Raw genomic sequence first — 58,135 nt, forward strand, 5'->3', positions numbered from 1 at the left:
GGAAAAGCAACCAGACATCCATAAATTGTGAATACAGCTCGTCGTCTTCATTAGGTGCCTTGTTCAAAGGTGTCAGTCAGGAGAAAGGCTACGAATCAATTTCCAAGCCACTCAATCTACCACAGAGTATAGACAGTCATGTTCTCGTGGCATTATGCGGGACTGAATGTTCTTCCAAAATTGACAAAATCTGGCCAGGTAGGCTGCCAAAAGGCCCAGAGCAATATTGAAGGAGCCGCAGTCATTTCTGGCGAGTGCTGACCATTTAATACGTGTGACAACAATCTCCAGTCTGCTTCACATGTCTGGGCTATGTATGGTGTACGAGCGCAATCTTATCTTTAAAAAAAAACAAAAAGCACACTTGAGCTCTCTGTACGAAAATATACAATTGAATTGTACTGGTTGTTGGTCACATGAAGAGTGAAAGTAGTTTTGAAATTATTCATCCTGGTCTGTGTGCAGATGAATTGAATACCTTAGTAAGTCAGATAAAAGAACCTTTTTTTTGTAATGTCAAGGAATGTGAGAGAGGCCGAGGTAAGGGTTACTCAAAGTCTGAAGCCATTATTTGGGCGCGCCCGCGAGGCTGAGGTACGTTACAGTACACGCTCTGTTGCGTCATAGGGAGTACGAGCTAGAAAGAGAATCATCAGATCGGCTTTTGATATTGGCCCCTCCGTGGACTCGATGGTTGAGAGAACAGCGCAACGGCGCTCCACTTTTCACAGCAGATGAAATATTCTTCGGTTGGCTCCATACAGTAATGCGGTGGTGTTTCTTTGAACACGAAGAGAGCACGGACACGGCTTTGCCCGGTTTGTTTGTTGTCGGTTACGCCGTCCTCTGCTGTACCTCGCCTGTTACATAAAGCATAAAGCATTCTCTTTGTTCGCTCTCTAGGCAGCGGGTGGGGGTCCCTGACGCTGAGAGCGATGTTAACGCATTCATTGATCGGTGCTGGAACAGCTGGCAGCTCAAGAGAGGAACACTGCATGGTTTGTTTGTTTTTTGGCCTCCCTTTGTCTTAGCTTAGTCACATTCTTGCGAGATGACTTGAAGGAATGCAAGAACCAAAGTGTTTGTCTGATTCGGCAAAAAATCACATGTACAAAATATGCCACGACGAGAATGTCAAATAATGGTCTCAGTTGACAACTTGAGGCCATTATTATTTGACTCAGGCTGTCGACTGAGACCAATTTAGGCGCCCAGGCACCCTAATTTCTCTGTTGTACACCGAAAAAAAAAAAGGTTGCGCACAGGCTTTCACGAGTGGGTGAGGCAGGTAATAGTGACTCTCAATTCCTCTGTACCAAATATTCGATATCTGCTTAACTCATTCACTCCCAAAGACGTTTTTAAACGTCTTTTCAGACTTGGTCCAGAATTGGCTGGTACTGAATGAGTTAAGTGCAATTTTGGTGAACAGAGCCTAAACGTAGGGATATTTTATTCATTGTTCTATTTTTCAATTCTTGAGTATTGTCTAGGACTCATTTACGACTAACATCAATAACACAGCGTTTTCTATCGCTAATTAGAGGTGCTAAATGAACCCAACAAAAAAATGACTTACTTATAGTGTATTGTACAGGGCCTGCTGCCTTCGTTTAGCGACGGCTCTGGCGTTAGCAGCTAACAGCTAGATGTAAGCAAGCAAGACGGTGAGAGCCATCAGATCCAAACCAGTTCAATAGACGTAAATGAAAGATGTGAATAACATTGTGTCTTGTCCAGAGGGGCGTCACCAGCTACCAATTTGAACGTTGAAAATGTTTATACTGTGGTCAAGGTGACAGTGGAAAAGTTAAGATGACCATTGCAATAATTCTACCTGGTGTCACGCCATAGTTGTTCTCATAAAGAATTAGGATATGATAAGTGCATTAAATTTACTGCCTCTGCGGGGGGTTTTTTTCTGTTGTTTATCACAGTTTAATATTCTCCTGCAGCACTCCGTGTCTTGTTTGCCGGGATGTCATTTCATTTTATCTCCTCGTCTTTCCCCAACTTTGTTCATTCCTTCAAGGTGACGCTTGCACTTTTTCTTGTTCACTGACCGAGATTCACAAACTCGGGAATCAGTTGCGTCTCCTGAAAAGACTCCTAGTTGTAGAATGACACCTTGATCCAGTGGGGCCCTCGTGTTTGTTTAGCGCAACCCCAGTAGACACGGGCCATATGCCGCTTCCTGATGGTCATTTGTTTATCGCGTCATCTCTGGAGACGTCGGGTTCACCCGTGTGTCGGAAGAACCGCAGCTGGGTCGGTCCAGAGGGGGCTCACAGACGACTTGGCCCAGCTGTGGATCTCTGTCCTGGGACGCGAGGGTCCCCATGGAGTTGGTCGCTTTGATCCAGGCCCACATTGGACACGGAAAATCCCGGTCATGTCACGGCCGTGAACCATACCTCACAGTAACTATTATACATGATCCTTTTGGGCATCAATGCAAGTTCGAACCACTGCCTCACAGTTCTGAGGTTCTGAGTTTGAATCCCGGCCCCGAGCCTTCCTGTGTGGAGAAAGAGGATTCGGATTTTTCTCTCTGTACTCTAGTTTCCTCGCAAATTCCCAAAACATGCATGAAACTGTCCATCGATGTGAATGTGAGTGTGATTGCTTGTGTGTATGCCCTGCAACTGAATAGCAAGAAGGGGGCGCACCCCTGCCCGGATAGGCCGCAGCTCACCCATCATCAGAATGAATTTAAGCTCCATTAAAAGTTAATGTTTGAAAGATCACCAGTGGAGACTATTCCAGTGAAACGCAAAATAGACTCAGGATTGGTCGCCAGCCACTCGCAAGTGTGGCCCTTTCACACTGGCCAGCTCAACAAGGCTGACTCCTTCCGCCTCGCAGCGCACGTCTTTCCGCTCCCACGACACGAGACTCGGCTAAAAATAGTACATTGGCCTTGAGCTCACATAGCATAGAATGACCCCGGAGGGAACGAGTTTGCGTTTGCTCGAATGGCTTAATTGCCAGTGACGCTCATTGACGTCATTGATAGATCACGCAAATTCTGACATTATCGTCGATCACCGCTTTTGAAATACGACGCTGCCAATCTACAAGACTCTCAAACTGTGCAAATACTAGATGCACGAACCACGACACCGCGGAGTAATTTGTGCGAAACGGACGCCCGAATGTGCCTGCGTACGCTTGCACTTGACAACCCCCTTCTCTTCGCGCTAGCAGCGTCTTTCCGCCGATGACGAGGCTCGACACCACACGGCTATAATTACAGCGGTGTCGACTGCAATACAAAGAAAAGGAAATCACGTCTCCGGCTTCCTCCTAAATTTCCTGTGCATGCATGACAAAAGCTGCCGAGGAACGGAGAGGGGAAAAAAAATAGCGAGGATGCAGAAATTAAATGCCGCTATGGGTTGGAGTTAACGCGTGAGCCTGTCAGAGCGCTTTAGCCAGAGCGGTGACATTATCAGAGGTGACCTCCTCCGCCACTTGTGTGCTAAATGTACAACTGTACGCAAGTTGCACATTCAACACGCCCTGCTATGCACCGCATACCGCAAATCGTGTAAGACAGAAGACGCTGGGCTGACCTCGCCCTCGGCGGCATTTGTGAACGCTGTACTTGACGCAATTAGACTTCAGCACTTTAAAAAATAAATAAAATAAAAGGAAAATCCCCACGGCGGCGCGGCTGGCAGGAATGTACAGGATTGCATTTTGAACGCAGGCTAAACAATATTTTGTGAGAAGACAAACGGAAGGTGACGAGATGTTCTGTTTTTCGTGGACCCCTTTTAGGACAACCAGAAAAGGTGTCTGATGTTTTATTCAGATCATCGTTCATCAGAAATCTTATCCTGAAATTAACCATCATCACCATAATCATCGACAGTGATTCTAAAGTCTAACCAGCGACCATTTTTCTTGACAGCTCAAATTTTTGTGATAGCAGTAATCCCGCCCCTTTTTTTTGTGGTCATCTTAAAAGTGTCAAAACCTCAACTCAAATGTATTTATAGAGCACTTTCAAATAGCCATTCAAAAACCGAAATCACATCTCGTTGTACTCTGTCTCCCGTCGTTCGCCGGTCACGCTACTGAACACGGTCGCTTCCTGTCTCTTCACCTGAACGAGCTCCCTAAAGTCGTTACGGGCCCGATCAACGCCGAGATCCAATAACGGACGCACGAGTTTAACCCCTTGAGAGTGTCAAATGGCAACAAAGGAGCGAGGATAACAAGGTGAGATCTAAGTGGGCCTCCCCAAGGGTGAGAGAGTGCTGGAAATGCTGTCGATGGCCTTGTCCGTTAAAGCAATTTTAACTATACGGCGAACCCCTGTTTACTGGGACGGATACAATCCACAACGACTTCAAATAGCTAAAAATCTGCGCTATCGGGAAAAAAAAGGTCCTACATGAGTCAGTTTGTGTTTTAACCCTTTCATGCACCCTGTAACTTGATAACTATAAGATGTCAACTGTTAATGTACAGAATAGTGCATTGTTGACTGTGGCTCTCCTTTCAGTAAGAATACTATTAAACCATCGCATAAAAAAAAAACACCAAAAAAAAACAAATTGCAAAAAAAAAGAAAGAATGCACCTCTATTGTGAGGAAATGTGAGTATCAATGAATACCTCTGTAACACAGACACAGGCTTCGTAAACCAATTCTTGTCTGATGTCTACCTCACAATTAGCCGCGCTCTGTTTGCGCCCGATACATTTTATTTATTTTTTCTCAACGACAAAAAAAAAATTTGAGCGGAGAAAATAGCTCATTACTGAACGGGGACGACGCTATCGCAGCAAGCTAATTGGTGTCGTTTAGTCTGCAGCATATGCGGCTAACTTTTCAGCCCAAACGGGTCACCGGTAAATAACTGAATGATGATGCCATCTGTTTTCTGCTGCTGGCTGCTGCCGGCGTCTCTATTCAGTCTTTTATAATAATAATGATAATAACAATGGGGCGGCACAGTGGTGGACTGGTTAGCACGTAGGCCTCACGGTGCTGAGATACCGGGTTCGATTCCAAGGCCCCGCATCTGAACCACTTGATGCCTGAATTTAAAAAAAGAAAATCAAATGGGTGTGTTTTTGCTTTCAATCACGTTTGCAATGCTAATAAGAGTGGCAGTTTCGAAAGAAAGTGCCCAGATACGCCCGCTTATTTTTAGTGCTACATCAAACTAACGGACAGAAATTACGTCTGTAAAGCTGTTCAAACCTTCCTTGAACAAACAGCAAGCAGGTCGCGCCATGAAGTCGAAAGACGCTGTTAGCCTGTGATCCTTCCGGTAGCGTCGGCGGCGGTACTCCCGCGGGAGCGGGGCGCCACATTCGGCAAGCCGAAGCCACCCGGTATTTGGATGCGGTGTCAACGCGCAAAGGCTCAACATCAAGCGCCACTCAGACCTTCATGTCGAATCTTAAAGACTCCCGTGTTTCATGTGTGCGCCATCCTCGCTGCGGCGTCGCTCGCGAGTGCAGCTCTTTGAATCCCGACGCCCTCCCGAGATTAAATAGCGGGGCGACTTGTCAAGTCAGCGTCATTTTATTTTTTTTTTAAATAGGAAAAAAGTGACGCTTTTATGGCTTTTGAGTGCATGTGTGTGATGCGCAGCTCTTGTCTTCATTTGTGAAGATGCGTTCAGACACAACTTGTCAGCTGTCATCTGGAAAAAAAAGATGGAACATTTTTACATCTTTGTCAGACGCTCGAGCAGACGAAGCTGCTACGCGGGGTCCGATAATAATATCTCGGTGAAGCAGCATGTGGCTAATAATTTTTACACACACTGAGCCTTCCATCCATCCAGATGTTGGACTCTAAGCGATTTAGGGTCGTGGTTGAGTTGGACATGCTAACCGCTAGCCACGCTCTGCTCCAACTGCTAACACTAAGATCCAGCCGCGCGATGCAATTTCGGCCCTCTGTCCAAGCTTGCCCCCTAGTGAGGAATGCCTGCTCAGGTGAACTCACATTTCAGAGTGTGAAAAAAAAAAAACCTTGACTTTGAAATAAGTCCTTTCTTTTTCTAGATTATAAAATTAGGATCAGCCTCGAGATGTTATTCCGCTCTCTCCTTTTGACTTTCATTTCGAGACCAGATTTATTTTTATTCTTCCCGTCTGCGGCTTTGGGCTTGCCTGCGTGGGTCAAAGATGAAAATCTGATTCCAGGAAATAAAGGCGGCAATCCTCAATCGCTGAAATATGCCGAGGGTTTGTTGTGACTCTTCAACAAAAGATGACAAAACGCCCCTCAATAATTTTGAGAAGCAGAACAATAAGCAGCTTTGGTACATATTTTTCCAATCCGGAAACAAACATCATCATCCAGCTCGATCTCTCCCAAACGACCGCTCTAATAATTCCATTAAAAATATGATTTATTCATACCAAAGTAAAACAGATTTAAATGCTGGCTCTCAAATCTTACATTTGTCATTTGAAGTGACACAAGTAGTGAGCTCCCATCAGATTATCATATTGATTTATTTTGTCTGACTGGAGTGCACCGTTGTCAGGATGAATAGGAATGAGTCAACCTCGTCCAATTAGGCTTTGCAGTCCTTGAAGAATCTGCACGAAGGGGTGGGAGGCGCGAGGGCTATTTTTCAATTTTCTATTTTTTCAATATTTCCCAATGTGATTCATCAACCGCCCAACTCTGGAGGCGGAGTAACTTATCTGGGAAATTTCGACCCCAGAATCTCTGATCCATGCAGGCAGGCGTGCTAACTGGCGTCGTCTGATACAGAATTATGGAGATCAAAATTATTCTTCTGGTCCACCAAGGCCTTATCGCTAAAACATGAAAAAAAAATACATATCAACATAAAATGCTGTCCTTTTTCAAATTGCGCAAGAGCCTTGCGCCAGAAGCTAACGTCTTCCAACGTCACTCCGTGCTTTTCCCGTCACACATCTTGTAACTTCAAGTTGCCGTGATCAGTAAAGGAAATGATTCCAAATGATTCATTTTGCGTCAAGATGACATCTTGAGCACTTTTGGACAAGGTCCGAACGTTCAGGTTTCACCGTGGCAGGGAGCCTCGTCGCTAAAATGACAAGTTGTGTGCTAAACACTCGCAAGCAGGAGGGGTTAATTACTGGGATTCCTCGCTGCCGCTGTCACCCTGCACCAGTGACTAATAGCTTTATTAGGGCAGCTTTCAGTCTAATTAAACGGCGCTAATCTCGTTTGGCAAATATTGCGAGGTGCAAGTTCAAGGTGCTCCTGTGGGCCCCCCCCCCGACCCCCACCCTCGAGGTTCGCCTCGGCGCCATGACAAGCCGATTTTACAAGCGTGGCGTGTCGTTAACATCTGCCACTTGTCATGCTAAATACAATAAGTCTGTCAAATGGACTGACATATTTATTCGAGTGGGCTGTGGATCAGCTACTTGGGTCTTCCACCACTATCACATCGCGATGACAGAAACCAATATAACAGCACGCGGCCGTACCACGTACATCAGCTGAAAGAGTTTCACAATCGGTACGTTTCTAATATCAGAACAAAGCACTTTGCTAACCCCTGACCACCATTGTTCCAACACAGCCAGAGCTCCAATTCAGCGCTTGTCAAAAGAACGGCAATCGGCACAGCATGCGAGCCCCGCCGGAGCCGCAATCAAGTCATTCCGTCGCAGTCTCCAGCGAAAAATTCAAGCTAATCACTGACATCGCCCGGTTGGTGGGCATCAAACCACCATTTTATTTGTGACAGCATCACACGCTAAAGTGAATGTCGCTGTCCTTCTAAAACCTGACAAATATATTAAAGCCATGCAGTCGTCCATAGATAGGCCGAGTTCACTGGTGACCATAAAATGAGTGAAATTTAAAATGTCTGACTGGACGGATGATTGGCCGCCCGGTGGGTGACTGGTTAGCGCGTCGGCCTCGCGGTGCAGACGTGCGGGCTTCGATTCCGGCTGCGGCCTTCCTGTGTGGAATTTGCATGTTCTCCTCGTGCCTTTGTGGGTTTTCTCCGGGTAATCCGGTTTCCTCCCACATTCCAAAAACATGCGTGGCAGCTCTAAAATTGTCCAGAGGTGTGAGCGTGAGCACAGATAGTTGTTCGTCTGTGTGTGCCCTGCGATTGGCTGGCAACCAGTTCCGGGTGTACCCCGATGATGGCTGGGATAGGCTCCAGCACACCCCGCAGCCCTTGTGAGGATCAGTAGATCAGAAAAATCATTTGCCTAGTCCCAGAGGGTGAAAGGGATTTATTTTTTTGTGCCAGTTGCTAAATGCCAGCTCTGGATGAAGTAATTCAGTCATCTATGAGTTTTATACAGTTTCTATCATGTAATGTCATATACCTCATAATTCACGACACACAAGGCCACCGGCTTTTTCAGTTTTTCTTTTCCAATTGACCTTGGAGCAGCATTGCAAAATTGCCACCTGGCAAGAAGTTTTTCTGTCCCTGAGTGCAGTTCAGCGCCAGTTTAGGAAGCTTTATGGTCATAATACTGCTCCAATGAGAGCGATGATAAAGCTTTACTCATACTGACCTCAGCTTGTTGAACATCATCATCTTCTGCTTGAAGCCTTTGAACAACTTCAAGGCAGTACGGGTCAAGCTTCATCATTTTCCAAAGGATGTGCTGAATCGAGGTTTTGTTGACGCTGGCTCCGCTGCATCCCTTGACATCAATTTTCCCTACTTTGTGGCCACGTCTGCTCTAAGAGTTCAGTGTTTCCATCATGGGTGACAGCAGCAGGCACGCTGAACCCTGAATGGTTTGTCCAAATGAGAATTTATTTTGAGAAACGTGCCATGGATAGCATAATTTGACCAACATGCTGAAGTATTCTCAAACTGGCGCTGAGCTGGGTGGGTCTGTAATACATCCCGGTGATTTCCAAAAATAATAATTTTTCCTAAAACCCTTCAATGACGAGTTTTCTACTGAGCTAATCGCCCTCTTGATGTCATCAAACAAAATTATCTCCGTAGACGCCATTTTCTTAATTTATCCAACCGCAGTCTCGCAGCCATGTTTCCAGTCCAAATTTTTCCAAAAAATAAAAAGGGACGCGGGGAAGCGGCCGCGCTTGGCCTACAATTAAAATAATTCTTGCAGTAATTAAGCAGAATCAAATTAAAGCGCACAGTGCTTCCTCCAAGGAGAGTGCGGCGTGTGTAATTGGAAATTTCGTAATGGTTTGCGTGATTAAATATGCATTAAGCGGCGTGGCATGCCTATCAGTCAGCGACGACGGCGGCGGACGGCTGGTGTCGAGCTAATGTCGCTTTTAAAGTGTTCCCGATGTCGCCCATCGCGCAGCGCGGCTTGGTGATCGCTCGTTGATAGCAATCGCTGCTATCGTCGCCGTTAAAAGGGACATATCGCCGAAAGTGACTTTTTAACCCCGGCGGCGCAGCGTTGCCTCCGGCTGCCTCTGTCTATTTCTGAAAAATATCTGTGAGGATCCCGACTTTCTGTCTAGGCTAATTTAGAAAATGATTGTCAACAATGACCTGTTAGCAAGGCGGGGGTTAAGTTCCAGAGCCACTTTCAAACGGTTACATTGTCTGAAACAATATCATACAGTCAGATGTCAATTTATTCATTTATTTATTTTTTGTTTGTTTGTTCACGTGAGCGCCGCGTTTGCATGAACCTCGGCTCGCTCTTGCCTGCCCGTGTACAGTACGATTTATAATTCAAGCACAGTCGGGAGATGGGGGAAATGAAAAATTGATTTGAGTGGAGCGCCACGGAGATGATTTATTTTCAATGTCTGATTTCCCACAACGCTTCTGCCAGTCTTTTTGTCTCTCGCTAGAGTTTGAGGTGAGGATTGGGCTATGAACAGCAACGTGTTTCATGGTCACGCTTGCGCGCGTTACGCTAACATACACAAAACATGTTAACACGGTTCGGTGCATCAGGTTTAGGGAAAAAAAAAGGGGGGCGGGGGCGCGAAATATTGGCTGGCTGGAAATCGTAACTCTGTATTGTGTTGCTGTTTTTGAAACCCTAACCGTGTCTTGAACCTTTTTTCAAGCAAGTCTTGCTGTTTCAAGCCTCGGTTAACGTTTCAGCCCTTGTTCGATCGCATCATTCAGACTTGAAACCCTAACAATAGATTCAAACCATACCACCGGAGGCATACTATTCTTTTGGTTTGGTAATGCTTGGATTTTTTTTTTCAATATAAAATATCTGCTATGCCTTGATAAAGGTTGGGAAACCTTGAATTATAATAATCCCTCAAGCAAAAGCTGGTCAAGTGTCCTTGACGCTCGGAAAAAGGAAAAACTACGAACGGGGAGAAGTCCAGCCTCCCGGCATGCAACAGATAACCGCCGAAGTTGCGAGCTCTGCCACTATACTGTACGTATCCGCCCCCCCCCCCCCACACACACACACACACCCCTCAGTTCATGTGACCTTGACCCCCGGGTGCCTCAATCCCTCAAGGACGCCAAATCCTTGCGCCCCGCGGCATCCCGACAACTGCCAACGTCGGCTCGGACCAATAAAACATGATGAATGCAGATTGTTTGCGCCTTGACAGGCTCATCCGTTTCCGAACAAGCCGGCCTTTGCGGGCCGGAGACAAACGCAAAAAGACAAAATATTCACACGCAACCATAGCTCGCCACCCGTTATCAGATGTCCGCCAGCAGAGTTGATGTTTTTCTTCCCATGGGCCGGCAGGTGGCAAGCAAATTGCAAGTTGAGTCGAAAACAACATAGTACAGTAAAAACGGACTGAAGCGGTCGAGGCGTCCTGGTGACGCCCATCTTCCTAATCTGCTGGCAGATGGATTTATGCTGTCTGATATTCGCCATGGCAACAGTGCTGGGGGACTCGTTTTAGGCTTGTGCTGATTTGCTTAGAAAGGACAGCGAAAAGAAGAGGAAAAATTGCTGTTCAAGCACTGCCCTGAATTAATTGTGAAATATATAAACACTGGTTCGATTTATTGTTGTCATTAAATTACCGTTTGGAATTTGGGTTAGGGTTCCAAGTCAGGTTTGGCATTTTAAATTAGGGTTTCCGACCTAGGATAGGGTTAGGGTCTCGAGACACTGTTCCGGTTTCAAGTTTAGATTTCGGATTGTAAGTTTGTGTTTCAATTTTCGAAATTAGGGTTTCAAGTGTGGGTTTGCATTTCAAGATGGGGCACACGCTCATTTACCTCAGACATGCAATCATCAACACGGATACAAAGAAATCATAATGTGGCCACTGATGGATTCAGACAGTTCTGATATCATCGGTTAGGATCGAGTGTTTCAAGTGAGTGTTCGTGGCGTTTCGAACCTGGGTTAGGGTTTCAAGTTTGAATTTCAAAGTAGGGTTTGAAACCTTTCGCACACCCTGTAACCTGATAACAGGATCAACTGTCCACTGTAGTAAACGCTGTCCCTGAAAGGGTTCAGCCAACCTCGGTTGAGATTTTAAACTTGGGTTGTGGTTTCAAACAGGATTTGGCATTTCTTGAAAGGTTCCAAAGTAGGGCCACCGTTTGGTTTCCAATCAGGGTATGAGATTCGACTAATTTAAATTCCGATCTCAGGCCTATTTTGACTTTGGAAATAGGAAGTTAGCAGCGCTTCATAGACCCACTGCGCTGACATACGGGGGACTCTCACCCCGGCAATTAATGATGAATTAGCATTGCATCAATATTAAACAAAAAGAAAGATGCTAATGGACTGCAATTGGTTGAAATATTCAGCGAGAGGAGCTCCGAGTTGTGTGATGCGGGACAGCGGCGTCTCTCTACCGGGAGGGAAGGCCGCAATCCCGGCTGACTTGGACGTCACGGAGGGGGTGGCTCGTGAAAGTTTAATGGAGGCTCGTTACGCATAAACCGAGCACTCCTTAAACGACGACCCTCGCTCACTCGGCCCGGCGTCCTGAATAAATCATTCCCTGCCAGGGGACCGCAAAGTCTCCTTTCGGCACCTGGATCTCAGGGCGTTCCCTAAAGACGACCCTCATTACAGAGCTCACGGGGAAGCTAGCGGAGCTTTTGGAGAGTTTTCTTAGCTTAATAGTAGCAAACACTGATTAGCCAACAGTTAGCTTCAAGACTTAGCAACATAGCAACACACGTACACTGATAATATAACAATACTCTATAAAGGCATATATTCTTTATCCCGCATCTTACTATCGGACTAGCAGTTGAGGCAGCTCTTTTTCGTTTGTCTGTAAGACTGTGTTGTACTGCCTCCTGGTGGCGTATAATATTAGTGCTATTTATAATTTTTTTAAAACAAACGCATTTGTTTTTTTTTTGAAGGGCGGCTGCAACAGATTCATTTGCATGTCCGTTAATTTTGATGAAGAAAGATGTGACCAAAAAAAAAGAAAGTAAACTGAGCTTCCTTTCATCAGTCAAGTTTTCTCCGCTTGTCCAGGTTGACACGCACAACGAGCACTGTCCGTGCCCTGTGGGAGCCGAGCAGTCGTCCCGTCACAGATGCGCCGCACCCTCGAAATGAGTCTGCGAAGGAGGCGTCGCTGAGATCCAAAGACGTGAAGCGAGGTGAGGGGTTGTTGGCTTTTTAAGATTTCTCTCTCTCTCTCTCTCAAAAAAAACCGAGCATTCACAGCCAAAGAAATGATTGCTTTTTATCATCAGCTCACACTCATAAAATCCTCTCTTCGTTTTTTTTCCCCACTTGGCGCCAAAGCGTAACAAACGTTATCTGGTTTGAGAAAGCGACATATAACAACAAGCAGGAGGTTGTTGGCCTCAGAAGCCACTTGCAATCACGCCGGCTCCAGCTGGGGAACTCAATACGACGAATGTTCACCTGTCAGCTTGTACAAACTGCAACAGAGTCCATTCAGTAACTTTAATGGGCTTTTGAGTCACAGTCAAAACAAATAGAAAGCAGGCGGAGCCCTGGAATTCACCCAATATGGCTGCTTCAAACCAAAATGGCCGACGTTCTTTTTACACCCACGTTTTTGACTTGGATTTCAAGTAGATTGGATGACCTTTACCCAAGGTTGGGGTAATTATTTTGACCCAGCAGATTGAATAATCAAATATTTTTTTTAAAATAATTTTTAAAAAAGTACACGAACCCTGTTGCTGGATTGACTATATATTTATTTTTTATCCAGCAGTTTTAAGCATGTTGAGATGTCACCCATCAACCTGGGAAATTAGTATCGGATCATCTTTTTTTTTCCTTTTACGACACAGTGCTTAACTCCCTGACTTTGGTCCTCTTGCCTGCGCGAAGGTGTGCAGGTGCATGTGGCAGCCGAGGGGAGATAAACTTCATTAGAGAACAAAGCCTAATCTCCATTTTAACCTTATGCTTTCCCCGCCGAGCGAAGAACTCGCGGCGCCCCGAGGCGAGCTGCGGAATACCGATGAACGCTGCCAACCTCGCTAAGGGCCGATGCTAATGCCTCCTCCCCCGGTAGTTCTTGCAAAACATGATTTGCCCAAGAGATCTTTAGGTACGTTTTCTGAAGGATCGGAACGTCCGTTTCGCGAGATGTTTGTCACGCGTTCCTCAGTATTCCTGTCTGAGGATAAGATTTGGTGTCATGTCTTGATCTGTTTTTGGATTTTGGTTTGCAGCTGCAGTGGAGGGCGTTCTCTCCAGTGAGGCAGTTGTTTTGCATTGTAAGCAACTTCTGGGACTACTTAAGGACTGCTTTGCCGTCAAGTCGTCATTCACTGAGCGACCCCTTGTGGCCACACCCGTGTAGTTTTGAAATCATGAAAGCGAACCTGCGCCGATCATCTTGTTTTTCGTGATAGTTTTTGTCAAAGAGGAGACTTAAGCTGCGGTGTAGCAGGTGAACAATCCCCAAGTGTTGGTGGTGTCTTTTTTTTCCCCTCCAGTAAGCCTTAGTAGCTTTGGAAGGTTTGAGCCCCCAGATCTGCCACGTCAATGTGGGCCCACGCCTGCTCTGACACGTCTAATCTCCGGGCGACATGCCATCAAAGCAGCCTTATTAGGACTTCAAGCGGGGTGCGAGGCCAACCAACCAAAGAAAAAGTGGGAAAGTCGCTCAACTGAAAGGGACACATACTCACACAAAAACAAAAGCTCCAAAATCATCAGTCGGCATCATGTTGGAGTCCTCGTAGAGCAGTTCTATTCCACTTTCTTCCCATCTCTGTTACTATAACATCACCTGAGTTGCCTGTTACTTTGTTGCCTGATTTTTATATTAGTTTTGTTTCCGCTTTCATAGTCACTTTGATCACCTTTCTTTGAAAAAAAAAAATTCTATATATATATATATATAACTTCTGCTGTTACTTATAACATGCTTTTGTTTGAACAAAGGCCAGACTGATGCAAAACAATTTTCGGCAATTTTTTTTTCTGTGAATAAAAAATCCCCCCGAAAAAAAAAGTCAAATAGATTAGGCCATTTTTAAATTCTCTATAGTGAATCTTCTTCAGATTCACGAGATTTACCAAACTTCCTGCGTCATCAAAACCCATAAAACAGGGCGTTTAATATAAATATGAGAACAGGTTTCATATGTGAGCTGATGAAGTCAAATGCAAATCACTTCTTCTCATCCAGCACCGTGATTCAACGTCTTGTCAGAACTTCCCGCGTTTGCTCTCAAGATTAGATTCCATTTGTGAGCCCCTGCTTTTAAAACGAGCTTACCCACACACACACACACACACAGAGGGGTTTTTTTTGTGTAATTGAAAATTGCTTTGGAATTCCATCTTCATCCCCTGGCTTCCATCAGCAGGACGTGTAAAATATATCAGCGAAGCGGCTTGCTGATAAGAAAACATGTTTATTCTGCTTAGTATTTATGAAACGCCTCCACATGGCTTTTTTCTCTACCTTCTCCACCTCGAAGCAATAATCTCCGCTGTTAGTGTGCAGAATGATAAAAAAAAAAAACACGAGGACGGATGAAGGAATGTCACGTTCCCGTTGTGGACTTTGGTGGGAATGCGGAGTTGTAGTTGTCCAAAAAGATTTTTTGTTGTTTTGTTTTGAGGACGTGGCGAGCAAAAAGAGAAGGTCAGCAAGGAGATGGCACTTTCTGTTCACTAACACTGTTGCGAACATTGTTTACCACTCTTATTGCTACTTTCATGATCACATTTGTTGTCACTTTTGATAAAATAGTTCACATTTTATTCAAGTCTTTGTTTTTATCAATTTTGTTAATACTTAAATCGTCATTGTTACCATTTTTGGAGCCTTTTATGCCTTTTGAACTTAACTTTTGAAGCCATTTTTTTATCGTTTTTTTCCCGCTTTGAAAAAACACACTTCACTTGTCATTTTTATATGCATGCAATTGATCTTCTTGTCACTCCACATGAATCAGATTGGTCTCACAATTTAGGAAAAAGAAACTTCTATTTGTCTCTTAAAACTTTAGTCAAAGTCTTGAGCACCCTGTCAGTCATGGACGTGTATTGCCCCCGTGTGGGCATAAGCTGTAACTGCATTAAGGGAAAATACAACTTCAACCATATAACGACGAGACGAGAGAGTGACAATTCTTGAATTAAATTTAGTTTGGGGTAAAATGTGAGAATAGTATAATTCTTGTACATTTTTTTACTACTTATTTCGTACGAATGACACGTTTACGCTTTCCTGGGAATGTGGATGATTTTTGTCAACTTTTGATAGTACCGTCCATTAGCAGCAGTGGATTTTGTCCCAATCACAAGGTGTTGAATTGGTTCCTAGACTAATTTGTATTGAAGGTAACAGGGGGGGTGTCAGTGATGTCTGCTGTCGGAAAGAGTAATTTTACTCCCATTTGACATGTTGACATCTCGGACAATATCGTCTTGCATGGATTCCGACACCGCGAGTTCCTCCTGCGCGTAGAATGTTCTACTCCTTCCCAACTGCAACTATTTGGATTACATAACATGGAATGTGCTGCAAGTGTCATGTACTGTACTGCTACCGCCTGGTCATCTAGCACAGTCCCCCCCCCCCCCCCTCCCTCAATCCTGTGTGAATGCAATGTGTGTCGATTTCACACCAAATCATCACCTCAATCTAAAGTATCAGCCACGACATTTCAACACCAACCTGCTATGTCACCAAACGGGCCAGACTGGCTACAAAATATTCTTTCGCTATGTTGAGGAACAGGCACAAGTGACAATAATGCAATAATTATTCTCAACGTGTTTTTCCAACTTATAAAAGTAAGTTTGTAATTCCCAACTACCGGTAAAAAAAAAAAAAAAAAGAGCCAATCCCCTCACACTATACGGAGACAAATCCTTGTGTGTGTGCGCTAACATCCTTGGCCAATTCCGATGATTCTGATTCTGATCAACAACTTTTGAAGGGGAATCTGAATGTATAGCTGTTATTGATTGCTGATTAGCTTTAGATATTAAAAAAAAAAAAAAAGAATGCGCAGGTGTGTGGCCGGTGTCCCAAAAGTAAAACTGTGCGCTTTCAAAAAATAGACATCCTGCCCATAGGCCTGTGTTGTGTGTCACGGCAGCTGATAGCAAAGGCAATCCACAACTGTGAGGACTTGCAGGGTGGGTGGGGTGGGGGGTCTTGCAGCCTAATGGCCAGCCTAGCTATCAGGAAGGCTCTCGTCTTGACTGACAGGCACTGCTTGTGACTTTGCTTCCCCTATAAGGGCACATCAACTTTAGGGCTCTGACGTTTCACTCGCCACCAGCTCCACCCGACCCCCTCCCGGTAGTGGAAGTATCTTTCTGGAACCTTCTGAATGGGAGCTTCCAGAAGCCCCCCACCCTCGCTGAGGTATAAAAAGCCCCCCAGTGTGCCGTGGGAGTCTGCATCGAGTCCAAAGACACTCACCGGAGGGAGCAGCAGCGCAAGTCCCAATTCAGATTCCGAGCTCTTCACAAAAAGCATCGACAGACTCGACCGCCACAGATTTCATATTCAAGGTAAGTCCAAAGCAAGCGATGTCAAACACGTTGTGGTAATTTCTGAATATTTTTTGAAGGAAGTTATCAACAAAAATGTGCGGCCGGATTGCGGCAATACTCAGACAACAATATTCCATGTTGACGAGTTATGGTCTATTCGGACGGAGCAGTGGAGTGGTGTGCCACGAGTATCTTAACGAGACCGAAGCATGGGCTGAGCACATGGCGCGGAGGGTGACCCTGAGCGTGAGCGCAATGGCAAACACCAGAGTCGCAGGAACTAAGAGCAGGAGATGATTTGACCCACGTGTGTGCTACCACGACTACTCTCTGCTGAAAAAGACTCGCATTCTATCTTAAATTGGCTTCGTTTAACATTGGGGTGTTAGGTAACCCATTGGGAGGGGGATGGTCAAAGGTGTTTGATTGACAGGACGAACATGTGCTGGCGCACCAGAAACAGCTGCTAAGCCCCGCCCCACAACTCCCTGAAACCACGTGGTGCTCTTTTATCACCAGAACTTGGACTCTGATTTTTAAATATTTGGAGTTTGGTTTGGAAGGGCGGCACAGTAGCCTCGTTGTTAGCACGTTTGTCTCGCAGTTCTGAGGTTCAGGGTTGAATCCTGGCTCAGTGTGGAGCTTGAATGTTCTCCATGTGTTTGTCTGGTTTTCTCCGGGTTTTCACGCACATTCTTAAAACTTGCTAAATGCTCAAATTCTCCACAGTGCCCGCCTAGCTACATGCTCTGCAATTAGCCGACCGGCCCTCAACGTATCCCACCCGGTTCCCCCAAGGTCATCTGAGATAGGCTCCAACTCACCCATTCCTCCAATTCCGAAAAAAGTTTGATAGATGAATCGATGTTGAATTGGGTTTATTTTTCTGCCAGATGCCCGAGAACGCCGCAAATGCCATGGAGGAGGAGACGGAGACCTTTGCCTTCCAGGCTGAGATTGCTCAGCTGATGTCACTGATCATCAACACCTTTTATTCCAACAAGGAGATCTTCCTCAGGGAGCTCATCTCCAACTCCTCTGATGTAAGTTTTATCACTTTATTGCACCCAACGTGAACTCAACTGTGATCTTAAATCCGAGGTACACGCTGAACCTTGATGTTTGACTTTTACGCCCGAGGCGGGAAATAAATAGCGCTGCTGAGTACAAATGAGATTCCCTCCGACAGGCTTTGGATAAAATCCGCTACGAGAGCTTGACCGACCCCAGCCGACTGGACTCCTGCAAAGACCTGAAGATCGAAGTCCGGCCCGACCTGCACGCTCGCACCCTCACCCTGGTCGATACGGGTATCGGCATGACCAAAGCCGACCTGATCAACAACCTGGGCACCATTGCCAAGTCGGGCACCAAGGCGTTCATGGAAGCCCTGCAGGCCGGAGCCGACATCTCCATGATCGGTCAGTTCGGCGTGGGCTTCTACTCGGCCTACCTGGTGGCCGACAAGGTGACGGTTGTCACCAAGCACAACGACGATGAGCAGTACATTTGGGAGTCCGCGGCCGGGGGCTCGTTCACTGTCCGTCCTGACACTGGTAAATTTCACTCGTTATTTCCAGCTCAATGCGCTGGCCCAGTAGTTAGCATTTATTAGTGCTGTTCTTTCGAAAACGGATGGACTTTATCACTCCAGTTCTTGAGATGATCCACCGAGCGTCGATGATCTCTTTATCGCTGACTTTCAGGGGAGTCAATTGGCAGAGGCACACGAGTGATCCTGCACCTCAAAGAAGATCAGACGGAATACTGCGAGGAGAAGCGCATCAAGGAAGTTGTGAAGAAGCACTCTCAGTTCATCGGATACCCCATCACACTTTACGTAAGGGAGTGTGTCGCGAGATGTTTTATTTTCCTGCAATGGAACTGAAAAGATCCCAATTTTTAAATTCCCATCCGTTATTCTCAAGGTGGAGAAGACGAGAGAGAAGGAGGTTGATCTGGAGGCAGGAGAGAAGGAGGAGGATGCGGACAAAGACGCTGCTGCGGAGAGCAAGGACAAACCGGAAATCGAGGACGTCGGCTCCGATGAGGACGAGGACACCAAGGAGAGCAAGAATAAGAGGAAGAAGAAGGTGAAGGAAAAGTACATGGACCAGGAGGAGCTGAACAAGACCAAGCCCATCTGGACCCGTAATCCTGATGACATCACCAACGAAGAGTACGGCGAGTTCTACAAGAGTCTCACCAACGACTGGGAGGACCACCTGGCCGTCAAGGTAAATGAACGCCGCAGCTCTTTGTCGATAAACTTGCCGCAACAGGATCCGTCCGAGCATTGTGGCTTCTTTTCGTCGGGTCTGCAGCATTTCTCCGTGGAGGGACAGTTGGAGTTCCGGGCACTGCTCTTTGTACCCAGACGAGCTGCATTTGACCTCTTTGAGAACAAGAAGAAGAGGAACAACATCAAGCTGTATGTGCGCAGGGTCTTCATCATGGACAACTGTGAGGAACTGATTCCAGAGTATCTCAGTAAGTATCTTTCTCTAAACGATCCCCTCCAGGTATTTTTTTTCTAACTCTTTCACAACTGACCAGTTTGGCTTCCTTTGTTTTCTACTCAGACTTCATCAAGGGCGTGGTGGACTCTGAGGACCTGCCCCTGAACATCTCCAGAGAGATGCTGCAGCAGAGCAAGATCCTCAAGGTCATCCGCAAGAACCTGGTCAAGAAGTGCCTGGAACTCTTCTCCGAGCTTGCGGAAGACAAGGACAACTACAAGAAGTGCTATGAGCAGTTCTCAAAGAACATCAAGGTAGATTGATTTCAAAAGTCAACATCCTTCAAAGATTCCTACCGCCGACGTTATTAACCCACATTTGTGATTTAGCTCGGCATCCACGAGGATTCCCAGAACAGGAAGAAACTGTCAGAGATGCTGAGATACTACACTTCCGCTTCTGGAGATGAGATGGTTTCTCTGAAGGACTACGTTTCACGCATGAAGGACAACCAGAAGCACATCTACTATATTACTGGTTTGTCATCATCCTGTTTTTATCCCGACTTTCGCTACATTTGCATGACTATTTAGCATGTCAAGCATATTAACCACCTGACTTCTGAAACAGGCGAGACCAAAGACCAGGTGGCCAACTCGGCCTTTGTGGAGCGCCTCCGCAAGGCCGGCTTGGAGGTCATCTACATGATCGAGCCCATCGACGAGTACTGCGTCCAGCAGCTGAAGGAGTACGATGGCAAGAACCTGGTCTCGGTCACCAAGGAAGGCCTTGAGCTACCCGAGGATGAGGATGACAAAAAGAAGCAGGAGGAACTCAAGACTAAGTTTGAGAACCTTTGTAAGATCATGAAGGACATCCTGGACAAGAAGATTGAAAAGGTTTGCGTGCAGGAGACACCGACTGTCTCTCCTTGCGTCTTTGCCGCGGCGATAACCAAATGCGGCATTCTTTCAAGGTGACCGTCTCCAACCGCCTGGTCTCGTCGCCCTGCTGCATCGTCACCAGCACGTACGGCTGGACGGCCAACATGGAGAGGATCATGAAGTCGCAAGCCCTGAGGGACAACTCCACCATGGGCTACATGACCGCTAAGAAGCACCTCGAGATCAACCCCCTGCATCCCATTGTGGAGACCTTGAGGGTGAAAGCAGAGGCGGACAAGAATGACAAGGCGGTGAAGGACCTGGTAATCCTTCTGTTCGAGACTGCACTGCTGTCCTCGGGATTCACGCTGGAGGACCCCCAGACGCATGCCAACCGCATCTACAGGATGATCAAACTTGGTCTCGGTGAGTGATTCTCCATTCGTCTGTCTGATCTTTTCTGATTTTAGTCTAGATTATCCTCAAGTAATTTTGAAGAGACCTAAGTAAGGCGTTCACACGAATGTATAATTGGCAGGCATCGACGAAGATGACGCTGCAGTTGAGGACATCATTCAGCCCGCTGAAGAGGACATGCCGGTCCTTGAGGGCGATGACGACACGTCAAGAATGGAGGAAGTCGACTGAAAACATCTGCTTTCATAATTTTACACGGTGTAATTTATTTGAGTCATTTGTTTCTAACAGTCACTTTTTGTCAAAAGAATGTAAAAAAAAAAAAAAGGAGCCCATGGCGTTGTCACAATCGACCCTCAGCTGCTTCTGTGAAACTGCTCGAAACATATTTTTATTTTGACTGATTCCAAGCAATTCTATTTTTGCTAGTTATAGATAATACAATTCAATTGATCAATGGATGTTTATAGCTCATCCATCCATCCATTCATTTTCTGTACCACCTATTCTCATAAGAGTCATAGGTGACCTGGATCCTACCTATCCCATCCTATACACCGCAAGTGTCAAACTCCAGTCCTCAAGGACCACTCTCCTGCCTATTTGAGATGTTTCTTTCTTGGGTGCTATACACGCACGACTAATTCCCAGCCATTCACAAGGAACATCTAGACAAACAATGAAACACTCATATTCGGACTGGGAAGCAGACATAATTATGGAGCGCCGTTCTTATCACAACAAAGAAAATATAGTTGCTTGGAACAATGTATTCATTTTTCTTTTGGAGTCTTCTCTTTAAACCTCAAATGAAAATATTAAGTCACTGGAAATATGTAGCCTCTGTCTTTTGTTACTTTTTTTAATGAAAGCATTCGTATTTGTATTAAAATCAACTAAGAAATACAAGTGAAATTCTTCCCTTGCCCTTTGTGTTGTATGTATCACTTTTACTTTTTATTTCCTCAAGGTAATGGCGTCACAAAGTGAGATTGCCGTAATTTTTTCCAATGTTCTGGAACGTTCCGTGAACGCAACAAGTTTTTATTTATTTATTTATTGTGTTCCGCCCCTTATGACGTTTGGCTTCAATAGCTCCCGCCCCGTTTTCCTGACTGACAGTCCATTTGGGCCAACCAGCGCTCGATATTTTACCGGCTGCATCGAGGAAGATTCCAGAGAGTTCCAGAAGCTCTGAGCTCAAGTCGACGCTTCTCGAACGCCTTTTATAGAAGGGCTATATAGACGTGATCTGTAGTCTTCGCTTGTCACAGTCGTTTGAGCACTTTTAACGTCGGAGTTTACTCTCCCAAAACACCGAGGACCAAGGTAAGACAATGAGCCCCTTTAAATCCTGCTTATTAAATCGTTATCGTCGCTGTCGTTATCCGGATTTATCTCGTGTTAAGGTATTGTAAGAGTGTGTCGCGTGACAACTATTTGTATTCTCGAAACAAGTTTGGTTAAAATATTTGAAAAAATGATTTGAATGTGTTTAATTGTATGAATAATGTGGTGGTGCGAATTCCATTGACGCTAGTATCCACACGATCGTGTGGATACAGTATTAGCAGTAAATAGGGTGTGCAACGATTGATTTTAATCCTTCCGTTGTTTCTTATTTAGATGTGATAACGATGTCCTCATTTTTTTCTTTTATAGTTTCTCGCGAAAGACGAACACATGGGCCCACGGTGGTGCACTTGCCAGACTAAGTTTACGTGTAATGGGTGTAAAGCAAGATGCCAAACAAAGTTTTAACATGTTTATACACATGAGAAGGGGTCAAAGAGACGTTTTGACATACTGTGAGGAATTAACCCATTGCTCTATTGAAATTCCAATAGAAACTGCAGAGTACCTTCTGGAAACTTGCAGTTTCCCGGTGGATTCGCTTGAGGGCGTCGCAGAGCCATTGTGCCATGCAACTCAACCGCGTGCCAAATATGACAGGAGTCCTCGGTTTGCGTCATTTTTTTACGAACAGTACGACGTGTACGAAGAATCCACGCCGAGTTAACGCTTGAGGTTGGGCGATATGAACTTTGAACTAAAACGGATGTGCTTTGCATCACCTCAGATACAAAAAAAACGTTTTCTTCCTCAGTATTATCACTGACCGTCCATGGAAGTATTAAAATGACATGACAATAAATGCTGCCTCTTAGGAGAATGTAAATGGTGTCAAAGCATTTGCAAGGACAATCCTTGTTAAATGAACACTAAATGTTCAACTTATTTAATTCTGCTATCTAACTGTTTGGCTCGGCCAATGCTGACGTCTGTTGCGGCCATTTCTAATATCGAGTTGTGTGGGTGAGGCAAGTCAAAATATTTGCAGCATGTGGATATCTAGTTCTCTGTTTTCAGCCATGTTAGTATAAGCAGTGCACATAAGCGGGATGTACAGTGAACTCAAGGAGCCACAAAAAAAATCATTGAAAAAGAAAAATTCCAAAGATATTTCAACAATATGATAGAAAGAAAACTAGCAAATATTTTTTTATGATAAAAATATGGTTATTTATGACCTATTTGTGTTTGCGCAGTAAAATAGTTTCTGTGAGTAGAGTCATAACTTTACTCCTGTGTTATTGATACAAAGTACGCTCTGACTTCATTGTAAATTAGGGTTTATGTCATCATAGGACCAGAACATCATTCATAGGACCGGAACGTCATAGGAGCCCCGCACCGTGTTATGAATGCAGAAGCTGCACTATAGAATGAAACGCTTAAGCCCAAAGCGTCCTCAGAGCAGATTGCGATGGGATTTGAGCTTCAAGGCCCAAAGGTGGATTAAAGACGGGTTAAGGCAGTCTGTTGAACTACCTGCTTTGCCCACATTCTCCTCTGTATAAGTCACTAGCCATTACTAAGATGCTGAAGTTTAGTTTGTTAATTTGTCATTTTAAAAAAAATGCTACAGTCTGGCTTGTGAGTTGACCCAACTCAAATCGGGACAAGCGCAGTTGAAAACGGATGGATAATGGTCATGATGACTGCTTATTTTAATGTTCATACATCTCTTTGTGCTTAAAGATGCCTGAGGATCATCCAATGGAGGAGACGGAGACCTTTGCCTTCCAGGCTGAGATTGCTCAGCTGATGTCCCTGATTATCAACACCTTCTATTCCAACAAGGAGATCTTCCTCAGGGAGCTCATCTCCAACTCCTCGGATGTAAGTTGCGAAATACTGGTCGTCGTCAATGTCAAAGCTGTGTCTATAGTCATGTGATTCCCAGCCACTTGTGGTGTTAAGATGTAATTAGGAGTGCTGTGGGAAATCATCCAATTTCACGCAAATGGTTACGAAAATGAGTTATGAGAAATAATGTGCAGATACTATGCTGGGAGTGGCGACATATAGCGATGGGCAGAAACGTTACAAGCTTGTCCACTAGATGGCAGAAGCCACCTGTTGCATTCATCCATCCATTTTCGAATCATTTAAAAGCGAGGTGACTGATTCTTGAATTTCTCTCTGAAGGCTTTGGACAAAATCCGCTATGAGAGCCTTACCGACCCCTCCCAGTTGGATACCGGCAAGGAGCTGAAAATTGAAATCATTCCCAACAAAGAAGAGCGCACCCTCACCTTGGTCGATACGGGTATCGGCATGACTAAGGCGGACCTGATCAACAACCTGGGCACCATTGCCAAGTCGGGCACCAAGGCGTTCATGGAAGCCCTGCAGGCCGGAGCCGACATCTCCATGATCGGTCAGTTCGGCGTGGGCTTCTACTCGGCCTACCTGGTGGCCGACAAGGTGACGGTTGTCACCAAGCACAATGACGACGAGCAGTACGTGTGGGAGTCCGCGGCCGGGGGCTCGTTCACAGTCATGGTGGACAAGAGTGAGTACACACCGTTAGCTTAGCACACAGTTTTGCTACACCAAGAACGTTATCTGTAACCTGACTTGATACTTCTTGCCCATCAGCTAATGAACCGATTGGTCGTGGAACCAAGGTTATTTTGCACCTGAAGGATGACCAGATGGAATATGTTGAGGAGCGGAGGGTCAAAGAGATTGTGAAGAAGCACTCGCAGTTTATCGGCTACCCCATCACGCTCTATGTAAGTGAAAGGGGACAATCGGTTCATCTCAATTAAAATGTGTATGTTCATTTATTATTGTGACATTTATTCATTACATCAAGCTAAAAAAAAAACCTGAAAATTAAATGCAGGAGTAATGTCATTTCATGTCGCCATTTTCTTTTCCTTTTAGTTGTATCATAGTGTGGATGATGCACACCTCCCCTATGTCTGACTCGGAATGACTGTTCTTTTAAATAGCAAACTCGCAAGTGACGAGCAAGTTGTGTTCCTTCAGGTTGAGAAGGAGCGAGACAAGGAGGTGAGTGACGACGAGGCAGAGGAGGAAGGCGAGGAGAAGGAGAAAGACAAGGATGAGGAAGAGCAGGACGACGACCAGCCCGAGGTGGAGGACATCGGCGAGGACGACGACGAGCACGACAAGTCCACGGACAAGAAAAAGAAGAAGAAGATCAAGGAGAAGTACATTGACCAGGAGGAGCTGAACAAAACCAAGCCTCTGTGGACGCGCAGTGCCGACGATATCACCAACGAGGAGTACGGCGAGTTCTACAAGAGCCTTACGAATGACTGGGAGGAGCACTTGGCTGTCAAGGTTGGTCTTGAGTAGAAAAAAGAACTGCCACTCTGTACTAAAGAGGAAAAGCAGAGATACTGAAGAATAATATTTACATTTTAAATTCCGGTATTGTAAGTGCTGTTACTGCCCCCCCCAAGTAATAATATCAATACGCTTCTTTTTGTCAGCACTTCTCAGTGGAGGGTCAGCTGGAGTTCCGCGCCCTGTTGTTTGTGCCTCGCCGCGCGCCGTTTGACCTCTTTGAGAACAAGAAGAAGAAGAACAATATCAAGCTGTACGTGCGCCGAGTCTTCATCATGGATAACTGCGATGAGCTCATTCCAGAGTACCTCAGTGAGTGCAGACTTGCCACGGAGCACGTTTTCTTTTCCCAAAATAAATCGCTTACTCTCTTCCTCTTGCTCAGACTTCATCAAGGGCGTGGTGGACTCTGAGGACCTGCCCCTGAACATCTCCAGAGAGATGCTGCAGCAGAGCAAGATCCTGAAGGTCATCCGCAAGAACCTGGTCAAGAAGTGCCTGGAACTCTTCACAGAGCTCGCTGAAGATAAAGACAACTACAAGAAGTGCTATGAGCAGTTCTCAAAGAACATTAAAGTGAGTTGATGACAAAGTCCACATCCTTCGAGGACTCAGACTTTGTTTCCTAACACGCATTTATATTTTTAGCTCGGCATCCACGAAGATTCCCAGAACAGGAAGAAACTGTCCGAGCTGCTACGATACTACACTTCTGCTTCCGGGGAGGAGATGGTGTCTCTGAAGGACTATGTGACGCGCATGAAGGACAACCAGAAACATATCTACTACATCACAGGTGAGCACGCCGCTCATCTCCGCGTCTTGAGTTGAAGCAGTTGAAACCGTCGTAGTTACGGAAACGTCTGCCTGTCAGGGGAGACCAAAGACCAGGTGGCCAACTCGGCCTTTGTGGAGCGCCTCCGCAAGGCCGGCTTGGAGGTCATCTACATGATCGAGCCCATCGACGAGTACTGCGTCCAACAGCTGAAGGAGTTTGAGGGCAAGAACCTGGTCTCGGTCACAAAGGAAGGCCTTGAGCTACCCGAGGATGACGATGAGAAGAAGAAGCAGGAGGAGAAAAAGGCTCAGTTTGAAAACCTGTGCAAGATCATGAAAGACATCTTGGAGAAGAAAGTGGAGAAGGTAAGCACATTTTTAAAAAAAACTGGATTCCAAATTTACTGCAGAAGAGCAACTTGTTTACTCTGTTTCTTGTCAAGCAGTTTTAAAAACATTTGTCAGTATCAGCCCTGGATTAAGAGTTGTATTTATCCAACAAAAAACAGGAAATAAAAGCCTATAATGTAAAATGAATCAACAATCAACAAAAAAAAAAGGCATGACTTACAGCGACATGTCTGAACGACGAGTTGCACTATGACCAATCACACTTCTTTGTTCACCAGCTCGTGTGCTAAATATTGATTTGAGATTTTATAAGCTCTTTGTTGACAAAAACTGTATATTCCTGCTCTGGCTAGGAGTCCCATCAAGGCAACAAAAAGCAGGAAGTCGAAATTTACCACAGTAAAACTGAAAATGGAACCATAAAGTGACTCAAATGCACCATACCCCTGTGCATGCTTGCGCTGGCTGAGAATTCCAGAAACCTGGTTGAAGTCAAGAATTTGATACATCCAACTGGATTTCCTCCACAGGTCACAATCTCTAATCGCCTGGTAACGTCCCCCTGCTGCATTGTGACCAGCACGTACGGCTGGACGGCCAACATGGAGAGGATCATGAAGGCCCAGGCCCTCAGGGACAACTCCACCATGGGCTACATGGCAGCCAAGAAACACCTCGAGATCAACCCTGAGCACCCCATCATGGGGACGCTGCGGCAGAAGGCAGAAACGGACAAGAACGACAAGTCTGTGAAGGATTTGGTCATCCTGCTGTTCGAGACGGCACTGCTGTCCTCGGGATTCACGCTGGACGACCCGCAGACGCACTCCAATCGCATCTACAGGATGATCAAGCTTGGTCTCGGTGAGTCGTTGAACAATCTATTTTCCGACTGAGTCACTAGCGTTTGTTTTTATGCAAATTTACAATTCCTGATGGTCTTTCTAGGCATCGACGAAGATGAGCCGACTCCGGATGACACCACCGGCCCCGTTGAGGAAATGCCCCCACTGGAAGGTGACGACGACACATCCAGGATGGAGGAAGTGGACTAAAACTGCTCCCCACACCCACGGTTACGTCTCATTAAAGTTATCAGAGCGCACTGTTAATACTGGAAACACCCCCTTAACTTCTCCCTTTGGAATCCCCACCCACCCCCCAATGCTGTTGCAATTCTGATTGTTTGAAACACGCCACTTTTTGTATTTGTTTTTCTATTTTATTGATGTTGAAGCATTCCATATGTTTGACTTGAACTGTAAATGCAGTGCAAGATAAGTGAAGCTGTAAAAAGTGGTGGGAGCCTCGAATAAAGTTGAACATAATGAAAGACTGCTTTACTGAATGTAACTCTGGAAATGGCAGTTGTGGGTCTTGGGCCCAACAATTTATTCTTTGCTGGCATAAATGCTAATCGAAGCATTGACCTGCATTTTCAACCTCAACAGTAATACATAAATTTGTCTTTATTTGTATATTTTTTTTTCCTCAGCTGCTCTGCTTCAAGTAAGCACATATGGTTCTATGGAAACTTGGCAGAGATGTTTTGGGGCTAAAACGAGAAGTTAAATTGGAACAATTTATAAAAGTTAACATGCCAGCGCAAGAAAGCAAGTTATATTTATGTCGGGGGACAATACATTGGGACACTTAGTTCTTCTACTTGAAACACACTGACTATACTGAATTATGGTGGTGTTATGTTTGTATGCAGTACAACACTGCATTTTGCTCTCCATTACATAAAAACGACGTCACCGCGAGATTCCCCTCGCCGGTCGCGACCACACCTCTCGCGATAGTGGCCAGCTGGGGGCGCCTTTTCTCCTTCCGCAGTTGGAATACGTCATTTGTCGCGTAAGTGGGTCAGCTGACTACCAGAAACCAATTGGATGTTGTGGACAGGATGAACCGCCTCACAGTGTGCGAAGGGCCGCAAGGAGAGAGTTGCTGTGGTTTTGCCAGTGGAGGATCCAAGAGGGGAGCAAGGGCGGCGACGTTTGGACAATGCCGAACAAAACGAAAAAAGAAAAGGTGAGTTGCAGGGAAACTCACGCCGGCGTAGCTTTTTGGACCATTTTTCCACTACTCGAGCTCGTGGACGCGCCCCTAATGAGGGGGTAAAATCGTCTTAGCAGAGAATATGAAGCTATGAGTGCACCACCCCCTACCACTCCTCATTAATTGCTAAACCAGCTAGCTCTCAGCTACCCGCAGTCCTGCATAGGTTTTTACGCTGCACTATTTCACCTAAACTCCTGCATCCACACGTCAAATAGCATCGTTTCAACCCACTCGCTTGCCTCTGAATGGCGCGACACTGATTTTCGTCATGGTTTCTCTCTCATTTCTGCTGAAGTACCGTTAGCGTACTTGTCAAACATACGATTTGGGATTTTAAGTGGTTTGCTTATTGTTGTTGTTTTTTTTTTTTTTTTTGGTTCTAACTTGAGAAATGTTTTTCTTTCTTTCAGGATTCGTCTAAATCTGGCAAAGTCGGCAAGAGTGGAGGAGGGCAGGAGAATTCACAACATGAGGTAGGCTAGTTGTCGAGGCTAACTGTGGGACAGATAAGTTTTATTATACTAATCATATTTTGGCAGAATTTAATTTTGTGTTGGTGGGGGGGGGGCGTCAAAACGTCCTGTAAAACCCCTCCCAACCTTTAGGGGCAGCCGAAGTTAGAAAAAGCATAATAATTGCATTGAATCTTCAGTTTAACAATATTGTGATGGAGTGTAACCTTCAGATACGGCCCCAAAAATGTTTTTATATATTTTCTTAAGGAATCATGCAGGGGTCAACATTAGCGATTGCACAGGGCAGCTCATTGTCTGTGTCAGGCCACCCGAACTTCACTGAGAGTGGTCCATTCGGGCCAGTACAGATTTCATAAATCAATGCAATGAAATATATATGTTATTGCTTTTTAAAATATTCAATATTTTTGTTTTTGTTTTATCCATTCAAATGAAATCATCGTTGATGTTTTTACCATGCTGCGCACATTTTATGTGTCAGGTTGCATCCTTCCCTGAGGAATGACTTGAATAAGATAAAAAATCCAGAGAATGTCGAATATTTAATATTCAGTTAGATTTTCCAATGAAAAAAAATCAAAACAGATGTAAGGGCCTAACTAATGTGAAAATGTATTTTCACATTGTGAAATAATGCTATTTATCATATTATATTTGCATATACAGGAGCAGTGCTGATTCCGGAAGGGCCACCGCATAATGGCTGAAAAAGTCTTAATGTAGCAAACCTTAGCCTGTCACTAGCGTTTTACATTGTTTGTTAGCATAAAAGTCAACGGCCACTACTACGTTGGTAGCACGACTCATTCGAAATGAAGGGTTACTGTAGGGATTAGCATTTTCTTAATTTTTACAGAGGTGGGTATTCCATATAGTGTTACATATTTTCAGCAAAGCTTAAGTAGTAGAGTCCGAAGTTACAGGTCAGCACAAGGCTGGAGGGGTATGCCTGGTAGTTCCCGGCAAATTATGACTTCCACCTTATGAGTCATCCCTTTGTTTCTGATTGGTTGTTTTTCCTTGAGCGTGGTGGTTTTCTTCACACATTTCCGCAGATCATTTTATCATTTGGGGTTTTACATATGTATGTGTATTACCGAGTCCAAAATGGAATAAATTGGCTAACAGGGAAGTAGTAATTGATCGTTTTCACCTTTTATGAACCAGCTACATACCTGCCGGTATCTTAGGTTTTAACAATTAAAACTACACAGTATATTTCTGCTTGTCATGATATGAAAAGAAAGGTGGGCGGGGCGAAACACCTTGTGGAGTTAGACACTCACTGAGCTGAAATTTCATGAGTATGCTCCATTGCTTGGTAATCATGCAACTTAGCTTGTCGACCCCCGGGAAAAGAAAAAAAAAAAGCACAATTTACAAGGCTTCCATTTTCCTTAGTCTCATGACACCCCAACTTAACAGGAAATACTGTGCTTGCGGCTTCGCCGCCGTCTTGTGAATGTTGGTAGCACAGTGTGGCCAACGATGTGATGGAATCCCACCCACCCCCTTTGCCCCGTGACTGTGTGAATGACACACTTTCACAGCTGCATTTCGCTGAAGTCAGCGCCGTGTGCAACTGAGTCGAGGGTGGTGGGCGGGGGGGGGGGGGGGGGGGGTTGATGAAGGTGGGGGCTCACAGCTGTGAGAAACCTGCCACATTGGAGAGGAGGAGCCGCATCTGTCTGCCGGCACCACAGCTGGCCCGGACAGGTTTGCGAATAAAAATGTTTCTCTCTTTACTTCCCGATACGCCACGTCTTGGATAGAGCACCTTGGCGAAGAAACGTGCCGTATTTTTAAATCTCCTGTGATGTGAACCAAAGTGCCAATTTAATAGTTATGTGATGTCAGAACACAATATTTTTTTTCCTTCTCCTTAATCAGAACTCCGACCTGCTTTTGTTTGTATTTGTCACATCTCTGGCACAGTCCGGTGAAAGGTTATTCCTTGAATTTATATTTTCAGTGTGTTTCTCTATATCAGTGAAGTCATATATTTTTTTCTCTTCTCTCAGCAGGGCTCCAACAGGAAGACCGGCAACAGCGTGCCGCCGACCACCCAGTTGCTCAAGGGCAAGCAGCCGGGCTCGCAGACTCCCATCAAGAAGGATAAGCGGCAGAGTTCTTCTCGCTTTAGCTTGAGCAACAACCGGGAGCTGCAGAAGTTGTCCGCATTCAAAGGTATTTTCATATTTGGACCCAACTGCGAAGCCCAAAATCGAAACCCCGCTGTTCACCCGGAAGCTTTTACATAACGTGTGATTTTCCCTTAATGATGCCATCAAGCAGCTCAACCTTAAAATTGTGCATTTAATCTTCGCTACTGTCCGTTTTCGCCCCCACCCTGCCGCGTTTAAATTACAGAGCGTAAAAAAAGATGTTCCAAACCCTGGAATCTCGTCGCAGAGATGGAGAGCGGGACTTTGGCTCAAACACCGCCGCCACCCTCATTTTCATATTGAGCCGATGACACGCGGAAACAAACACGGGGGGGCACGGAACATACACAGCATTGACTTTGCGCTGGATTTATTCCAAGCGTCTATATTTAGTGGTAATCCAGATAAAGCTTTAATTCCGCAGGCCCTCGTGTTGCGCAATGTTAGCCGGTGAGCCGATACGCGGCGCTTTCAGACGTGCCGCCGTCCGTCCCTTCGTTCCTCATACTGGATGATTGGCCTCCGGCAGGTTCTTGGTGGCGTATGAACCTCCATGTTGCCAAACGATACCTAAAAATTACAGTTTTGCATTCAGGCATGGTTGGCAATCGCATCTGTTTGAGGGGCGGTGTTTATTTATTACTTGTGAATGACACACCCGGCGCTTAATTGGGGCGCACCTCGCCCCCACTTTCAAACGAAAACATGTTTCCTTGTAGGCTTTTTGTTGCCAGAAGAATACCGAGGCTTTTGTTAGTACAAAGGTGTTTTTAGATTACTGAACACCTACTTGCATGAAAAAAAAAAAAAATATATATATATATATATATATATATATATATATATATATATACAGTATATGTGTCAAAAAGTATATATATGGCTTGAAGGGTCAATTTTGAGTTGAAGCCTATTTATTTGGTTGAACACGGCATCAAGCGCTTAATTGGTGACACGGCATCCAAGGAGAGTGGAGCAAATTCACAACAACGATAGGCTATTCAGATAATGTGCATCTAAACCTATTAAAAGGACGGCGCCGATAGCGGCAACGGCACGCCGACTTTATGGAATGTAAAGCAATAAACGAATGCTTATCAACGGTGGGAGCAAGAGCAGTCGTTCTCATGCTCTTTTAATCCGACATCATGCAAAAGTCGAGATGTAAAACTACTCAAGAGGCAGTCTTCTCTCTGATCTTCCCCATCGGGACCGTATATTCGAATGAGTTTGGAACTGCAGCTGTTGCCTGGCAACGTGCCGAGAAGCAGCACCGCTTGCCTGACTTGCCGTCGGCTTTTGTGATGCTTTGGGCACAATTTAGGCACCCACTTTATTTAATTATTAGTTTGTTTGTTTGTTTTGATTTTTTTTTTTTTTCTGTGTAAATTCGAGGTCTGTTGAATTGAACAGAAAGTTAGTTCAGTTATATGGCCTCAGGTGGAAACACGGCGTAATTGTCCCTTCCGCCATCTCGTGGAAGAGCATTCAATTGTTCTGCTTGTCACTAGACGTCACAGGGGACCTAAACCGCACCCAGAGCTCCCAAGAAAACCCAATTCTCACCCACATATTTGCGCAACTAATGCTACCATGTTTTAGATTTTACAAAGCGGGCGTATTTTATCTCGTAAAGTGGATCGTGTGGGGGCGGATCGGCAGAAGAGGCCAGCCAGATCCTCAACAGGTGTCGCGTGCTTGTGTGTGTGTGTGTGTGTTCCCTTTTGAATGCAGGCGCTCTCCTGGCAGGTGGCATCTGATGGCCAGTTGTTGTTCCGAAACAGAAACAACAACAGTTTGACACCCACACCAAGAGAGACCGTGGGAGAAAAAAAAAAACGTGCAGTGTAGCTGGCCTTTCAAAGTTGTTGCCGGAATGAATTAGTGTTGTGAAGTGCGGAATATAATCATATATGCTCGTCTTGTACTGAGCAGCCTGCTAACGAGTGCTTATTCTGCGGTCATCATGTTTGCACTATCCTGTGGTGGCCTCAGGAAAGGGTTTGAGGTTTAATGTTACTTGAGGCTTTTTTTTGTTTGTTTCAAAAAAGGGGCTTTTTACGTATTGGGTCTCTACTCTGGAAAACAAATGTTACAAAACACAAGTCACATTTTTTGGAAATCGTTGCCCAGTTTGGATATATGAACTAAGTGGGATTTGCCACAGAGATGCATGACAAGGTGCCCCCCCACCCCCTCACCTCTCCTCAGAGGAAGACACCGAAGGGGGTCAAAATGACACTGGGCTTCTGTTTTGGGAGCTCTTGCTCTCTGCGTCTCAGTAGGTGATCTCTGCAAATAGTCTCTGTCGCCTTGAGCGCTCGTCAGAAAAGGCTGCGACACTGATATAGGGAGGTGGGTAATATACACACATGCACTCAGCTGAGTTGTCTCGCCGACAGTGAATTTTGAGAAGCTGTGCTGCAGCCTAACGTTATCACGGGGGGGGGGGGGGGGGCAAAGTGGTCCCATGACCACACAACATAAGAGAGCCCTTTATGTGAGTCGGCTTTGGCCTTCCAGCCTGATGAAACAATTTTCTGTGGTGTTTTTTTTTTTTGTTCATACAGCTTGTTGCTGATTTGAAAGGGCACTAATTATGGAAATTGTGATTGGCATGTTTATCTCAGTCAAGAGGTTGTGTGGATCCAAATCTCACCTCAGGCGCTTCTGTCTGGCGGTTCTCTCAAAACAAAAACATGCTTGTTAGTCGCATTTCGGACTCTAAATATTGAATGAATGAAGATGCATGTAAATGTTTTTTTTTCTCTATTCCCTGCTTATTCTGGCCCACCCATCAAGTGTAAAATTAAACAACCAATTAGGGATGTCGCGCCCCATTTTTCTCAAGTCCGACTCAGTCACTTAATTTTGAGTCACCGCCGATACTGAAATTCTGATCTGATGCTTCTGCAATGGATCAAGCAAAAAAAAAAAAGAGAGAGAGAGAGCACAGACACCTTTGAATTGTTTGAAAAAAAAATTCCTCCCATTTCTCCAATTTACAAATCGCTCACGACAATTCCTGTTCTACTTTGCGTCGAGTTGGCATCGGGGCTTTTGTGTTTAGACGCCGTCCCCGCTGCCTGGCTTGCATACGCTTACATCCTGTGTGGCCGATGTCGATGCTTCCTGCCTTCCTGTTTCTGTCACATCCACCTGGGCTCCTGCTGGGGCTTCGAGACAGCCATCTGTCATGTGCATGCACAGCAGAAGACCAGAAATAGCATTTGTATGACAGGCGGTGTCACCCGAAAAGCAGGCAACAGACCCGGCGCTTCTTGTCGCCTTTTGAATTTGAGCGCGATGAAATAAAGGACAAGAGTATTCGAGGTTAGAGAAGACTTGTGAGTACATCGTAGGTTTCGTCCCCAGTATACCGATTATTGCATCATGGCTGTGTCGTGACGTTGTCGTCTTCGGTAAAAAGATCATACGGTACCTTGATTCCCTCCCCTACGGTATATTATGTAATTTATGGCTTTTTGTTGATCCAAAGTGGGATGATACAACCTCTGTTGGACATCTGCACTCTGCTCAAAGTGTCATTCTGGTTTCAAAATGTGTGATTTTTGGCCTTCAACTTGACTACTCAGGTCTATGTTTACATTCCAGCAATTGATGACGGTTTTCTCGTTTGCATTGGAGTGGAAAAGGAATTGTGGCCACTTCCCCTCCAATCACCGCTTCAGCTCCACCACTTCCCTCCTCTCTCCCCAAGCCGAGCCCTCGCCTCATGTTTATGTATCGCAACAGCCGGCCTACGTGGACGCTGTCGTCCAATCGGGGCGTCCGCATGCAGGGGTGGAGGGTGTTGATGACATCACGGCTTCCATCCAGCTGCAGGGGAGCTTCATTTTCTGCTCACAGCATTTTCTGCTCACAGCGTTTGTACTAAAATGGAGGCCGGCTCCTCACCTCGGTAGCGCTGGGCCTCCCACCCTCCCTCTGCTCTCCCGGTCGGTGCACCTCACTCATGTCGGCATGTGCCAGAGCGCCCAGCAGGATGGTTCTGGATGTGCCGGGCTTCAATAGGCCTCACCACCTTGTGGCCCTAATGCATTTTAGAGGTGAGAGCAGGAAATCTAGCAAAGTAGCGTTTTGTGTGCGTGCTGCGTCTGTGTTGCAAAGTTGTGTACTTGTCGGGTGACTTTTCGAGAAGTTGTTGCAACTGGGTTGCTGTTGCTGCTAGCATAGCCCAACCCAAGTCAGGAAGCAAAGTGTCCAGAGTGTTGTGTGGAGTCTCCCATCCTCCCTACCAGGACTGAGGATGTCAAAGGAAGTGAGGTCAAAACGTCATCTCTGGCTTTTTTGTTTTTTTCGCCTCCTGTTGTCAACTTGTCTACCAAAATTCTGTACTGGGTGTAATTTTCTTTTTTTTTCTTTCGTTTGTTTTACGAGGTTATTTTCTCTGGAAAATTTTCACACTTATGACCTAGTTAGAGGATTTCCTGCACGCGCTCAGATGCGAAAAGGTTAGTCGTTTCATCCGTCCGTGTTCAAGGCCCGCAAGTGCAGCAGGCGCGTCTCCTAATATTTCATGCTTGCAGAAACCCAAGTGCCGTCGTGCAACAGGAGCTGGCCGACCTCTCTAAACCTGCCTTAATGAGATGTGTAGCTCTACTGAGAAAAAAATGGCCTTTTGAGATTTCTTTATGCATCGCTATGATAGGCACTGCCACTCAATTTCACATCGATCAGTGAAAAATGATTTTGGAGCCAACATATTTGGGAACTTTCCTGGTAGTTGTACTGCGTGACATCGCCATAATACAGCCCCTAGCCAAAATCGGCAACTAGCAATGTGGTACCTTTTGCTTTTAAAACTTAATGAACAAAACAGAACTACGAGGCACAGAATAAACAGCCACATCACGCAACGCTACAAACAGCAATAACAACAGGTGTCGCATTTAACATCGGCCTGCCTGCCCTGCTTGCTCATTTTGCTGAATGATGATATCCTGAAAGCTTTACATGACAGGAAGTGGCTTGTACGCAAACCCTCGAACCAGAATTGTCTTTATCTGACATGCAGACACATATCGGCAATTTGCCCAATCATGGCACTTAGCAAATACACACTGGTAGTGACGCACAATGGAGCAGGGGGGGCTACTTAAGCGCCTGCCGAGCAGTTTGGTGTACCTGCGTCTTGCTCAAGATACCACAGCCGTGCGTCCCGGAGGGATGTTGGCAGTGGAGGGTCTTGAACTGCGGTTACCATGGTGCCAGACAGCGGCTGGCCCACAGCTGACCATCCAATACGTTTTTGTACAATGTGTAGTCTATTTAGATGCGACAGATAGGGGAAGCACATCATTAAAAAATGAATAAACTGATCAAAACACGCGACGACAGACAACCACTTGAGCAGCTTCGGAATAGCAGGGGTGTCAAACTCATTTTTGTTGCGGGCCACATTATAATTGCTGTTTCCCTTGGAGGGCTGTTACGACTGAAACTATACAAAGAAGTCAAGAAGTACGTTTTATTCAACTATTGTAATGATTGATTTGGTCACAAGAAAATGCCGACAATATGTCCCAGATGTATTACATCTGAGCATCGTGGAAGTTGTCATCCTTGATTTGCTTTTGCGGGCCACTTAAAATGATGTGTCGGGCCACATCTGGCCCCCGGGCCTTGAGTTTGCTACCTGTGCTGGAATGTATCATTCAGTGTGAGCAGCACCTGCACGCATCTCTGATTAGCCAAATTGAGCCTCTCCCCGGTCCAAAGTCCTGCTCCTTTGTTCCACAGTTGCCATGGTGACAGCCTCATGCCAGTTGTTTATGTGGACCCCCAAAGTCGGTGCTGCCCCCATGGGGAGCAAGTTGCAGGGCAAAGATCCGGTCGTCAATATATTTGAACCTGCTGTGCTTTTTGTTCGCCACACCATCTCCAGCCTCTGGACCGCGAAAAAAAAAGGGGGTGGGAGGATGCCGGGGGGGGGGGGGGGGTGGCACACAGGTGTGACTCAGCCACTGCATGATTAATGTGCGCTAAATTATTGATTTACGTTTTGATGAGCGCTGCAGAGCCTTTTGGCGGCGACAGCGAGGTTTACTGATTCACTGAGTTGATTGGCAGCCGGCAAATCTTTTGAAGGGCGATAAAATCATGAGTGGCTTTATTTCAAACAAGGCTGTTTATTTTCCTTCTTAAAAGTAAGAACACATGGTCATGAGCAATGTAGCTTTTTAGTCATGCCACTGCAACTAGTTATTTAAACTGTACTGCTGTAAATAGGGCTCCCCCTTAAGATCACTCTTACTTTTAGTAAACAAACGTTCTTGGCTATGATATGAACAAACATGACATCTACTGTATACTCCATTCACCGAAACATGGCGCACACCTGAATTTAAAATTCGCTTCCTCCCCTCCACGAATGTGCAGACGTTCCCCCGACTGAGCAGGAGAAGCTTTTCATTCAGAAGCTGCGGCAGTGCTGCGTCCTCTTCGACTTCATCTCCGACCCGCTGAGTGACCTCAAATGGAAGGAGGTGAAGCGGGCGGCGCTGAGCGAAATGGTGGAGTACATCACGCACAACCGCAACGTCATCACCGAGCCCATCTACCCCGAAGTGGTCCACATGGTCAGTAATCTCAATGGCTTGGTGCATGTCAACTGATGCAAGGGGGGTCGGTGTTACTTCATTTGAAATGGGCCAAGCTGCGCGCTAACTACCTTTGAAGTAAATCAAAGCGTGCCGCGAGCCGCGCAGCTGCCGATCGAGGTGCAAATTTGCTCTGCCCGCTCCTATTTTTTTATTTGATCCGTGCATCATCATGAAAATGTAGCCACGCCGCCACCCTCCCACCTTCCCACCTTCCCAATCGAGCTTTGAAACCCTGCCGGTGGCTTTCGTCATCAAAGAGCGGAAGCACAAACGTTTTTTTTGAGCCGAGTGTTAGCACCAAGAATTCGTACTCGCATGTTGCGTCTGGACAAATATTCCGATTCACATTTTGCTATATGGAACATTCGGAACAGAACAGAGGCCTCCCGACTTCTCACACAGAACATATTCGGTAACGAACAGAGTGGTGGAACTGCCCAATTGGCACATCATGTTCCGTAACCACATATGATGCAGCTCTTGCAAACAAAAGCCACAAAAAATGAAATAAAACTCTTGGTGTTGCAGTTTCTTTAAAAAAAAAAAAAAAACAAGCTTTATTTCGTCAGCTTTTCTATCATCATGTGATGTGAAGAGTTGCAGTTTCTTGGAACGTTGCTCTCCCTTTTGTCCTCAGTTTGCCGTGAATATGTTCCGAACGTTACCGCCGTCGTCCAACCCGACGGGTGCCGAGTTCGACCCCGAGGAAGACGAGCCCACGCTCGAGGCCGCGTGGCCCCATCTTCAGGTGCATTTTTAGCAACAGGAATGAATTTGTTTCGCCGTTGGACCGCAATGTTTCAATCTCTTGTTTTTCTTCAACAGCTTGTCTACGAATTCTTTCTACGCTTCTTAGAGTCGACTGACTTTCAACCGAACATAGCCAAAAAGTATATTGACCAGAAGTATGTAATGCAGGTAAGGTGTGCTCTCCTGGCTTTTTGTGGGCCCGTTTTTTTGTTGTTGTTTGTTTTCTCCAGGTTTCATTAAATCATGTCACTCTGCACTCAGCTCCTCGAATTGTTTGACAGTGAAGACCCTCGGGAAAGAGATTTTTTAAAGACCACCCTGCATCGAATCTACGGCAAGTTTCTGGGCCTGCGAGCGTATATTAGGAAACACATCAATAACATATTTTATAGGTGAGTGTGCAGTTGTCTGAGGTGCGGGTGTTTATTGCCAGTCACTTAAAACACTGTTTTGTTTCCCCCCTCCTCCTCCCAGATTTATTTATGAGACTGAACATCACAATGGAATTGCTGAGCTACTGGAAATATTAGGCAGGTAAGAGGGGTATTTGTTTTTTCGTCAAAATGCGAGTCACATTTGGTGGTGTGTCCTAAACGGAATCAAATTCTTCTCCCCACAACCTTCCAGTATAATCAATGGATTCGCGTTACCCTTGAAAGAAGAACACAAGATATTTCTACTGAAAGTTCTGCTGCCGTTGCACAAAGTGAAATCGTTGAGCGTTTACCACCCGCAGGTACCATCACAAAGTGTTCAATCTCATCATCAGAATTGGTGGACTAACGTTGTGTTGCTTGTGTGCCTGTTTCTTTAGCTGGCCTACTGTGTGGTCCAGTTCCTGGAGAAAGATAGCACGCTTACAGAGCCGGTGAGTTGCGAGTCTTACTTGTTTAGGTTGACTGGATTTCCTTCAATTGAGTCTGCCCGTGCGTTTTCGCTAGCAGAACATTCAGAATGCAGGGTTTCTTTCGGGTGAATTCGGAAGAAAATATGACTCAACAATCGTCTTCGCAAAAACACCTTCCCTGCTCAGGTGTCTGTAACCCACTTTAACCCAAATACTCCATCGCACTTTTTACACCCCCTGTTTTGACCGCCGCTGAAACTAGCTGGTTTTTGCGAGCGGGTGAATAGCAGCTCACAAACGGATACATCGAGTTGCCAAACCTTATGTTCAAATGCTAACATGAACACTAACTGGGCCGCGCAGACTGTAATGGCTCTACTGAAGTACTGGCCAAAGACCCACAGCCCCAAAGAGGTGATGTTCCTCAACGAGTTGGAGGAGATCCTTGACGTCATCGAGCCGTCGGAGTTTGTCAAAGTCATGGAGCCGCTCTTCAGGCAGCTGGCCAAATGCGTGTCCAGCCCGCACTTCCAGGTTCGGCGATCGCTCACGCGCCGCGCACGTCCATCGAGGTTTTTTTTTTTTTTTTTTTGACTGTCTTTTGCGTCAGGTGGCCGAACGAGCGCTGTACTACTGGAACAACGAGTACATCATGAGCCTGATAAGCGACAACGCCGCCAAGATCCTGCCCATTATGTTTCCCGCGCTCTATCGCAACTCCAAGACTCACTGGAACAAGTTCGTTTCACAGTCCTCGCTCGGTTTTAAAAGAATCGTCCGTTGAATTTGACAACGTGCACTAATGGGTGCCCTGCTTTCAGGACCATCCACGGCTTGATTTACAATGCGCTCAAGCTTTTCATGGAGATGAATCAAAAGCTGTTTGATGACTGTACGCAGCAGTTCAGGGCAGAGAAAAGCAAGTAAGGCATTAGCTTTTTTGTCTTGCCTTGGACATAAAAACAGTTTTTCACATGAAAATTTACTAAATGGCTGCAACTGTTGGCCCAAAACGTTAGGGTCAGTTTGACCCATTCTGTATTTAATGATCCAATAGTGTTCAAAACAAAACCAAAAAAAAAAAAAATGAATATGTTGTCTATGGCTCATTCCATCCCCTTCTGTTGTTTCTCGTCAATGGGTCAATATGACCTTTGGCCTTTTTATTTAAAAAAAAGAAAAAGAAGATAATTTTAAGTGTATTGCTTTTGAACATGCTAAAATTCCATCACGAAAATAATAGATACCATATGTACGAATAAAATAAATACCGACAGGCGTTCCATGTTTTTCTTTAAAATGAGTCAAATAGAAAGTATAAAGGAGGGGAAACATGCATTGCCCTCATAAAATCCCATTTTAGGTGCTCTTGAGCAAGTCACATCAACGTGACCAATTTCATTTTGTATAACTTCAATTTTGCTTGAAGAGACACGCTCAGAACTGGCAGAACGATGCCAGCTATCGCGCCTCCGTTCTCACAATTGGTCACGTATCGAAAACGTGCATTTTTATCGCATCAATGTTTCTTTTGCCGTCGATCCACAGAGAGAAAGCCAAATGGAAGGAGCGAGAAGAAGCCTGGCTCAAGATTGAAAATCTCGCCAAGTCCAACCCGCAGGTAGTCGACATTATTACACCGGTCCAGTAATTACAGTGTGTTTGGACCCTTTAACAGCACAAAAAATATGAATATCATTAAAAACAAAAAAAAACCTTTCTTGCTGTATCTCCCGCAGTTTTTGACGTACACAGACCCGGTGAGCTCCGGCGGGCCAACGGACATGGAGACAGACGCGCCGCCGCTCGATGACGTCGGCCTGCTGAAGAAAACAGTAGCTGAGGAGGCCACACAGGTACATTTGTAAATGGCAACAGTCTTTGCATTTTACAAAAGGCTACGATCCAAATAGACCACGTTTAATTTGTGCAGTGGGAAAGACGTGACCTGACATTTGGTGTTATGAAATGCCATTTGAAGGCTAATAAGAGGAAGCTAAGTCTATTTGAAGTGCGGCGTTTATTTAACACCCAAGCCTCGACAGTATTGAGTGCAACAGTGCCAGCTTCAGGCCGCTTCCAAATTAGCTATTCTTCTTTTTCAAGTTGCACATCACATAGTCCAGCGGTCGATGTTGGCCACGGGCATCAAGAGTCATTCTTTCATACGCCATTGATTGTCTGCTCCAGTTTGACAATTTCGGATCGAATAATGCTCAGCTTCAAAGAAAACATTCAAAGCGCTGACTTACATTTGCGTTCTTGTTCAAATTCAGTGTTTTTAAATCGAAAAGTCCAACTCTCTCTTCGCACGGTCCAGTTGCAGAAAGACCACAGACGAGAGCGGCCGCTGATGCGGAGGAAATCAGAGCTACCCAAGGACATCTCCACCGTCACAGCCCTGGAGCTGCACCGGAGAGCCGAAGAGATGTTGACCACACACGACGGCCACTAACAGGCCACAAATCGCCGCCTTCTCTTGGCCCGGTCCATCACAATGCATCCGTTCAACCCCGACCCCCCCCGCCCCCCTTTCACGTTTCAACCCGAAGCTGCAGTGGACAAAACGGCGCTGGGTAGTCAGTCACCCATCACCACCTTCCTTTCGTATTTTCCCTTCCTCTTGGCTATTATTTCTGGAGTGCTGCACTGCCCCCTTGTGGTCATCCCTCTCAGGTGTTCTATTCTATCCTCTCTTTCTAGATGTCAGGTGCTTTTCCATCAAAGACAAAAAAAAAAAAAACAGGATGTGTCCAGTGTAATGTAAGAAAATGTTCAAGTGGAGGCAAGTCAACTTTTCAAAGTATTGAAGGAGATGGTCCTGCCGACTTATCTCCTGAGTTCTGCTCTTGAAAACCGAAAACTCTTATTTTTGTAGGAGAGACAGGTTGTTAAGCTTCAAATTCCTGAGAGACGCCACTCCAATGGAACGGCAGAATCCACCTGATAGTCTTCATCGCTTCATCCCACCCGTGACCCCTCACCCCCCCCCCTCCCTCCTTCGCTCATAGACCCCTCACTCCCACCCCCCGGGTAGGGACGAGACTGCTTCACGCAGGAGGTATGTTTGTCTTCATTTTTTTTTTTTTTTTTTTTTTTTTTTTTTTTTTTAGAAGAGCTCAAACGCGTCTTTCTTTTTTCGCAGTGCCTTTTTAAGAAGGGGGATGTTTGATCAAATAGAAATTTTAAATGGAAAGTCCTCCAAAAGCACATGCCTCGCTTAAAAGGCCCCTGTCCCAAAAAGTGAGAGGCGGGGGGGGGGATCTCGGTCGAAGGCAGGGGAGCCACTTGAACGAACGAAGCACTTCCTGATTACACTTGAACGTCGAAAACAAAATCTCATCTGGAGATTTTCTCATGCCTCACCCATCGTCCATTTGAATAAACACCTGCTTGGTTTTGTTCCCACCCACCCTGCCCTGGTCTCCCCCCCCCCCCTTCCTCCCACCACCAACACCCTTAACCATTAAGATGAATGTGCGAAATGTAAATATGTCGCTCGTCATCAGTATTGTCTGGTTGCTGGATGCTGTCCCCTCTGGAAAAAAAAAATTGCTTTAATAACGTCTCCTTTTTGGAGGCTCTCCGGGTTCCCCATAAGTTTTTTTTTTTCTTTCTTTCCCCTCACAGAATGACGATTACAAGTGTCTTTTAGGTATACGTCTCATGCTAAACGGCTTGTACATATGATGAACTATTATTTTAGGTTACAAATAAATGTTTAGAGTTCATATTTTGTACAAAATACCCCCTACGCCCACCCATGTGTACAGAATACAGAGGAAATAGTCGGATTGTGACAAAACATTTAGAAGCTGTATAGATTTTTTTAAAACTGTTTATTTCTCCAACACGTGTTGAGATGCTCCGTACATAAGCTTTTTTGTTTGTTTGTGCTTTAATCCACATCTCCAGTGATATACATCTGTCTATATACAGCAAATAAAAAGAACATGTGAGTTTTATATTTTCATCTTAAGAAAAACGACAATCAGTAAGTATTGTTTTTTGTTGTTGTTTTGCCTCCACATAGAAATACTGCCTGTCGGTTCATCATTTAAAAAAAAAATTAAGTACACCATTGTGCTTTGCTGCCCCCTGCTGCCCAGTATGCTCGTACATCCATAAAAAGTCAACCCGCTCTTGCTTCAGAGTCACTCAATTAATTGACAGGTACTTAAAGTTAAATCACGGTTAATGCTTGAGAGTCAGCAAAATAAATTTAAGTGAACCACATTGCCCAGTTTTATAATTGTCAGCTACCTATGCTCATAAAGTCATTTTTTTTGTTAACTTTTCTTTTGATAGCGGCGCGGACACCCGCAGCGGCTCCTCTCGTTTTAGGTGAGAGGGAAGAAATGTCATCTGTGCTGTATGTTACACAAACAGTACATTTGACCATAAAGTTTATCCAATCCAATCTACTTGCGCTACCTGGATGCCCTGATTTGGATCTGAGATTTTGCATATCTACCAAGGTGCAAATGAAGGTCGTTTGGGTTCTACGCGTTGCTTTCACGGACAACGGGGACTATTGACACTCGCCTGTTGCCTCTGCTGGCACCCCTGCTTGGATCAGCAGGCGAACGTGGAGATTTCCATTTTGGAGTCACCGCAAAGAGGAAAAGCGAATCAATTTGTGTCGCGCCGTCACCTTCAGTTAGTACATAGCCTGCTCTGAGTTCAACATGTTGTGTTTGTTAAATGAGGAAAACTTTTTTTTTTTCGTCATGGAATTTAGTCTGGAAGCCATGAGATCTTTTGACGCACTTAAATATCTCCCATCTCCCCCTTACCCCCCCCCCCCCCCCCAAAAAAAAGCAATTTGCTTGATTATCAACAGATTGTTGCAATATTCTTCTGGGCATGGCGTGTCACTGCAAATCAAATATACCAGTCTCTCACGCGCTCATCTTCCAACATCCCCCTCGCGTTCACGGTCGTCGGCCGCAGTCAAAGCGCTCAACTTTAAATGTGGCATCTTTTTGTTTTTAATCGAGCTTACCCTTGCAGCCCCCTTTGTTGACATGTGGTACACTGTGCCTGTCGTAACCCCCCCCCACCCCCCACCCACCTTATCTCTCATCCTAGCAACCTAAAAAAAATAGCTCGTCACGACCGAAGATGTCAGAACCTATTGCTATGGAAACAAGGCTCCAAAGAAAGAAACTTTTGAATGTCCATTTCCCGTGCATTCAGGGTTTTTTTAGGAGGGAACACACCCCCCCCCCCAAAGCTTTCATAAGTGTGTTACTTGATTACTTCACCTTGAGTCATAACAGGTGTGCGTGGTTCGTGCTTGGGAGCCCAGAAATCTCAGACTCAAATGTTGTACCAGAAGAAATTGAGTTTGGTTTGCCAGGTAAGGAAATGGGTGTGTTGTGGGGAGCAGCGTTGAAAACTAGACAGTGACTCATCAGTCTACTTAAATGTGTGTGACCCAGTCAGTCTTACTTAAGACAAAACCCCTCCAATGAAGATTAATTGATGTCTTTATTTTGCAATTGTGCTTTCAGACCCCAAAAAGAGATCGTCTCTTTTTGCAACAGATCGCATGGACTTAGGACTTCACTTGAATTTGCTTCTTGCAAAGAATTGTTTGGGTGGGAGCCAGACTTTTTTTTTATTTTTAATTTCTTTCATGTCTGACACCGGGCTGCATCAAAACACCTGGCTTGGGAAGCAGGCCCTGTCTGTCTGTCTGGACAGGATGCTTCAATGGGGCCGTCTTCCTTTCCAAAGGATCATGACAATGACCTCATCATGGCTAAGAAAAGTTTCCGTCGAAATATGTCCACCAAACAAAAAAAGTTTGACATATTGCTGGGCGATACCTTGATATTGACGACAACCAGAGAAGTCAAGTTATGACCCATTTAACTCCTTTAGCTAGCAACCAATACTTTTAACAAAAGGCTCTGCCGGGTTTGACGATTTTCTTTTTCCTGCTCTTTTGTCAATAGTCCTCAACCGTGTCAGATGACGGGCAGCTCTGTCTGTGCAAGCCAAACGCCGAAACTCAGGTTGACTTTTCATTGTTTGCATAATTTGCGCTATTTCAGATATGTTTTGCATGAAACCCCTGTGGCGCTTGCTATTTTCCTCTGCTCCCAAAATGATGATTAAAAAAAAAAACCTGCAAAATTCCTGAATTGCGCCGCTCATGAAATCTTCTGTTCATTGCATCAAAGCAGGACTTTTGTCGGAGGAAGAGAAGCCCGGATGACTAGATGAGGACGACATAAAAAAAGCCATCATCTCCATTTGTGCCGATGGGCTTCCGTTTACCAGTCGGGATGTGTGTGCGTGTCTCGCTGAGATGCACGCACAGTACAACCGCTGTGGCCTCAGGTAACCTCACTGACAGCTTCTTGCTCCTGGAAGTTTCTCAAACATGTTGTGTCACGTCGCCAAAGCCAAAACATTTTCTTTGAAATTCCTCCCCCCCACCCGTGTGGGGTTCGGCAAAGGAAATGAGGGAACGAATTCCCTCGAAAGTGGTCTGCGAGTGCAGAGAGAGGAAATCGAGGGTGCGCCATTCAAGAATGCAGTACTGTACGCCTATACGATACCGGTTGTTGATCTTTCTGTGTAATGTTTATAAAGAAAAAAAAACTTCCAGAAGTCAACTGGGTTAATTGATAGCTTTCCAAGGCAGTCTTGAATGAAATTCAAGGCCAATTAAAAGATGACCGCACTTACTCGGTGCCTTTGTTACCTAGTATGACATCAGCACATCAAATCTAGAACTAGAAAAGACATTTTGATGGCGTTCATTGAAAATATGGTTTGGGGTTTGCTTTTGTAACATGTAAAACATGTTTGAGTTCACATTGACCTTTGAACTTTTCTCTCATTTCAACGAATGGTATACAAAAGCGTCAGCGATGATCTTCCAGTCATGCAAAAAAAAAGTTTCTGCGCTCTGGCTTTTGTCAAGAAGGAAAATGTATTCTCTTGGTTTGAATGTTTTTGCACCACCTCACCCAACTCCTTTGGCTCCTTCCCAGCTGGATTCTGTTGTTACGCTCACGCAGCCACAGACTCTCCGCCGGCGACAACGCCACGACTTCGAAACGAAAAAGCTTAAACGGCGAACCCACACCCTCCGGGGTGTTGAATCCGGAATGGCGGCCGCGTAAACAAATATCCTCCTTGCCACCACACAATGAACGGCTTAAGACAACGATGTGTACCTTAGGGTAAGACGTCATGTTCCCCTGCAAAATAACAAGCTATTATTATGGGAAGTTGAGACGCAGGCTGTTCTTTTTTTTTTTTCGTTTGTTTTTATTCCCAGTGGAGCGAAGACAAAAGCGGATCTTTCAAGTGTTCACCCCCCCGGAGGATTCTGCGTGACCAGATGGGACATCCGGTGACTCGCCGATCAAGCAAATCTGATAAGGCAAGGTCATGTAAAGTTCACACATCGGACACGTTCCTAAGTCTGCCTCTCCAAGTGATCCAAAACAAGAACTGTAGCAAGATCTCCCTTTATAAAAGCAGATAAAACAGAACGGGTATCTTCAGTAGCGCCTGTAAAGCGCAACATCCTAAAAAGTCTCCCACTTTGGAAAATATGACGGCTTTGCGAGTAATTCTCATTGTGCAGCCGCATTTAATATTGCCGGCCCATTTCTGGGCGCGTACGTGCGCATGTGTGTAAATACGTTGAGGACATAAAGCAGCGGGGGGGCTCCTCTTCAGCAATAATGAGTAGATCGAAGGCCGACTCCGAGCACAATGTTCCTCTGACTTGACTGTCTGGAACACAAGCATATCTGGAGCACCTGAGGACACACACATGCGCAATACCTCTCGAGAGCAGCGTCAAATCACAACATCACACATACGGAAGCGCTCAAAGTGACACAGGTAGAGGCGACGCGGCGTAGACGCCTTAACCTCAGCTGACGGTCTGGAGTCGCGAGGCCACGATGCACTTGAGGGATATGAAGTGCAGGAGGAAGCAGCAGATTGACAGGCAGTGAAAGGGGAGGGGAGGGGGGGGTCTTTGACTCTCCTCAGATGAGCAAAAAAAAAAAGCAATATGCACAATTCCCCCGAGGTGACCTTTCGAGAGAGCGATGTTCAGACGAGAGGGTTTTGTCATATTCCACAAGGGTGAACGAATTTGATGCGGGACTGCTCGGTTTATGACATTTATGAATTTGTATGCAGGTCTGAGCACGCTGTATGTGGCAGCCTTTCATAACGCATTGATGAAGTTATGGCAATTGGAGGAAAAACCTTTAAAACAAATGACAAAAAAAAACTGTTTTGTCAAAAGATTGGCTCCCCCACAAAAAAAAAAAAAAAAGTCATTGTAAATGAATGCACCCCATGCACAGTATTTGCGATTGTTCGTCAAAAACTGCTCCCTTAAATTTTTGGATCACAAAAACAAACCAAAACGGAGTAGGAATGTGAGTGGTGTCCATAAAACATCACGCGCTCCCCCCCTCCCCCCCAAGTGATCCCACCCCCCAACAGGCGCGCCTTTCTCTAATTGGAGCGCGGCGGCCAAATTTGAAGTCAAGCCACATTAACGCAACTCCCTCGATGGCGTCATACCGTCTTAATCATTCTGGCAGAGCAGTGAGAGCGAGCTCGTATTTACACCACTATAAAAATGAAAAACAATCCATCACTTACAAGCAGATAATAGTGTCTTGCCGTGATCGAATTGTCCCATTAAGTTGGATTGATAGTCATGCAGTCCAGTTTTGTTGACGCTACTGGCGTTTTAGTTGTCTCTGTCCCTTAATTGCCTTCGACTTGAAATTCCCGACCACGATCCAATTTCACAGACTTGGTCCAAAATGGGATGGGTGATTGCGTTTGTCATTTTTTTGGTTGTGGTTTTGACTCTTCAGGCCTTTTCACGCTGCACTTGGCTTTTGCGGCGGCGCGCGAGGACGACAGCCTCCCCAATGCAAATTTGCCGATCGTTGGAAGTGTTTGCCTAGCAACCGGCTAGGAAATAATCTGGGAAAAAGCCTCCTTTTTATTTCTATTTCAACAGTCTGTAGAGTGCGTGGCAGCCAACTAGGGTGGCTGCCCCCCCCCCCCCAACTAGGGTGGGGGGGGGACAAACTCAAAAGGAATCATCACTTTTCAGTCGATACCGAGGGCGATACATATTTGAGGCCACTAGAAGTTTTGTATGATTGACAACGTGGCTTAAACCACCTACGACATTTGGCGAGAGAACGATGTTTCGAAGAAAAAAAAAAAAGCCAACACGCTAGCCAAAGACAAAACCTCTTACCGGGATCTCTCCCTCATTCGACATCGTTTCTTTGTACAGGCGTTTTGTTTCTCGAGAACTCATTGGATGACCCGGACGGCCTCCGGTGTTATAAATCAACTTTGCGCTTGACAACTTGCGCCTGGCTCGGACGCTCCGAAAACAATCCAAAGTAATCTAGAGCAAAGGTTTTTGTGGGGCCTGGAAAGGGCGGCTTTTCCACGTAGTGCTAGCCCAGCTTCCAAGCTCCATCGATGGAGGGTTGTTTCAGCAGAAACTCTTCCTGCAACGTTGGCGACATTTCGTTGTCCATTAAACCTGATTGTCCCTTGTGGAGGTGTTGATGCCCCCCCCCCCCCACTACATTTTAACCGGTCGTCCACTTATATAAATGCCTCCCTTCAAATGTATGCCCCCTTTTTCCCACCTCTTAGAAAATGGTTGGTGGTCAACTAACAGCGCCGAGAGAGCATTTTTACCGGAATACCCGAAAAAAACCCATGTAGGCACGGGGAGGTGCAGGGTTCGATCCCTGCACCTCCCCGTGCCTGCGTGGGTTTTTTCCGGGTACTCTGATTTCCTCCCACGTTCCAAAAACATGCCCGGCAGGTTAATGGAACACTCTAAATTGTCCCTAAGTGTGAGTGTGAGCGCGGATGGTTGTTTGTGTCTGTGTGCCCTGCGATTGGCTGGCAACCGGTTCAGGGTGTCCCCCGCCTACTGCCCGAAGACAGCTGAGGATAAAGCAGATTAGAAAATGGATGAATGGAGCCGCTTTCAAAAAACTCAATGCCTCCTTCAAATCGACGCCACCATGCGCCACGCGGTGTCTTTTCGCGCAAACATGCGGCGGTGTCGACTGGAAGCGAGCGCAGCGCAGGTGGGTGGGGGGAGGGGGGGGCACGGAGCCCACAAGGAAAGCAGCGAGGAAGCGTAAACACTTTTCCGTATCCCAGCGAAGGGTTATTCACAACTGGAAAGAGAGCGGGGTTGCACAGCGGAGCCACGCGTCAGACGCGTCCAAACTTGCGTCATGTGGAGGTGGAGACGGAGGAGGAGGAGGAGGCCAACCTGAATCATCTGGTTCCATTCATGAGTGCCACACAGCGCGTCTGGCTCTCCAATTCCGGTATTGAAGTAAAAAATATAAGTCCGCAAACTGTCGGTGGTTAGTACTCACTTCGTTGTTTGTTTCCTAAAGTGCTCACTGTTCGCTTTTGACAGAGGAGGTCTTGTTATTGAGATCAGTGCCCGGCGACATCTGCACCGGCAGACAGAACTCTCCAGATAAAATAGATCTCTTGGCAACCAGGTCGCCGTGGTAACAGGGGCGCCCATGTGATCCAATGCAATTTGCACCTCCTTTCCTCAAACAGAAAAGTGAACGTTTCATCCGGTTTCCACCCAGCAGTGTTTGAAGTTTTGTTGTCGTTGTCATAGGTCACAAGTACTTGTACATGTAATATAATGGTAATCTTAGCTACGTTTCTAAACTTATATGTAAGTGTTAGGCAGTGTTTCTACACTTCATAAATTATGCCTTTTTGCCCTATAGATCATTGTATGCGGTATGTGCACAGTCCTCCATCGCATCTATTATGAAGGAACCCCTTCATTACATTTATTTATTTCATACACTAGGAGCAGTCACGGGTCATTGTGACCTGTGTCATATTGAACAGATTTTGGCCCGTATGAGCAATTGGTAGATTTTATTTCTTTCTTTTTGTTTTTAAAAAAAAATTGTCAGCAAATCAGAAAGGGGGCTTACTCGAGTAGAAGATGGGACGAAAGGGTCGAGAAGAACGTTGAGGGGAAAAAAATGATGTTATACCACCATAGGGTTGTTGTTTTTTTTTTAAACTTGATTTTCTATCTCCAATATCACACAACAGCATTCTCCAAAAAGGCCATTTCTTCAACAACAAACTTCAGTCTTTAGATTGCCCTTTCTCAAGCATTCACAAGCATTTTGTTAATTTTACCTCTGTTTATGGATTTATAGAACTCCTCCCCCGCCCTCCCAACACGTCCAAAACAAACTGTTGAACTTTCGGCAGGTTACTGAGTGGAGGGCTGCGCAACACGTCAAAGGTCAACTCAAAAGTGTGATCTTTGAAGAAGGGTGCAAACAGACTAGGATTGAACTACTTGCACCGTAGCGAAATTGATTAGAACCAGTCCATCACAAAAACAGTCCCCCCGCCCCCTCCCTCTCTCTGTATAAACTCTGAAATTGGTGGCTTTTTGCCCACTGTGAAGAGGAACAATCATTTCACAGCTTGTCATCAAACCGTCCATTTGGATCAATCTGATGCTATTTATGAATGTTTAAAATCGATTGTGTTTATCCATCTGGAAATATTTCTTGTCATGTTAACAACATTCTTAATTGTTTTGCTTTTTATTTTTTAAATAAATCATTCTAGCAAGTAGCTGTAGGGATTCAGTCATAAATTGAGCACCCTGTGATGTCATCGCTCTACAGCTCATGGTCCTACCGGGGCAATGTTTGGTTGCGCTATTATTTCTCCGAGGCCAAACGAAAGCACCTTGGAAAATACTCTTGGACTACCTTTTGGGTTTTTTTTTTTTTTAGCTGACCTTAAATACTGCTCAGGACCCGTCAAGGCAATAAATACTTTAGAACCATAAGCAAAAAGCAACATAACAATCTCTTTTCGCAGTGTGTCTGCTCTTTGATCACACAGACATTATCAATCAGCTCCTTTCTTCTTTTTTTAGATCGTAAATTTTTTGTGTTCGCCGTTATTCATTAAGATGAATTGCTAGCATGTGTGGATGTTTATCTTTTCTGTGTGGGTGGGTGTTATTGTTTTGTCCCCCCCCCCCCCCCCCCCTTTGCCTCCACTTGCCCGGCCTTGACAGGACAAGCCCAATGTCGCAACAACGGGGGGAGCTGAGGAATATCCAGGACGGAGGCGAGGGCGTTTGAAAACCGAACCACCTGGGACCGATTTGAATCAAAAGAGCTCGGTAATCCCTAATCCTCTGTGCGTGCGTGTGTCATATAACATACACTGTATAAGGATTTGTATTGGGGGGTTATGTATTTATTTATTTGTTTGTTTATTTACATCTCGAAAGTTTAATTAACGGCGCTCCACAAATGTGATGAAGGGAACATCAAGCTTTGTGCGCTGCTTTAATGAGGACTCTTTCTAGGTATGCGCATATGTTTATAAATATGGATATACAGTATGTGTATACATACAGTATATTCAAATGTTGGGGGGGTGTTTTTCAACCCCCAAAAATTCTTGAAAAAAATGGCGATACACCTCCAGCAAGTGTTTTCGACACAAAAATATTACAAATTATAATAATTATTTTAAAATTAACAAATGAGTGAATCTGCAGGTGCCAAACCGTGACTATGCGGGGAATTAACTTTATTGTTAAAATGGGTCAGTTTGACCCGTACAATAACAGGGAGTTAAATATATTACAGTGCAGTACATTTATACACTTGTTCCCATTATTTCATGTCACACACACACACACACACCTCTCTTACCTAACCTCAATTTGACGCACACAAAGTGAGAAACAAGAAAAACAGCATCACGATGTCGTCGCTCAAAAAAGGTTGAGTGTCCCTCGTTTATTTTATACAAAAAAAAAGTTTGTTCAATTACACAGCATGACGTCACGTCATCATCGTTACCCCTCCCTCGTTTCTTCTGTCATCTCGGCGCCCATAGGGACAGCCACCCACCAACCCCCACCGAGGTGTCACAAACATCAGTGTCAATTCTGTGGCCGGGCCGTTGGAGAACTGAACTTCACGCAGACACCCCAGCGTGCCACCCGCAACCCAACATCAACCGAATATAAAATCGTCATCGAGATTAGTGGTTCTCAAACTGGGGTCCCCGGACCCCCGGTGATCTGTAAGCTTGGAGTGGCTGCCAATTAATTAGCAATCGGATGTTGTTTAAACAAACCAAAAAAATTGACACGCTTTAGGAAAGGTCAGTAGTGCCAAAAAAACCCCCAACAACAACAACATAAGAAACCAGTTCCTCCTCCCTAACCAGGCTTTGGGCTAATTAAAAGCTCAGCACTTTGAAACAACATAACACTTTGAATCTGACATCCCTATATGAAAATGGCCATTTATTGCTGTAAGTGTAAAATAAAAAAGTGCATTGTTCCAGAAATAGTCGTATTTTTCAAGAACAAAATAATAGTTGCGTTTTTTTTTATGAGCGAGTAAAGACTTCTTTTTCTGGGAAAAAGAAGTCTTAACTATTGCGAGAATGACATTGTGTTGTACTTGGGAATGTTAAAAAATGTGACTGTGTTCTGTTCAGCTTTGACATTTGAATAAGCTGTGTGACTATCTTGAGGAAAAAAATAAGATGACCATGACTGGTCTTGTTTAGATGACATGAGAATTTTGTTCAAATATGACTTTCTTCACTTGTTCAGCTTTGACTTTAGTACGATCACATCTTGGACAAACACAATTTCATTCTTATAACACTGCAACTGTTTTTGCCTCTCAACAAAAACAAAAAAAAAGGTGGGGCGGGGGGGCATTTGTGATTTTTGTTCCCAAAATGGGCAACGTTTTTCTTCACTCCTAAAACTGCTGTGTCAAAAATAACCTCATTTTGTTTTAAAAAAATAAAATAAAAATTGACCACTACTTGGCTCACTTTGATCAAACGTTTTGGGTTGTTTTGTACATAATATTTTTTGTATGACATAACTCCAAAAATGGTGTTACATATATATTTTTTGGACCCAAATTAAGTTATTTTTGAACCAGCAGTTTTCAAAGTGTAGTTTTTTTTGTGGGAGGGTCCCTGTACCCCAAAAGTCTGAGAACCCCTGATTTTGAGGAGTCATCACCTACGTAACGCATGAAAAACACTCCATGTGTGCAGGTAAACACAGTTTTTGTTGTTTGTTTGTTTTTGTTTTTTTAAAAGGCTGCTCCTGGGTTATGCTTGCAGTACCGGACACGCGCTCATGTCCCTCCGGTACTGTTCCAGCCACTTCCTGAGCTCCGAGATCCGGTAGCCCTCCGGCCCCCGGCCCCCCTGGTAGACCACCCTTTGGTCGCGCACGATGTAGAGTCTCTCGAAGTAGGCTCCGTAGGCGGCATTGGACGAGTTGTCCATGTTGTCCACCACCACGCTGCTGCCGGGCACGCGTGCCAGCATCAGGCGCGCGGCGCTCAGCCGGTCCTCCAGGCAGCGGTGCTTGAGAATCTGGTAGGGGGCGTCCGAGCTCACCCAGCCGTCGGCCGGGTGCGCCTCCTCGATGTACACCACCACGAAGTCGGCGATGTCGGCGTATTGGCTGACGACGCGCTGGAAGGCGGCCAGGCGCGTCATGAAGGGCGGTCAGGAGCAGCTGCCGAAGTTGAGCACCAGCGGCCGCGTGCCGCGCATGCAGTCCAGGATGCGCAGCGGGCGCCGCTCGGGCACCAGCACCACCTCCGTGTTGGGCGCCGCGCGTCCCAGCCGCGCCGACTTGAGCAGGTCCAGCTTCTGGCCGTACCACACGGCCCGCAAGGACTCCAGCGTGAACATGCGGTTGGAGTCGGACACGCACAGCGGCGGGTCGTCGGCGCTGTGCGGCCGCGCGCCCATCTGGAGCAGCACCTTGCGTCGGATGCACAGGAAGTCCAGGAGCCACAGCGTCACGGCCGCGGCCAGGAAGCGAGGCACCAGCAGCAGGAAGAGAGCGGCGAGCTTCAGAGCCCGCGTCAGCTGTACCCCGCCGGAGTCGTGCATCGTGCGGCGAGAGAAACCGACGGGACGGGACGGGACGGCACAGGAGATCCGAGCCGGTCGTCAGTCGCCTCGACACATTGGGTACGGAACTCTCCCGACGTGCGCGCTCCCTCCTTTTATAGGGCCGGCACCGTTTGAGTCATCACCGCCCACTCACATGGTGGGGGATTACCTCCTCTCACCTCCTTGCACTACACAGTCACCTTCAACCCCCCCACCCCACCCCTTTTGAAGTTGCGTATTCGTTACATTCTGTTCTCTTTCTCCAGCGGACGATCTGGGAACAAGGGGGGGGGGGGGGAGTTTTTGACGTCAACATCAGCTGGGAACTCCTGAACAAGTGTAGGGACCTTTCTCGACGCTAGACGGCGCTGGACCCCCGCACAGCGAAGGAGCGGAGGTGAGTGTAAACGGGATGCGATTGCGTGGGTGACTCATTCACGGTTTGGACCTCTCATTAAGAAACAGCATGCGGGCCGTTCAATATTCATATTTGTTGGAAATTTAAGAACTTTGATCGAAAAAAGGCGCACTACTAAGCACGTCTTGCAAATGAAATGTATTTATGTAATTGATTTAAAATAAACAAAAGAATCACTTTGTACAGTAACAATATTCAGTTGAATTGTTAGAGTATTTTGCAATGTTGTAAATAGTTACTGTATGTATTACTTGTTAGCAGTGGTTAGTTTTAATCAAATGAATTCATTTTAATTGTACGCGTCTTCCAGGATATTCAATGCAGTTGCTTGTTTAAAAAATGTTTAGAGTAATTGTCTTAATTTGCACTATTGTTTCAATTTTTGAGCGACGGGGGGGGGTGTACAAATACAATTTAAAATAATCTATTAATGATTTCATTCATTTTTTTCCCTTTGCTCTATATTCATTTACCTTTTCACTTTTAGACATCTATTCATCGTCCAGACTGTGTTCTACCGACGTAAATTTTTTTTCCGCTTGCTTTTTTTTTATATACACAACGTATAGAAGTCTGAAACATAATCACAGTTGTGATGCATCGCTCGCGATTATCATTCCTCCCGTTGCCTGGCCAGACCCCCGCGAAAACCCGCTCACCCCGGCCCTGCCCATATGTTATGTGACGTCACCGCGCTCATCATTCTGCCCTCCGCTCCCAATCGTTTTCTCTCCCCCCCCCCCCCCCCCCCTTGCTCTGCCACATGTGAGGTGTATGCGTCACCCGTCCGCCTCCTCCTCCGCTGAGCAGATGGAAGCAGAAGTGTGTTTCCATGAGCACCGGATAAAAGGCTTGTCGAGGAATGTCGCTCGAGAACCACACAAAAAAATAATAATAAAATTGAGCATGATTGTCGATGTGCGGGGCGGTGTGTCTGATACAGCCACTTGAACATACGCGAAAAACGAAAGATATTCACCGCGGTGGGGGGGGGGGGTCGTTTTCTTTTTCATTCGTTGGCTTGACTAATAGCGAAAGTGTCGCGTCAAGGAGAAAACCGTGGCGGAATGTTGAGGTCATTGAAGAGCAATTAAGGAAATCAATTCGGCCCTGCGACTTCCCGAGCACCTACTAGAGTACAACAAACCCGTTGCGGGGGCCCCTATTGACCTGTAATCATAAAACATCACCGAAACACAGACGGAGACAAAACAAGTGATGGGGAGTTGCGGCCATGGTGAGCTTTCGAATGGAGGCGTTAGCGCCTCCTGCAGGACGCGTGTGGCACTTTCTCTCTTTCTCGGCGGATGCGGTTTGTTGTTCTTTCAACGACGATCAGCCGCGTGTGAAGCGATGCGGGATTGTTGTCGTTATTATTATTATTACGATCGACGTGTATCGACAAGTGCTTTGTACGACCAGATATCAAAAATGAAATGATGACGATGTGATGATTGCTCTTGTTTGTCAGTTAGAGTAGGCTTATTATTTTGTGTTGACATGTGTAGACGTGTTTAGCTTTTTTTTTTTATTCTATACATTTCTCTCTCTGTCTCTCTTTAAATGGATAGAACAAAATATACTTACATACACACAGTACATATGAAATGAAAGGATAGATACTCTATATAGATACTACTATTTTGTACTCCTTTAAACTATATATATATATATATATATTTTGCTTTTATACCTATAATAAAAGGCAGTGACGATTAAAAGTAAACGTATAAAATAAACTCACCGGCACACCCATTCTCCGAGGCAACCCGAATATTCGAAACGGCTGTCGTTTTGCTGCTCAACATCACCACACACCCTCCCAAGCACAACCGTAAACACCACACAATAAAGTCACGTTTCAGAGCGCGTCACACATAATCCTTATCCAAAGATGTAAAACACGATGAATGAACAATATAGTAAAACATTTTACGACGCCCCGTGCAATTGAAACACACACACACACAAAAAGCTATTATTAAAAGTTGATTGTTTCTCCATGACCCTCCAGTTCGTTGGCCATGTTCGGGCCCTGACTTACTTTCCTCATAAGTTGACTGGACGGGCAGAGCTTTGTGAACTCGCACTTGGCTTTTTTTCTTCTTCTTCCTTTTTTTTCTCTCTCTTTTGTATAAACTGTTGGATGACTTCTTTCATGAGATGCAGGCTAGATGTTGGCAAGAGACCTCGGTTCATGCGAGGACATCCCAGAATAGGAAAAGCAGGCTGGAAAGAGCCTGCAGCAAAGTACAAAAGTGTGGCAGGGATCCAGCTGAAGCCATTAGTTGTATGACTGTCTTGTCATTAACTACTACACGTGTTGAAGGTGGCGCTCGCGCACACACACACACACACACTTAAGCACACAATGTGTGTGTGTGCGTGTGCGTGTGTGTGTGTGTGTGTGTCATACTGTGCCGTGATAGCCGGGTGAGTCGAGACTTCAACTTGTTCCTATTCAAGGCCTGTATGCTCGCCAGGCGGCGTTTGAGTGGGTTCGTAGTTGCTAGGCAACCGTCACATACTCCCCTCTCGGCCTAATCCTTCTGGACCGCCGTGGCTGCTGGGTATGCATCACTTTGGCGAAGGACAGGGGCCGCACGCGCGACCCCTGTCCTTCGCCCCAAACCGGCCGGCGAACGGGCGCCGCGGCCACGATGCGCGTCATCCAACTCGGCAACACCTCCGCGTCGTAGGTTGCGTCAAGTTGGCGTCCTGAATAGCGGTCGGTGTTCAGGCGGAGGCGTATTTGCCGGCGGAATACGGCACTCAAGAAATGAGAAGTCCTTACGCAGTCCTTTGTGGGGGTCGGAGGTTTCCCAGTTTGAGGGAACGCGGCATCACTTTTTGTTGTTTTGATGTCACGTTTTGGCATCACGGGTCCTCGATTGTTGTTCGGTTACACTTTTCCAAGTGGGGGGGGGGGGGTTGCATCATCCAGTTCCTCGTGTTCTTAACTGCAGCATTCCTGACATTTACAATGGCTGCTACTTTTGTTGTGCGGTGTCAGGTTTTGGCATTTCGGGGTCCGTCGCTTTTCAAATCTCACCTCAAGTGACTTTCCGTTTTGCTTTGCCGAGCGAGGGTTTGGAAACGTCCCCGTTTTGTTCACTCCGACTCTTGGCCTTGGATGTCATTCACTTATTCTCTTTGTAGTTTTTTTTTTTTTGGGTCGAAGCTAACGCCACCTCGCTAGTGCGGGTTCAAACAGAGGGTGATGTGTATTAACACACAAGAGAGTGAGCAGCTTTCCCACATGGGGAGGCGGGGGGTGTTGAAGGGAACGGGGCGTGTCGGAGGGTGATGAACGGTTAAAGTGTTCCTCTGTACTGCTT

General features: G+C 45.7%; 4 protein-coding genes and 1 long non-coding RNA gene across 8 annotated transcripts; 4 read left to right on the forward strand and 1 right to left on the reverse strand.

Moving 5' to 3' along the window:
- Window positions 1–919: 919 nt before the first annotated feature.
- Window positions 920–21,522, forward strand: LOC147187739 (heat shock protein HSP 90-alpha 1-like). Its single transcript, XM_086100009.1, has 13 exons — window positions 920–998; window positions 12,393–12,520; window positions 16,613–16,889; window positions 17,765–17,914; window positions 18,061–18,427; window positions 18,578–18,711; window positions 18,800–19,108; window positions 19,196–19,361; window positions 19,454–19,644; window positions 19,720–19,867; window positions 19,961–20,229; window positions 20,307–20,640; window positions 20,753–21,522. Exons 4-13 carry the CDS (start codon window positions 17,765–17,767, stop codon window positions 20,860–20,862), a joined length of 2,178 nt encoding a protein of 725 aa, XP_085956135.1. The 5' UTR covers window positions 920–998; window positions 12,393–12,520; window positions 16,613–16,889; the 3' UTR covers window positions 20,863–21,522.
- A 282-nt stretch (window positions 21,523–21,804) lies between these two features.
- Window positions 21,805–27,757, forward strand: LOC147187740 (heat shock protein HSP 90-alpha). Its single transcript, XM_086099856.1, has 11 exons — window positions 21,805–21,960; window positions 23,674–23,814; window positions 24,124–24,490; window positions 24,577–24,713; window positions 24,973–25,290; window positions 25,443–25,608; window positions 25,682–25,872; window positions 25,945–26,092; window positions 26,171–26,439; window positions 26,955–27,288; window positions 27,373–27,757. The coding sequence occupies exons 2-11, from the start codon at window positions 23,674–23,676 to the stop codon at window positions 27,477–27,479; spliced, it is 2,178 nt and encodes a 725-aa protein (XP_085955982.1). The 5' UTR covers window positions 21,805–21,960; the 3' UTR covers window positions 27,480–27,757.
- A 580-nt stretch (window positions 27,758–28,337) lies between these two features.
- Window positions 28,338–43,496, forward strand: LOC147187741 (serine/threonine-protein phosphatase 2A 56 kDa regulatory subunit gamma isoform-like). 4 transcript variants are annotated; one of them, XM_086100697.1, is made up of 16 exons: window positions 28,338–28,461; window positions 28,902–28,964; window positions 30,989–31,154; window positions 37,535–37,734; window positions 38,396–38,506; window positions 38,584–38,676; window positions 38,770–38,900; window positions 38,983–39,042; window positions 39,136–39,244; window positions 39,323–39,376; window positions 39,719–39,889; window positions 39,966–40,093; window positions 40,177–40,278; window positions 40,904–40,976; window positions 41,095–41,211; window positions 41,676–43,496. In XM_086100697.1, the coding sequence occupies exons 1-16, from the start codon at window positions 28,435–28,437 to the stop codon at window positions 41,808–41,810; spliced, it is 1,740 nt and encodes a 579-aa protein (XP_085956823.1). In that variant the 5' UTR covers window positions 28,338–28,434; the 3' UTR covers window positions 41,811–43,496. The 4 variants fall into 4 exon arrangements, with proteins under 4 accessions (XP_085956823.1, XP_085956824.1, XP_085956825.1 ...); XM_086100698.1 differs by having other exon boundaries at window positions 30,992–31,154; XM_086100699.1 differs by lacking the exon at window positions 40,177–40,278.
- A 2,065-nt stretch (window positions 43,497–45,561) lies between these two features.
- Window positions 45,562–46,855, forward strand: LOC147187742 (uncharacterized). The gene is made up of 3 exons (XR_015097585.1): window positions 45,562–45,706; window positions 46,366–46,557; window positions 46,656–46,855. It is a non-coding gene; the product is annotated as an uncharacterized LOC147187742 (long non-coding RNA).
- A 5,343-nt stretch (window positions 46,856–52,198) lies between these two features.
- On the reverse strand, window positions 52,199–54,577 carry LOC147187743 (thyroxine 5-deiodinase-like). The gene has a single exon (XM_086099867.1). It carries the CDS (start codon window positions 54,374–54,376, stop codon window positions 53,579–53,581), a length of 798 nt encoding a protein of 265 aa, XP_085955993.1. The 5' UTR covers window positions 54,377–54,577; the 3' UTR covers window positions 52,199–53,578.
- Window positions 54,578–58,135: the final 3,558 nt, after the last annotated feature.

This window comes from Hippocampus guttulatus, chromosome 20 (genome assembly GCF_054856545.1).
Source record: "Hippocampus guttulatus isolate MCC_2025c chromosome 20, RoL_Hgut_1.0, whole genome shotgun sequence".
Classification (NCBI taxonomy): domain Eukaryota; kingdom Metazoa; phylum Chordata; class Actinopteri; order Syngnathiformes; family Syngnathidae; genus Hippocampus; species Hippocampus guttulatus.

Coding starts and splice junctions, on each gene's coding strand:
- LOC147187739 (XM_086100009.1), top strand. CDS start 17,765: ATGCCCGAGAACGCCGCAAATGCCATGGAGGAGGAGACGGAGACCTTT. Junction 17,915..18,060: donor TCATCTCCAACTCCTCTGAT/GTAAGTTTTATC, acceptor TCCCTCCGACAG/GCTTTGGATAAAATCCGCTA. Junction 18,428..18,577: donor CACTGTCCGTCCTGACACTG/GTAAATTTCACT, acceptor GCTGACTTTCAG/GGGAGTCAATTGGCAGAGGC.
- LOC147187741 (XM_086100697.1), top strand. CDS start 28,435: ATGCCGAACAAAACGAAAAAAGAAAAG. Junction 39,377..39,718: donor ATAGCACGCTTACAGAGCCG/GTGAGTTGCGAG, acceptor TGGGCCGCGCAG/ACTGTAATGGCTCTACTGAA. Junction 40,977..41,094: donor TCGCCAAGTCCAACCCGCAG/GTAGTCGACATT, acceptor TATCTCCCGCAG/TTTTTGACGTACACAGACCC.
- LOC147187740 (XM_086099856.1), top strand. CDS start 23,674: ATGCCTGAGGATCATCCAATGGAGGAGACGGAGACCTTTGCCTTCCAG. Junction 23,815..24,123: donor TCATCTCCAACTCCTCGGAT/GTAAGTTGCGAA, acceptor TTCTCTCTGAAG/GCTTTGGACAAAATCCGCTA. Junction 24,714..24,972: donor GCTACCCCATCACGCTCTAT/GTAAGTGAAAGG, acceptor GTGTTCCTTCAG/GTTGAGAAGGAGCGAGACAA.